Source organism: Barbus barbus (genome assembly GCF_936440315.1).
Source record: "Barbus barbus genome assembly, chromosome: 8".
NCBI lineage: Eukaryota > Metazoa > Chordata > Actinopteri > Cypriniformes > Cyprinidae > Barbus > Barbus barbus.
Window position 1 is genome coordinate 19,393,025 of NC_136736.1, and position 72,089 is coordinate 19,465,113.

Genomic DNA, 72,089 nt, shown 5'->3' on the forward strand with positions numbered 1-72,089 from the left:
TCCTTTATTTCCTGTCAATTTCTGCACTACAATGGTACTGTTACCACACTGCACATAGCTGTACATACTGTACATATCTGTTTATATGGTTCATACTAAATATCCATATTTATTCAGTTTTTCTGTAATATATTCTGTTAATACACTGCATATATCTATATTGTTCTTACTACTACTATAATGATACTGCCACTACATTGCACATATCTGTACATATTGTTCATACATTGTTCATATTACATAGCCATATTTATTCTGCTCTTATAAGGTTACTGCTAATACACTACACATACTTATATTTAATTTTTCCAGGTGTGTCTGACCATTGCTAGGGTGGTTACTAGGGTAAGTAGTGGAGCTGAGCTACACACTTGTTGAAGTCATCATGGAAGGAGAAAGGAATGTTGTTTTTGGCACACAGCATTGCCATTTTTACCTCTGCACTTGTGACCTGGTCTGCCTCAGTGGCATTTCTCGTCACGAATGCTGACATCGCCTGGGCATGTTTTTGTGCCTCTAGCCCGCGCTTGTGCTTGGCGGATTTCTCGTGCTGGCATACATCATTCCTTCCCCCGTGTGCGATGCTAAAGTCACAGTTACAAATCTTACAAAACGCGTGACTGTCCCCCGCCCTGCTCTTTTTCAGAAAAATAAATCCGTTGTCCCATTGATCGCGGTATTTACACGAGGGTTTTGTTTTTTTGGCAGGAGTGCCTTCCTTCTCTGTCCTGGCGTCCATCATCTGTCTGTTTTTTCTTCTTTTTTCCCCGCGTCGTCACTCATCAACTCATCATCTGACCTCACACACTAGCCTGTAGTAGGCTAGTGATAGAGCTCAGATTTTTTTTTTGGGGGGGGGGGGCGTTTTTTTTTTTTTTTTTTTTTTTATAACGCAGGTTAAAATACGGGAGATTTACGGGAAAATACTAATACGGGAGGACGGCGGGAAAGAAGGGTAAATTACGGGAATTTCCCGGCCAAAACGGGATACTTGACAGGTATGCTCCAGAGGGTGGTGCGTTCAGCGGAACGTACCATTCACACCGAGCTCCCTGACCTGCAGGAGATCTACAGCAAGCGGTGCCTCACCAGGGCCAGGAAGATAGTGAAGGACCTCAGCCATCCCAACAATGGAGACGCTTCCGCTCCATGAAGGCGAACACAGAGAGAATGAGGAGGAGCTTCTTCCCGCAGGCCATTCGGAGTCTTAACCACTCTCCACTCTAAGCACATCACCCCACACTTCCACTTTGCACATTTTCAAGTACAATCTGCACTAATTTGTAGAAGGTTACGTAAGGATAAATGAGTGGGATTTACATACCATTTGTCTTTTGTCTTTAGTATTCCTTTTACTCACTTATACACTTTACTGCACTGCACAGCACACGGACACTTTATCACTGACATACACTTTACTTTTTATAGAATCCATATAGAATCATATTCTATTTTTATTCTTCATATCTATTTTTATTCTCATATCTATTTTTTATTTTATTTTATTGCTAGTTTATTTCTGTATATATGTTTACTGTACTTTTTCTATTTGTATTTTGTAAACTTGAGGTTTTTCTTAATTTTGTTGGACAATTTGTTGGACAGTCGTACAATACATTTCACTACATGTCGTACTATGTATGTGTATGTATGTGACAAATAAAATTTGAATTTGAATTTGGTGCCTGTCTGTTAGGAAGCTGTTGATCCACTGACAGACGGAGGTGGGGACGGAGATCTGAGTTAGTTTGGGCAGGAGGAGGTCTGGAATAATAGTGTTAAAGGCCGAGCTGAAGTCCACAAACAGGATCCTCACATAAGTCCCTGGTCTGTCTAGGTGTTGCAGGGTGAAGTACAGTCCCATGTTGACTGCATCATCCACAGACCTGTTTGCTCTGTAGGCAAACTGCAGGGGGTCCAGTAAGGGTCCAGTGATGTCCTTCAGATAAGCCAAAACCAGTTTTTCAAATGACTTCATGACCACAGATGTTAGAGCCACAGGTCTGTAGTCGTTAAATCCTGTAATCCTGGGTTTCTTTGGGATGGGGATAATGGTGGATTGTTTGAAGCATGAGGGGACACAGCTCCAGTGATCTGTTGAAGATCTGTGTGAAGATGGGGGCCAGCTGGTCAGCACAGGATTTCAGACAGGCTGGTGTCACACCGTCTGGGCCTGGTGCCTTCCTTCTCTTGTTTTTTTTGAAGACCTGGCGCACGTCATCTTATGCATGCTTTATGAGGGAAGTACTACTTAATGTAACCCCACCTATATCGTGTCTCCTACCAAATTAATGCTCATTTGATGACGCACACTTTGGTGTACACCACCTTCTCATAGAATGCCAGGTGTGTGTGTAATTTAATCAAAGTATAGACTGCCAGAGCTTTTCGAACCATGCTCTCAGCAAAGGGTCATAAAACCCCACAATATTTCCAGCCTCCCGCTTGGAAATTCAGCCTTTCTCATTGGTCAAGCCCATCCTGAAAGGTGTGACTCTTCCCTGACTTTAAAGGGCTCACGCACAGGTCCGCTTTCCTCTTCTGCAAAATCTTCTGATTGCTGCCCGTATGGTTGGACTCATGGAGCGCGGGCACGCCCGGCAGGCCGCAATATAGAGCCGTGTGTGGTCTCCTCAGCCTGGGGAGATGGCTCTTGACTAAAAAGAGTCAGACTAATACCACTGGAGTTCATCTTCACTCAACCCTGGAATTCACCATCATGGAAATGCATGACATTTCTCTCTCCCCGCTCCCGGCAGTCTCTGGATCTTCATCTATGGATTGCAGCCCACAGGGCCAACAGGGCCCATTTTACACCCAGCCATGTGCTTACTTGGGAGAGAGGACTCTCTCAACCCCAACAGAGTCAAGAACAACCTCGGAGTTTCAAGAGATTGCAACTTCGGCCATTAAATGGAACCATCCAGACCTTCTTCAGAAGCTTCATGGGACTCTCGTTCTCGTTGCAAGTATCCAAATACAAGTATCGTTCCTTTCACCACACAGAGGTTTGTTGTAAGCTATCATATACTGTGCTTTAAATTAGAGACTAATGGTTCTTTCAGATGGTCAACAGCCTCATTTCCCCTGTTTCTGTCCGGTTTCATTCATCCAGTCTCACTTAGCCTTCCCATGTACTATGTATGTGTGATGTGTGTGTGTGTGTGTGTGTGAGTGCATGTGTCTGTTTAGTCTAGTTATGTGTTTGTAATTTAGTTAATACAACTTTGTGCACAATACATATGAGTATTTGTTTCGGATTCCCTGCTTGTAACAAAGTCAATTTCATGATTTCGGTCTTGTTACATGCTCTGAGTAGTACTGTACCTTAAAAAATGGTATTTCTCTTACCCTGGAAATTAAGATTTCATAAATAATCAATACTGAGTGTTCACTAGACAACCTAGTCAATTGATTGTTCTGTAAATTCAGCTTTATCAAGCTAATTCTATTAACTTATCCAAATATTATAATTAATTATAAAGAGTTATGATTAATTAATAATATTCCCCCTTAAGCTAATTTGCAACAGTGACATGTTCTGGGACAGCTGCGCCTATATCTGACTAGTGAAGTGTCAGGCAGGCAGAGTAAAAGTAGCAGTTTTTTCTGTATGGTCACATGCATCAGTCGGAGTGTAAAAAGTGAGAGCTATTTAGACATGTGAAAAGTGTTTGGTTAATGGTGAATATTGACCTATTGTGTGTATCTTCAGGATCTATTGGATTGGCATGCATACACGTATCTATCGGATTGGCAGTAACCAATAATAATTAATACCCTCACGTACAAATGATGTCGCTGTCGACCAGCTTACATCACTTCTTAGTACCCACTGTCGGTGCGAATGCAACCGTTTAAATGGTACTGGGAAATAGTTCGTGCAAAATCGTCCCAGTATTTTAGTACTGTACTTTTAGTTCTGGAACTAAAGCAGTGCGAAAGGCCCTATTGTGCCATCCCAAAGAGGCACAAAATCACTGACTTTTACTTTAAATGTTCCCTCCTAGTGGAATGACCTGACCAACTCAATCCGAGCAGCTGAGTCCTTAGTCATCTTCAAGAATAAGCTAAAAACACATCTCTTCCATCTTTGTTTGACCCTCTAACTCTAGCAAAAGTCGCGTCTTTGCATTGACTTAACATGTAAATCACTCGCATCTGGTGTGAACGCACCATTAGAATCATCCTAATCTTCCCCAGTACCCCCACCCACTCACCCTTACGACGCCCCTGACAGGGTATATAAAAATAGTATAATAAATATCAGAAAATGCTAAATACTTTTCAGAAAATTATAAATACAACCGGCTTATCACAAAAATTATGACATGGTCTGTTGATTAATTTATTCTAATTGTTGTATTCAGTAGGACACATATATTTGATGTGTTTAACTAGGTTGCTAGGTTAATTATAGGGTAATAGGGATCTGTTCAACTGTTCCACCACAGTGTACCGAATTTATGAACAGTACCAACTCACCAGAGTTTATTCAGTTTACTAAGGCATTTCTCCTCTGACCTCCATTCTAACAGAACTGCCTCTAATTTCTACCTGTTGGCGTTGAACTACCTTGAAGGTTCCCCTGAAGGAGGGGCTTTGATGTAATCTGAGGAGAGGCGGAACCTGACGCATGATGTCACTGACGCGTCATGATCAGCTGCTATAATCAGCCTACGCTTGTGGTGATTCCCAGCGTCCACGGGTTTATCTCTAAACGTCTCACATCCACTGTACCTCTGAGCGTATTTACATCTTAGCACATCACATTCAGGCGTTAGAAACAGCACTAGTCCAGTCGGAATCATGTCTGTAGCGGGACTGAAGAAACAATTCCACAAAGCCACTCAGGTAAGGCGCAATGGCATTGAAATTCGCCGTTCTGTTGACCATTACACGCGTGAAAATGGGTTTGCTGCAGTGCTACAGCAGACCGAGCAGCTTGTGTCCTGAATCTTAATGCGGATCTTCACCCTGAACAGTGTGTGCTGCTTTGAACGCAACGTAAGACATGCACTAACATTGCTACCAACAGGCTAGTCACAGTGATCTGTTCATGTTATCCACAATCATTTCATTCAGATGGTAGAATGAATGTATGCTCAGTGTTTTCTTTTTTGTCCATGAGGTTTTCATTAGATGTTATTAGCACCGATGAAATTAAAACGCGTGAACATGAATATTTAAGATGCGTTGTTGAAAGTTGTTACATAATAGCTTATACCCTTAAATTGACCTCGATGCCCTCTAAAGCAGTCGTGATGCTGAGACACTTCAATTCCATGATGCTCTAAGCCACTACATAGGCTTTAGGGTCCAATCCTGTAGTGCATTTTATTTTTCATTTCTATTTTATTTATTTATTTATTTTAATAGCCTAGTATAGTGTAATATATTTTTACATATTTTTAATATTTTCAAGTCAGTGCATTGCCTATTGGACCTCGAACCATATATATTCTGTTTTTAAGAAATGTATGTTTTGTGAATGGTTTTATATATTTTATTGATAATCTTATTTATTTTTTTTAAGACATGACAGCATTAAACCAGATTTAATAGCTGGTTAATTATGTTCTGGTGCCATTGACTAGCCTCACTCCCAGGTCTGTTATGTCCATCTAGTGTCCTTGCCTGAAGCTTCACCTTGCATACAGGAATGAACAATGAACGCTGATGGTTTGTGCAGAAAAGATTTTGGAGTAATATTCTGTCATTTTTAAGGATAGTTTTGAAACAGCTCTCACATCTCACCCAAGGAAGGGGTTGAAAACCTCTGCCTTAACTATTTGTTTTGAAGGGAATATGAAACTCTGTGGGTTTTGAATCTGGGCTTACGTCTCATTGTCTGACATTAAACAACATAATCTGTCTCATTCTGACCAATCGTCAGGCTCTGACATCATCAGTGCACGCTGCGCAGTGGAGAGGGTGGCACGACTCAGAGCTGCTCTGTAGAACAGATGGTTCCTCAAATGCACTGCTTCATCTCACAGCTTGCTGTGTACTTTATACACAACCTTCATGCAATCTTGCAGTCGTGACAAAATATAGTGCCTGCTTTGTGATTTTTATTTTTTTTCTCCCTTATTTACGTTGTACCTTCCTTCAGTTGTAGAGGCAGGTTTATCCTGCTTTACCTGTGTTATTTGGAAATTTGCTTGTATAGTAAATATTTGCCTATATTTTGTTCCACAAGTATGTGGAATTACTAAAAAAAATAAAAAATGTATATAAATACTGCTTAGGCCTTGAGATACAATAAGCAGTTAATGTAATATACTCAATATACTCCTAATTTATTAGTAAATATCTCAAAATCATGCAAAAATAGTCATTCATAACAGATCAAGCTTTTTCACACTTGTTTTAGCACATCACTCGCGGTGGTAGTTACATAAAGAAGTGAGATTTCATGGAAATTGTCTGCTCGGCATGTCCATTTATACAGAGATTTTTGTTTGTTGTTTAAAAATAGACATTTTATGAGCTTGTAATTCAAGTTCACGTTAACTTAGTGTTGTTATGAGCTGCAAATAAAGTTCAATTGCCATTTGTCTACTAAATGTTTCATTTTATCACATGTAGTAAAAAGGATGTGAATCAAAAATTAGAGATTATTCTCCTCCCATTTACTGTTGGGTGTTTGGGGATATATAAAAAGTGGAATTTGCAAGCTGACGTCATGAATGAGTTATTCTGTTATTTTGGTCGTATACAATACTGTACATAGAAGTGTAGGCTAACCTTTTTCTTCAACTTCTCTATCCCTTGCTTTCTTTGTAAGGCACTGCTTATCTGTCCGAAACACGGATGTTTTATTCTGCTTTCTCTATTACAATTTCTAGACATTGCTTATTGTTGTGCACTTCGCTGTTTACATTTTTGTCAGCTATACTGCATAGTACATGCTTGGCAAGCCAGTGCTTTTGAAATCATCTTTGACCATGCCTTTGGGTTGACTTTATCTTTATTAAAGAGTGCAAACTGAGATCTTTTAAATATGTTAGATATTTAAATGTTACATTTTATAGACCATTTCAAGGATGTAAACAATAACAAAGGCGTTGGAACGCTTCTGCGCATGTCTGGTCCTGAAGCATTTCCGGTAGCACCATTTTTAAATCTCAGATCTATCAAAACCTACAGCGCGTACTTTTTAAATCTAGCGAAAACGCATGTTAGGTATTTAAAAAAAAATAAAAATAGAATTACCCTTTAAATATGACTGAGGTGCAAACTAACAAAGAACATTAAAAGTCTTCCGGACGGATCAAAGCGGCTCTGATTGATGCTGTGGTGTACACGAGATGGCAGTAAATGTATCGCATACTAGATGCTTACAATTAACTCCTGAGCGGAAAAGTTGGGATCATTTGTTTGTACAATGGATGACATCAGCCTTATGTTCGGTTAAACCGAAGCAAGACAAACAGTGTTACTTACGAACTTATCATGGTTTGTGCTAAGATGTCCGGGGAGGTTTTTGTGGACATTTCACTTGCATTGCTGGGTCAGTCTGCATGTCTACGCAAATATTCATATTTATTTGTACAGCTCTTTTCACAATACATATCGTTTCACTGCAGATTTACAGAACATGCATGTTTATTACAGCGCTAAATGAATGCTAGTAAGCTAATCACTTCATGCCATTATTACTGATTGCATTCGTTTTAAAATGTGTGCATAGTTTGGTCAGGTTTGTTGCTGTGGAACAATGCTAGAAAGCATTTGAATGCTCTATCTGAGCCATCATGTGGTCACAAATAAACAAGATGAATGCAATTCAATGCTGGCTACTGTGTTATACATAAACCTGTTTTTTTTTTTTCTTAGATAAAAGTATAACCTACATGCATATTAATAAATGCACACACACTACATACAGTATATATGTGGGTATGTATGTTTTTATGCACATTTACTGTAAACACATATACAGGTAAAAAGTTTGGGCACTATTACTATTTTTTTTAACTGTTTTTAAATAAGTCTCCTATGCTCATCAAGCCTGCAATTCATTGATCAAAAATACAAAAACAGTAATATTTTGAAATATTACAATTTAAAATAATGGTTTTCTATTTTAATATGCTTTAAAATATAATTTATTTCTGTGATGCAAAGCTGAATTTTCAGCATCATTACTCCAGTTATCAGTGTCACATGATCCTTCAGAAGTCATTCTAATATGCTGATATATTATCAGTGTTGGAAAAAGTTGTGCTGCTTAATATTTCTTTATAAACAGAGATAATTTTAGTATTCTTTGAATAAAAGAACAGCATTTACTTATAATAGAAATGTTTTGTAAAAACATGCACTACTGTTCAAAAGTTTGGGGTCATTTTTTTTTTTTTTTTTTTTAAAGAATATGAATACATTTATTCAGCAAGGATATTAAATTATTTTTTTGTTTTGTTTTTGTTTAGTGATAGTAAAGACATACTGTTAGGAAAGATTTCTATTTTGAAAATCCCTGTCAGGATTCAATCAATCAATCCTGTATAAAGTATCAGATTCCAGAAAAAAATATTAAGCAGCACAATTGTTTCCAACACTGACAATAACCAAATATCAAATCAGCACATTAGAATGATCTCTGAAGGATCATGTGACACTTAAGACTGGAGAAAAGGCTGATCAAAATCCAGCTTTGCATCACAGAAATAAATATAAAGATTATTAAAATAGAAAACCATTATTTTAAATTGTAATATTTCACAATATTACTGATTTTGTCTGTATTTTTGATCAAATAAATGGAGGCTTGATGAGCATAAGAGACTTCTTTCAAAAACATAAAAAAAAATAGTAATGTGTCCAGACACTTGACCAGTACTGCATATAAACAAAAGACAGAGACTGTTTCCAGCAAATTTATTAACATGTGATCAATATCAAAAGCAGCAGGCTAACCATGAGCAGCTTTGAGTACTACGTTGCATTTCATCCTCAAGCTCTCAAACACATCTGGGTGTTCATATGGTCTCATGTGGTTTTGCACTGTCCCGTCTCCCTGTAGCATTCACTGGGTTATGTGTCTTACATTACAGATGATGACTTTCCTAAAGACAAAAGTAAAAAAACAATTATTTTATTTAATACACAGTATTTACAAATAATACTATTGTTTAATACATCAGTACATATTGGAATTAACATTAGACAAGCATAAGTGATGAAAAATGTTTACCGTTAGCTTTTGTAAACTACTGCAGTTAACGTTAACTGTTTCACTATTCAACATTCAAGTTTAGAGAATACATTTCTATAACATGTTACTCACTGGATTTATCTGCTGACAAGATAGCTAGACAACTAATGAGAACTCATGTTTAATTATAGCCCACATAACGCTTCCAACAAAACGCAAATAAAAGCTTGACCCTTTTCACTAAAAAGAATCAAAATGCCAGGCGCATATGTAAACAATGACGAAAACACAATGCTGCATCATACTTGAAGAGTTAACGTAAATAAATACAACGAATCAAATGGAAAAAAAACAAGAACGTGTCCTTACCTGAATCGAAATGTGCTGTACATTATATCCTAGAGCTGCTAGTTGGCTATTCTGCTTTTCGCTTCACTGCTGCAATCCAGGCGCGTTTCTCGGAAATCTAAACCCTTTAGTTTCCGATTATTTATAAATTAATGTTAGTTCCAGCCCAGAGGGAGCACCCAAGCACCGAGCAACAAGGATCTAGTTTTAATTTCTACATTTTAAACAGCAGGATTAAATAAATTAATCGCAATCCCACTGTGCATCAAGCGCCTGCCGCTATTGTTTTGAATGCGCTCAAACGCTAACCGGAAACGTCCGAGGAACAAAGACGTCACTTCCTTATACCGCCGAATATCCGTTGAAATGGTCTATATATAAATATATTTAATCTTCTCTCTCTTATGAGTATTAAATATGGTTTATTCTTTTGATGTATGGTTTTGTAGTGGATTACATCCTGTTTTAGGACATCACTGCTAAAATACATATACCAGTTTCCCTGATTTGAAAACTATTATAAAACAGGTGAGCTGTCATGAAGCCCCTGACATGAAGGCTGTCTGAAAATTTAGGAAGCAGATTATACTGCCTCCTAAAATAGTACTTTGAGGATAGAATGCCTTTCTAGTGTTGAAACAGGTGATCTTGTATCTAGGATTAAATCAGCACAGTCACTGAAAAAAAGCATTGTTGGACAGACAAAATTAAAGAATGCAGTGCAAGCAAGTTGTCTAGTGTCTATAGGGAAGGTAATTGGTTGTCAGACCCTCTCAGGAGAAGATGGTGGGCAGCAGTGTTTTATAATCAAAATGTGTATTTAACTAAGTAGTAAATAAATTAAATGCATGTTCATGTTAAAAAGTGAAGTTTGAGAGAAATGTCATTTTTCTTGAGTGTGTCTAGCATTCATTTAACTGTTACACACTTCTATTTCAGATTATGTAAGACTCTTCGGACCAAACAATCAGTGAGAGTCTTGGAGCAGAACAAAACTCGCACGTTTTAAAGATTTTAAAACATGAAAACAACAAAGCAATGAAATGGTCAAAGACACCCATATAGTGCATGTTCACATAGAAAAAGAACTGAAAAGCAGATTTTAATGAATGGCTGCTTATTCAGATGATGCAGCAGTGGCTGCAGGTACTACTGAAAATGTAGGCTTTTGTTTCAGTTGTTTACTTTTATCCAGCAGTGTTTGTTCTCTGTGTTCCTAAGTATATTGATACTGTTTGTTGTACTGACTGAGAAAGTGCTTCAGGTGATGCAGTGAGAGTGCGGTCCGAATGAATGTGAATCGATACAGACCATTTTTCAAAACCTGTTTGGCTAATTCACTGAAAAGAAGGGACAGACAAAAAAAAAAAAAAAAGATTAGGGTAAACGTACCTATTAAGATCACGTAACCATTAAGCACACTTCCATATTTGAGCTCAGATTGTAAAAAGTAAAAAAATAATTTCATACTTGACGTCTTAACCAATTGACGTGTTTGTTACTACGTACCTCCTGTAATTTCAAGTCAATCAGATCATTGCACACTGAGATATGAGAATCCATGCGTTCACACTGCCTGGCGGCCATTTTGAAAGCTGTCTGAAAACTTTCACCAAAAGAGGAGCCCTTTAAATGTGCATTTTTTTTTAGATGTTTTAGCCTATATTTTGGGTAAGTTTCTCTACTTACTGTAAAATTAAGAGATTAATGTTTAGACTTTTGCATATTATATCCTGGAACTTGGATGACTTGTAATTGAAATAATTACAATTACATCCAAAAGATCGTTTTAGCAACATATCGCAGATGCTACAGAACACAGTTAGCTGACTAGCTGTATAAGACTGTGTAAAACTAATATATAACTTCACGGGCATTACTGGCTTGTACTTTTAAATCCATAATATTATAAATGTACGGTTTATTGCTGGTCTGTGGTTTTATACTGCTGTCATTTTTAAAGATTTCATATTATTGTAAGGTGAGCTTAAAGGGTGCACTACTATTACAATCACACAGTTTCCGTGTGACATTAATAAGAAAAAGTATAATTTCATAAATGGTGTTAATGATAGTTGTTCATAATAAAATATGTATGAATTTAATATGACCTAGATTATTAATCTTGCGAAATCTAGTCTTTTTAATAAATATTACATGAAATGTATTTAAAAATTGTTGCTGCTCTAATTAAGCTCAGTGTGAATCGATTTTCTATGGACTCTGTCAACTCAAATCTGCAGACTGGCTCTGATCTTTGGCAACTAGCACCACCTTCTCCAGACTGTAAATCAGTGGAAAATGGGGGCAAAAATCGTTTAGGGTATTCCAGCCTTAAGAGACTATAGAGAAGTTGACATCCATTTAATGAGAGGCTTCATAATGAGGCTAGTTTCTGTGTTCATCCCGATGAATTAAATGTTTTATTGGTGTATTTTATTTGATTTTTGAATATGTTACTTTGCTGAACGTGGACTAATCTAGATGTTGCAATGTGCTGAAATGACACTTTACTATGAATATATAACTGATCAAATTGAATGCTGGCATGCTTAATTTTAGTCTTCTGTTTTTTTTTTTTTTTTTTTTTTTTTGTGATTGACTTTGTACCTTCAATAAAATATTTTTCAATTATTCTTTTAAAAGGTTGTTTAAAATAAACAAGAATTTTCAATCAAACATGTGAGCTTAATAGGAACAAGGGTGTGCTTAAAGGGTACAGAAATGTACCCATTAAGCACAGCCTGACTTTTTGCATTTAATGATATACAGTGCCCTCCAAAAGTATTGGAACAGTAAGGCCAATTCCTTTATTTTTGCTGTAGACTGAAAACATTTGGGTTTGACATCAAAAAATGAATATGAGATGAGAGATTAACATTTCAGCTTTTATTTACAGGTATTTTCATCTGGATCTGATACACAACTTAGAAGATAGCACCTTTTGTTTGAACTCATCCATTTTTCATGTTACCAAAGGTATTGGAACAGATAGAATTAGCATAGATTAAAGTGACAAAGACTTAATATTTAGTTGCAAATCCTTTGCTTTCAATAACTGCATCAAGCCTGTGACCCATTGACATCACCAAACTTCTGCATTCTTCTTTTGTGATGCTTTTCCAGGCTTTCACCGCAGCCTCTTTCAGTTTTGGGGGGGTTACTCCCTTCAGTCTCTTCTTTAGCAGGTAAAATGCATACTCTACAGGGTTTAAGTGTGGAGATTGACTTGGCCAGTCTAAAACCTTCCACTTCTTGCCCCTGATGAACTCCTTTGTTGTTTTGCCACTATGTTTTGGGTCATTATCTTGCTGTGTGATGAAGGATCTCCCAATCAGTTTGGTTGCATCTTTCTGTAAATTGTCAGACAAAATATTTCTGTAGACTTCTGAGTTAATTTTGCTGCTGCCATCATGTGTCATCATAATGAAGATTAATGAGCCTGTCCCAGAAGAAGCGATGAAAGCCCAAGCCATTACATTACTTGTGTAATGTGTACTATAATGTACACCCGTGTACACCGTGTTTCAGATGAGCTTGTATGTTTGGGATCATGAGCAGATCCTTTCCTTCTCCAAACTTTAGCCTTTCCATCACTTTGGTCCATAAAATCAGTCCATAAAACCTTGTCCCAGAATTTGAGGCTCGTCTCCTATTCTTCTTGCTAATGAGTGGTTTGCATCTTCTGGTGTAGCCTCTGTACTTTTGTTCATGAAGTCTTCTGCGAACAGTAGATTGTGATTCCTTCACTCCTGCCCTCTGGAGGTTGTTGCTGATGTCACTAACAGTTGTTTTAGGGTCTTTCTTTACAGCTGTCACAATGTTTCTGTCATCAACTGCAGATGTTTTCCTTGATCTACCCGTTTGAGGTGTGTTACTTAGTACACCAGTGGTTTCTTTCTTCCTCAGGAGATTCCAAATGGTTGTACTTGCTATTGCCAATGTTTGTGCAATGGTTTGATTGTTTTTTTTTTTTTTCATCTTCTCTCAGCTTCACAATTGCTCGTTTTTCACCCATAGACACCTCTCTGGTTTTCATGTTGGTTACACATCTAACTAACTATAAATGCATGGATCTGAAACTGAGCGCAGACATTCAGTGCTATTTACTGTTTGAATAATCAATTAATAGGACACACTAGGGCAACAAAACACACCTGTCAGACACATGTTCTAATACTTCTGGTAACATGAAAAATGGGTGGGTTCAAACAAAAGGTGCTATATTCTAAGTTGTGTATCAGATCCAGATGAAATGCATATCTAAATAAAAGCTGAAATGTTAATCGCTCATCTCATAATCATCTTTTGATGTCAAACCCAAATGTTTACAGTCTATAGCAAAAATAAAGGAATTGGCCTTACTGTTCCAATACTTTTGGAGGGCACGGTGTATGTTAATTGAAATGTTTTTGTCATTTAAAATAAAATTTAAAAAAAATTGTGATTTAATATTTTATTTTAACGTAACTTTTTGTACTGAAACCAATATCTACCAATATCAAAAATTTTCAATGTAGATTTTGGTGAGCCTAAAAGGTACGTTTACCCTAATTCACAAAAGATTGGCATCACTATTTCAGTCAACACAAAAGCATATAGTATATAATAACTGTGTAATAAAATGTTTCTCAGATCAGTCAAGATCACATATGGACAGAGCATACAGCCGTACTGCTGCAGGCACCACTGCAACTTGGAATCCTTGGAAACACCCGCAATTTGTTATTTTACAACATTAGACTACACAGCCATACTTTGATTCTTCGTAGGTTTTCATTCCTAATAGAGCTAAAAAAAAAAAAAAAAAGGTATGAAACCACATTTAGATTATCTTGAAATGAGGACAAACAAAAATTAGTTTGTGCTGACCACCATGTGCTTTATGCAGTGTATTTTTGACTGCCAAGAGTATGAGACCATCTAAATTCCAGAGACATTTAGAAACTATAACAAAAAGTATGTGAAAAATTCTGCATATTGTTGGCCCTGTTACTCTGTTTGATGTTAAGTGTGTTTGTTTACTTTTGTATGATCAGCATTTTGAAACTGTGTTGCTGTTGTAGCTTTAGCCTAGATTTAAACTGCTAATTTTGTCTGGCCAGAGGAGAATGACACTATTTCGACAAACCACCCAGCTTTATATCAAGCCGATGTAAAGCTGCTTTGACACAATTTGCATTGTTAAAAGCGCTATACAAATAATATTGACTTGAGTTGATGTCAAATGTAAAATCTAAAGCAAAACATCTAAAGTTTTTTTTTTTTTTTAGACTGAATCATGAATGAATGGAATCAATGATGGAATCATTGAACATCAATGTTCCAGACAGTCACGATTAAAAATAATATCTTAGAATTAATAGATGGTTTGTGAGCTGTCAGTACAAATTCATTTTAATAGCACTGTGTGTACATGTTTAGACCGTTTTCTATTTATCTGTAACACTCTGGACACATTAAAGCCATGTCACTTCAAGCACCTTAATATGTTTATAGTATTTTTTGGCAATAACTGATCTGTGTTTTGTGGTAAAATATCTAAATTAGATTCTAATCCTATAATTAATGCTCAATTGTTTGGATTTTGTCTGGTAGGAGAAGATGATTGTTTAAGGCCTTGTGGGCTAAAATGCAGTAAATTGATAGAACATATGAAATACACTAATTTGTCTTCCAAATGAAAACATCAATAATCTCATCTGCCTCCGGCCCTCCGTTTCTTTCTTTGTGGTCTTTGTAGATTTCAGGTACGATAGTTCACCCCCAAAATTAAAATTCTATAATTTACTCACCCTCAAGTTTTCCAAAACTGTGAGTTTCATTCTTCCGTTGAACACAAAAGAAGATATTCTGAATAATGTTGGTAACTAAAAAGTTGCCAGTAGCCACTGACTTCCATAGTATGTGGGAAAAAACTATAGAAGGCAATGGCCACTGGGAACTGTTCAACAGATGAAAGAAACTGGTGAGTATGATGACAGAATCTTCATTTTTGGGTAAACTATTCATTTAAACACCCCTTTTCTATTAGGAACAAACTAAATACTGAATCTTTTTAAGCTTAACCTACACTACATGTTAATCTCCAGGCACATTAACATGCAGAATCCTGCACTTACTTATTCACAGTATTGAATTGTCAACAGCCATTAAAAAGAATTTAATTGTTCTTTCTTTGTGTGTCCAAAAAAATCAAACACAGATGTCCTGTGTATAATGTTAACGAAAATGCATGTTTTAAAGGCATTAGTGATAGTGGAATTGCTTTGCTCATAGTTCAATCCCTGTACAATTTTGGATGAGAGATAATTTTGGTTGATTTATAGCATTTTCTATACAAAGTTATAACCATGACTTTCTACCAACCTTGCTTGTATTTTCCTTTCATAGTTCTCTGTTCTGTTCTACCAATCATGACTTAGTTGTAGTCTGATGATACCGCATGCCAGGACAGGGGCTCATCCTGCTGTTACGCAAGAGCTGTGCGAGGCTTAAAAATTACATCATCACAGAACCGTTTTCCCACAGCATCAAAATAACACTGGATTGACACGGGCACATGCCCTTGGTATTTAATGAATATTAAGGTTGATGCCATACTGTGCTCTTCTTGCTACTCTTTTAATGTATATGAATCTCACGATATGATGCACATAAAAAAAGTGCTGTTTCACTGCTGTGTCATCCTGGATTCAATGCTCCTGTCTTTCTCAGCATTAAGTCATATATGCATTCCAGCAAGGACTCCCATGTCCTCAGACATGTTTACAGGCTGTCCCCTTCTTTTCTTTTCTACAATGTTCTGAAATGTTCTTTCATATGTGAATTTAAATTCTCATTGAAAACTTTTTGACGTTCAAAGCATTTGACGTTACACAATTTTTAAACTCTTGTTGTCTATTTGTTTCATCCCAGTGTGATATATTTCATGACATTTACTTTGGCTTCTTTTAAGATACAAAAAATATTTTATTTAAATTATTTGATATTATTATTATTATTATTATTATTATTACTACTACTACATTTAGAGCACATAAAATCCATTTCCCCTGAATTCACATCACACGTCTCCTCTAGCCATCTTTATGCATGAGCTTTCTCAGCTGCCCTTAATTACACACACACACACACACACACACACACATAATAATAATAATTATAACAATAAGAGAGAGAGGCTGCATTCCTGGAACTGTCGGTCGAGCCCAAGGGATGCGCATCCATTTCTGCCATGCAGACAGTCACAAATCAAGGGAGGACATCCTCCCATAACCTCCTTCATTTGTCCATCTATCTGTTCTATTTATAAATCAGTAATCTTTGGTGGTTGTAATCCAGGAGGCACAGACTCAGGGGAATATTTTAAGACCGCCTGACTGGAGGGTGGGGGTGGAAATTTCTCTTCTCCATGTGCTGCTGTCACATTGGGTTTCATGTGACTGCCATCCACCTAGTCAGCAGCACAGCACTTGCTTTCAGGTAGCAAGGTTGATCCGATACCTTTGGCAAGCTCTAATTTAATCCTTTACATGTATATGTAAATTTTCTCTCTCCTCCTCTTCATTCAGTGACACTTCCTTCCAGACTGTATTTACTGCAAGAATTGGATTAAATAACTTGTCTGTGAGGTTAATCTGTGGTACTGTAGCCACGCAACAGATAAAACTCGGCATGGAAATGATTTTGAATACAAACATATTATGTAATAATATGTAATAGTCTACAAACATGTACCTGAATATATTAAAATTAGGACAATTTAAATTGTATGAGGTCAACACAAAATATTAATTAAGCCCTGTTTGATATTTACACTTTTTACTGTAATGGGTTATAAAATTGTTATTTGGAGTGTACCACTGATAACTTGGCCATTCTGAAATCTATAATTTAAATGAGGAACCACATTTCTAAGTTTTCCTAACAAATAACAAAGGGGTGCGTTTTCTAAAAGCATCGTTTGCTAACTATGTTCCAAAGTTCCTAATGTAGTTCAATGATTTGCTGTTTCCATAGTTCCAACAAGCATTTGTAAACAGCATCACAAATTTGTGTGGTTGGATACAGCTCTTGACCTATGATTAGAAGCATAGTGCCTTGTTAGTGTGATATGTGGACTTGCATAGATAAAGCCCTTGGCCACAATAAGCAAGCTAACATGCAGTACATTTTCATTCCATTCAAATAGTAGCTTTATTACTATTTGTTTGTGTAATTCGTGGGGTTGTTACAACCCGAATTCCGGAAATGTTGGGACACTTTTTTTTTTTTTTTTTTTTTTATAAAATGAGAACTAAAAGACTTTCAAATCACATGAGCCAATAGTTTATTCACAATAGAACATAGAGAACATAAATGTTTAAACGGAGAAATTTCACACTCTTATCCACTAAATGAGCTCATTTCAAATTTGATGCCTGCTACAAGTCTCAAAAAAGTTGGCACGGGGGCAACAAAGGGCTGAAAGCAAGAAATTTTGAAAAGATTCTGCTGGGAGAACATCTAGCAACTAATTAAGTTCATTGACATCAGGTCTGTAACATGATTAGCTATAAAAGGGATGTCTTATAGGCAGAGTGTCTCAGAAGTAAAGATGGGCAGAGGCTCTCCAATCTGTGAAAGAGTGCGTAAACATATTGTGGAATACTTTAAAAACAATGTTCCTCATCATTTACAGTGCATAACATCATCAAAAGATTCAGAGAAACTGGAGAAATCTCTATGCGTAAGGGACAAGGCTGAAGACCTTTGTTGGATGCCCGTGGTCTTCGGGCCCTCGGACGACACTGCATCACTCATTGGCATGATTCTGTCATTGACATTACTTAATGGGCCCAAGAATACTTCCAGAAACCACTGTCGGTAAACACAATCCACCCTGCCATCTGCAGATGCCAATTAAAGCTCTATCATGCAAAAAGGAAGCCATATGTGAATATGGTCCAGAAGCACCGTCGTGTCTTATGGGCCAAGGATCATTTAAAATGGACTGTTTCAAAGTGGAAAAATGGTCAGACGAGTCCAAATTTGACATTCTTGTTGGAAATCATGGACGCAGTGTCCTACGGGCTAAAGAGGAGGGAGACCTTCCAGTGTGTTATCAGTGACTGTCAGTGTATCTCAGAGGTTTATGATCGTATGTCCTCTTTTCAGTGTTCCTGGCTTCTTGAATGATTGGCCTGAGCTGTGTGCGTTTCCTCCTTGGATATATAAACCTTTTATATGTTCATCATTGTTTGCTGAATGATGATTGTGATTTCGTACATTATGGATACTACTTTGAAATGTGGCATGAATCTAATTACAAATAAAATATGCAAATAATATATGCTAATGAAATTAGGTTCATAGAACCCAAAGGAAATTGCTTCAGTAGACTATTCAAAAATGAAGATCAATAAAGCAAAGGTGAAAACATTTAGTCTATGATCAGTTTTTATTTTTAACCTAATGAATTGTAATTCCAATTAAGGTCCATATTCTAGTTAAGATTTTATTTTGAAAAGGATGTTTAGTTGCTATGTAAAGTGTACAGCTACTAGTGTATTTCTGTATATATACACATGGTAATCAGCATTTATCAAATAAACCTGCTTAATGTTCATTTTCATTCCCTGAACAGTACCAGACTAGGATTAATGATGAATTAAGAAATGTAGGCCAGTAATCATTTTAAATAAAAGACTGGTACGGTGCTGTCATCCATCTGTATCTTGATTTGTGTTCATTTCTTTTTAATGAAATGTATCGGGTCAACAGAGATTAAACACAATATGCTTTCCATTGAAAATGCATTCATTCATTCATTTATGAACTGCCAGATCTCGACAGGTAATTAAGTTCACCCAAATGAAAGATCATCTTTTATATTAAAGTGAAGTTAATTTCTGAATCAATCTGATTTAATTTGTTTGTAATTCATTGTTAATTGACTGTAGTTAAAGTGAACTGTTAATTTCTTTAAATTGTAGAAATTGCTTTTAAGGTGTTTTTACTGGTACAATAATTGTATTTAGTGTACTTCACTTTAATTTACGTAATTAAGTTTGTTATACTATTGTTCATGTAATGTTAATGTGAACTATTACACTGTAGGCTAGTTAATGTGTACTAGATGTCCACATTTACTTCATTTTTATTACATGTCAAGTAGCTCACAGTCAATGAAAGCATTCAGCAAACTTCAGCAACCAGACTTGATGATAGCAGTCAGTCTCCACTGGCCTCACATTCACCAGTAATAATTTCACTAGTGTTGCTCTACAGTTTACCTGGCCCTTTGATTAGATGCCTTTTAAGCATGTTCGACTCTTATTTCTCTCGTTCTGTAGAGTTTACTTCATCAGAATCCCTTCATTCTTATGATTCTTTGTTATACTATACATTAAGTATTTTTATTGCAATAAGATGTGCAGTATCACATTGGTATTGAAGATATTCCTTATTGGAGCCTCTCACATGTATTTCCCCGTACACAAAATATTGTTTTGCTCTGTATTTATGGTAGCTCATATTGCTGACAACCAGTACATCCCACCTTCTAAGTACTATATTGTGCCGTTAGAACTCAGTTTCTTTTCTGCCTTTAAAATGTTTTATTCCAGAGATGGAAACTTGAGTCTGAGACTTTAAATTGAGTCTTAACTTTGGATTTGACCTAGACCCATAACCAGTTGACTTGAATATTGACTGTTGACTCCAAATTAGAGACTTGTGGACAACACAATTTCTTTAGGTTTACAGGTAGAAATGTTTAATGGTTTAATGTTTAATAGTCTTAAGTGTATTCCAGGGGAATGGTTGGGAACCAATGCATTAGCTAACTGACACAAGCAGACTCCTAATAATGAAAGATGTTTCTTATAAATTCTCCTGGATATTCTATAATTAATTTATATGATTGGAAGATTTCACACTTCAGTTTCAGGTTTTTCTCATTTTTATTTTTATTTTTTCATCTTTTCTTTTTTGTTATAATGCAGCATATTGCATCAGTGTACAAGTTTGAGATGTGTTTGGACTAAATCTATGGTCCAGACAGGATGTTATGTATATGTCCAACAGAGCTGGAGTTTTCAAGCTAAGGGGTCCGTGACAAATTTGAAGGAAAAGGAAAAAGATTTCACAAAAAATGTATTATTAAGAAATAATTACACAACCTAAAACTGTCCTGTCTTATTTTGCAGAGAGTTAGTGAGAAGGTCGGAGGGGCAGAGGGAACTAAATTAGATGAAGACTTCATGGAAATGGAAAAGGTATGTTTCCTGCAGCTAGAGAGATGTGATTCTCATTCAAGAAGCATACCAATGAGCGTTTGGTTGTTTATTAGAAGTTTCTAATTTTGGAAGGTGTAATTAGGTGATCTATTGAGACAAAATTCTAGCGCCACCTAATTAGGTGAGAATATATTGAGTGTGTTTATAAATGTGTATTTTAGAGTGTCTCTTATAAAGATTAAAACAGTTGGATGGATGGATGAATGAAGGAATGAGCAACTACTGGGGTCTGTAGGCAACAAAAGATATATATAAGATGTATAAATATAGTTAGTGCAGGTAATGAAATTCCTTTACTATGTTTAGAAGTTATACAGATAGGAGGAAAAATAACTTGACATTGGCCCCTTTCATGAAACTGTGTAATGTATAATTCTTTCTTACATTCAGGTAATAAGAATGAATGTTATTTTTGTCTAGTATTAACCTTAAATGTCTTATATATATATATATATATATATATATATATATATATATATATATATATAGCTTCTTGTTAATTGTTTGACTTTTGGTATATTTATTGTTTTCTCCATGAAGATAGCCTTGCTGGTGACATGGCATTACAAATAAATGAAATAATAACATTCATTCCTTTCTATTTTTGTATCTTTTCAACTTTACCGTAACGTAGAAAGTTGATGTCACCACAAGGGCGGTGATGGACATTATGACCAAGACAACAGAGTACCTACAGCCCAATCCAGGTGAATGTGAATAATAATTTGTAATTGTATATCCCTAGCTTAAAAAAATTAAAATATCACTAATGTACATCACGTTTATGTTTTTGTGCTTTTTTTTGTTTGTTTGCTTGTTTATGCAGCAACTCGTGCCAAAATGAGTATGATGAGCTCCATGTCTAAAATCCGTGGTGGAGATAAAGGTCCTGGCTACACACAGACTGAAGTCATCCTGGGAGAGTCCATGCAAAAGTTTGGCAGGGAGCTCGGGGAGGAATCCTACTTTGGTAATGCTAGCTTTGCTATAAACATACACAATGTCGGAGATTTTAGCCTTGTGGGCAGCTCTTCCTCATATAGCGCAGTTATTAACATACACAATGTAAACTGCCTTATTCAAAAATAATTTTTATCAACAAGCTCTTTTGATGAAATGGTTAGTTGTAGGGATGTCCCTGACTAAGGACTGATAGTCGAATCATATGTTTGGGGGCGGGGCTTAATACATTACCAAGAGACAGTCATAATTACTGACGTTACAGGGAAAAACAATTACAAACACACAGGGAAAATGTGTAATGGACACCTCGCAGATACAAAAATAATGTTTTATGTTTTGATTAAAAGATGGTTAACATTAAATGCCAGTGAAACCCATTCAAAACATTTTTACAACAGTGCTCTCATTATAACGCTATGTAGGCTATATGACAGTAGTTATTAATGTTCTGCATTTCTGATAGCACTTGATAGCAGTTTTTTAATCAGTGGGATTTAACTAATTTATCTAATATAGAATACGCTTAGTTTTTTATAAAACATAACGTTAATAATACGACTTACAGGCTATCTGCACAGAATGCCCCGAATGCAGAAGTGAATGTGTCTGCGCGGCTCTGAATGAACTCCTTTCTTCACGCAACAACGTGTAGAAACACGGCAACCAAATTCACAGCGTTTTATTATAATAGTGTTCTCATTATAATGTTATGTATATGACAGTCCCAGTTATAGTTATCAATATTATGCATTGTTGTTTGTACTGCTCGCGTTTATAATCACTGTACAATGAAGCGCTTTACTTCAGCGTGATGCATCTTATGCGAGATAAAATAATACACAATATATAATCTGGCTGCCATGTTTTGAAATCACTTATTCCTCACCTGATCGAAAAAATCCAGTCTTTAACTCTGCCTGTGTCAGTTTGAGTCTTTTAAATCTCTGCCGCCAAGATGCTTCTCTTTCGGTCACGGATTATGGAAAGTGAAACTCAAAGGGCATATTGCAGGTTAGAGACTCCAGTGAGTCGATGTATAGAAAAATACTGTAGGAACTACATTTTCTTTAAAATATACTTTAAAATACGCTATTAAGGCTTCTGGAGTCGTTTTTGTGAGAGAATTTTACTTCCGCATCTGAAACGTGCCAAAACCGGAAGTGACCCATCAAAAGGGAGAGCGGTCCATTTAAACCACAGGAAAACAATGGATCGCAATGACAGTTCGGACGCTGAGGAAATTTTAAATGTGTATTTACACTCGTATGACGGACCACAGATAAAATGATGAGCCTGCTATGCAGCCAAGAGAGCAGGACAGGCCAGGATTAGACAGAACAACGGTCAGAGGAGACAAATTGAGTTGATGTGAGGAGAACAGGGCAGGTGTTTGGCAGGGACGGATTATGACTCACCAGTGCCCTGGGCACGGACTGATTAAAGACCCCCCTCAGTTGAAATTGAGCTCATTTTTTCTTAAATTCAAATAGTAATGGATTGTATCTACACTAAGTGAAAATAGCAGTATTTTTAGCGATATGTTATTTACACTAAGTGCAAATAGCTATAGATTACATTTACACTGTTAAAATAGCAAGATTTTCTGCTATTTATACTACTTTATACTTTATACTACTCGCAAAATAGTGGCAATTATCTGCACTTCAGTATTGTATTACATTATAAAACAGTATGCAATAATAACGTATTGAGTGTAAATTTTTAATAATTTTAATTCAGATGATTAAATGTATGCCACCTTATTGATACAATAAAGCCCTCCCGACCCCTACCCGATACTTTATTTTCAACTTTTTGGTTATTTCTTTCATTTTTGTTTACGATGTGATTTGAGATTTGAAAAGGGAGAAAAAAAGTTTGGCAAAAGGTGGGTTCGAACCCTCGTCAATCGCGTCAAAAAGCATGCACTTTACCATCTGTGCCACTGGAATTTACAATTTAAAGCCGTTTTTATATATATGTATGTATGTGTGTATATATATATAGATATTTACAAAGCCACTGAATTATTTTTTACAGTGTATATATTGCTGCAGCCCGGAGACCTCCAAGTGGGAGGGACTTATGCAAGTAGGTTGGGCAGCTCCAAGAGGGAGGGTAGGTTTAGGGTTGGGTTTGGTGTAGGGCATATTAACAAGGCCCAACCCATTTGAAGCTGACCCGCCCATTTGGAACTGGCTCCGACCTCCGTTTATACCTATCTCCATATCGAAGCATCGACTCTTCGGGGTCACCCCTAGTTAGTTGCAAACTAGATTAAACAATAAACTCAGTCTTCATGTTAATGTGTAAAGAGCAAAAGAGTTCATTAAGCATAAGGAAAATAACGTGTTAATATTTAAATGTTTAAGCCATCTCAACACCACTCTACACAAGGCACAACCAGGTCTGTCAATGAGGCTCCTTTCAGACTTCTAGATCGTTTGGTACTTAAATTGTTACAAGTATTCTTCTTGGTTCACAGCAGCTTTTCCAAAATTGTACCAAAATGTTTATGCAAGTCACATGTAAATAATACTGTCCTCTCACTGGTCATGAATACATGTTGTTCATTATCATCCGTCAAGATGAATTGGCAAGTTATCTCTGTGGGCTTATTTTGGCTTTTTCTGTAGCTGTCGTTGCACATACAATGTATCTGTCATTCCCGCTACAATTGATCAGTTAGAGTGGGAGTCAAGAGAAGAAGAGCAATTAGACTACATTAAGATAGAGGAGCTCTTTGGTTTCAACTGCGATAAGTAATGAGCTCGCTCATCCACGGAATCAGACACTGCTGCTTTTTACATAACCTGTTTCCCATTATTAATTATGATGATTAATTTGTTGGTTGTTTGTGTCGGATTGATGTCTCACTACAACTGAACCTTTTCTAGAGTTTGTTTTCAATCACGCCGAGGCAATCTCAGACAGATTATTTTGGTGCAGATCTGACTGCAATTGCTGTGTTCATATATGCTTAAATCAAACCAGGGGAGAAAACGTGCCAGGTTCCAAAACAAATGATTCAAACAAGCCAGATGTAAAAATGCCTAAAAGTATGCTCCTAATCACATGGCAGAAGTAGCAGTTGATAGTGTGCTATTCTAAGTTCATAATGTTTAAATGCAGACCACAAAAACTGATGAGATTCACTAGCATCAGCACAAACATTTTTATTTTGCATGCTATCAAGTTTTCAAGTGCATGCTTTAAGGCGTTTAATGTGGTTTGCTGAATTGACTGTATGGCATGGATGCTTAACATCCTGCCAGCAGGCAAATTCTGGTCCATGACAAGGTTATCAATGACCCACAACCACAATCCAGACTGTTTTGACAATGTAGTTGCTGTTTTTGTGGCTGCACCACATGGACAATGCAGCACGATAAATCAGAATACTCTCATTTATAATAAATGAATCTGTCTATGATGCAAGAGATCAGTTATAGCACTCATGTAAAGAGCAGTTTAGCAAAGCAGCTAAAAAAAAATAGATGCTTGCTCTCAATCTCCCATTAAAATAATCTGCCTATATTCTTAGAATTTATGATAGCGATTTAGTCTTCTGTGTACGTTGCTTGCTTGGATGTAATTAAATGACATTTAATTGGTAGAGTAATCAGATTAAATTACAAAAGGTTTTGCAATTCAAAACCTCATTGCCTTTTTTAATCATCACACAAAGCTTGAGGATATGCAAATAATTTTATTCCCTGATTGGTGCATAGTGACAAACTGTTTGCAGCACATGCTGATGTCTAATAATGTGGAAATTAGCACGAAAGAATTGTGATAACTGCAGTCAAATATTAACACACTGGAAGCATTTATAAGTGCAGTTGTATGAAGATATGTTTGTCATGTTTGAAAACCATTTGACTGTATGTTCTGGAAAATAAAAAGATGGTTTGTTAAAAACTGACCAGCACTAAGTGTTTTGAAGACGTTTTAAGAAATGGCTGTGATTGTTGGTTGCAGAAAAAATTAAAACCAACTTAAAATCAAGTAATCATTACCATAACCAGATCTTTTAGTTTTGTGTTTTGTGTAAACTAAAAACAACTTAATTCAGTGCATTGGATTCTCACTGATTTGCCATAAAAGATAAAGCTATATTATAGAGAGAGATATACTGTACTCTTGTGTCTTACAGGTCTGGCTCTGATCGATGTTGGAGAAGCCATGCGAGAACTAGGTGAAGTTAAAGATGCTCTAGACATGGAGGTCAAGCAAAACTTTATTGATCCCTTGCAGAATATGCATGATAAAGACTTAAAAGAAATCCAGGTGAGATATAAGAGATTATTGCAATGACCCCCCCCCCCCCCCCCCCCCAAAAAAAAAACCTGTGTAAGACAAAATGATTACCCCTCCAACATTTTGTCTTATGAACTCTTAACGGAAATTTCACACTTGTGTTGCATGCGGTATTTCAGTGTAAAAATCGGTATTATTCACTAACCTTCCACAATCCAGTCCAATCATTGTCATAGCTTATCATTAATTGTGGCAGTTTAGAGAAGACATCGCAATTACCACTACTGGAAAGTAGTTAAAATGTCACTGATCATTTCACTTTAACAGTTTCAGTGGCAGATTTAAGTGTGGATTGTTTCGTGAACTTGACAAAAAGAGGTTTGTTGGATGACGGATGGGTTTGTTATAAAATATACTGGAAGCAGCTTGAGAGTCAAAAGGCTAAATCTCATTTTACATACATCAGCAAAAATAGCTCTTTTAATTCTAAGGTCAGAAAGGTACGGAGCCCCTTTGAGCTCATGGTGGTGGAAAGATTTTGGGGTGGGTGGAAAAAAATTATTTTTCAAATCTTTTGCGTTCTCTCGCAAAGCAAACATCTTTCAAAAAGATTTGAAAAATATTTTTTTCACCCACCCCGAAATCTTTCCACCACCATGAGCTCTAAGGGGCTCCGTAGAAAGGAGACACAAATGGACATAAAAAAATCTGTTATAACTGTATTTGGATTTTAATAACTATACTAACAATATTTTAAGTCAGTATAAACAATAAGAATGTATTTATGACCTCTTTAAATACCACTGATTCACTCATGCCAGGCACTGATATTTAATGATTTTGGATAAACTTCAGTTGAGGCTACAGTTTTCAGATTTAGATTAGATTTAAATGTTCTTTGAGAGAATATTTAGCAGCATTTGAAATGGCTTTGTAGAACTCATACGGTGTTTGATCATACTTTGTTGTCACAGCTGTTGATGGAGACTGAATGTGTCACTAGAGGTCAGTAACTGAACATTGCATCTTTTTCTATTATGACAGCATCACCTGAAGAAGTTGGAAGGGCGACGGTTGGACTTTGACTATAAGAAGAAAAGGCAGGGAAAAGTCACTGAAGATGAGATGAAACAGGCCTTGGAGAAGTTTGATGATTCAAAGGAAGTTGCCGAACAAAGCATGTTTAACCTTCTGGAGAGTGATGTAAGATCTGTGATCTGACCGGTGCTTGCCCTTGTTCACAATCCATTTCATGCTTCTGTAGAGTTTCATTTTAATTATCTGTCCCAATGTCCAACGAGTCTTTCCCACTACACCTTTCCTTTTGTTCTGAAGCAATAACCCACAATAAATCATAGGATTCACTTGTTTCCATTGATCAGTTCATCTTACACAATGGCTATGTCTACATGTTTAATAGGCTGATTGCTACCAGTAATCGATTTAAGAATTAAGTAAGGAATAATTGACGACGGGCCGTTGAATTATTAGAAAAATAATGCACACCCGAGGTGGTGATGCGGCCACGACGCGAAGCGGATACTACGGTTATACTACGGTTGCCACACCTCAAGACATCGATCAGATTATATATTTCAAGGGATTCGTCCGGTTTTTCTACTTAAATCGCTATTGTGAGTAGGATTATTTCTTCCGCATCTCATCCAACGACTCTTTTGCTAGTTCCAAAACGTCATTTTAAAGCTGGCAATGGAGGCTTGAGCCGTTGATAGCAGACTAATGCAGTTAATAATGAAGTTATTAGAAAGAGAGCGAGAGAGACAGAGAAAGAGAAACAGAGAGAGAGAGAGAGAGAGCTTGTATGAATTAGGCTACCTCTGTGTGTCCCTCAACAGTGTTCTGAAGCACCGTCTCTAAACTGTAAGTCTGCTTTAAGATGCAGCGCTGTTATTACCTCGCTAGTGAGAAATGTCATGTGTAGCCTTTAAGTTGCTACACTAGGCTAACTGATAAAATCGTCAGGGCAGCGCTGACAACGATGCGAAGTGATATGGAACTGTAATGCGGTCAAGAAAGCTGCCTGGAACTACGTTCGCCGTGCGTTTCCCTGAAAATAATTGCACACCTCAGAACGTTCGTCAGCCAATCAGATTCAAGCATTCAACGGCCCCGTAGTATAAGATGTTTATATTACATGGGCAAACATTTTTAGTCCCGTTTTACATGATACTTGCCATTATGTAGATTATTTGCTAAAAGGTGGGATGTTTTTACTTTAAAATAGGCAGCCTTCAAGCATTCCTGCTTACACGGACCTGTTTGCCAGTTCTAGGGTACATGGTCTCCCTCATTTTGCAGAAGCCACACTTCTGGGGAGCTCAGGAAACTGAGTTCATGATTATAGCTTTACACACAGTTTTATTGATGGTCGGAAACACTAGAATGGACACACTTCAGGCACATTTCCGAACATCAATGTGCATGATGCCAATAAAGTGCGGCTTCTTCTGTTCCAGCATGTTTTCGAACCCATGCATGAGCATATAGTCAGATTAATACCGCAATACTCAGCATATTAACACATATTTACTTTGATTCATGGTTATTCTAAATATAAACGTAATTATCATCAGTGCTTACACAAGCTTGCAGTACTTCAATACTGCCTTTAGGGTGCATGTAAATGTAGCCATTGTTTGTATACCTTCATATACAATCAGTAAGGCATTATTTGATTTCATGCATAATAGCTGATGATGTTCTAACTGTGTTTATGCAGATTGAACAAGTGAGTCAGCTTTCTGCTCTGGTCCAAGCTCAGGAGAACTACCACAGACAGGCCGCAGAGATCCTTCAGCAGCTGTCCAGCAAGTTAGAAGACAGGTCTGTATTCTGGAATAAATCCTAAATCTAAATGTTTGAATGGAAAATCTCCCTTCTCACAAAAAACTATGCAATTACAGGCATTATTTCTTAAAGTTAAAAGTATGTTTATGAAAATTCATTTTAAAATTAATTTCATGTTATTACTTGTTCTTATAGTTTTAGACAATTGCATACGATTTCTGAAACTGATTCCGTAAAATGGTGTTTTGCCTCATAACTCTTCACAAAAACTGCTAAATGAATTCCTCTTATACACCCCAAATACACATGGATGTGACAAATGTAAAACACTACAATCTTCTTTGCATTCACTACAATCTTCTTTGTATGTGTACAAATTCTGTACAGTATATACTGTACATTATGTATGCTTATACGGTATATATTTACACTGTAAACAGAAATTATTTCTAAGGGCGTAAATTAGCTATAAGTGTTTGCACACATGAGCACTAGTTGTAATTGGTGAATTGGTGTGGCATTTTGAATGTCCGTGTTTTCCAAACGTAACACGACAGCTCTTCGTTTTAAATGATGTGTGTAATGTAGAGAACAGTTGAGTTTTTTTTTTATTTTTTTGAAAATGCTTGCTTACAATCAACTAAAGCAGTAATGTGTTTGCAGTTTTGCAGACTTGGTCTGAAGATTAGGTACCACACTCAGTGGTACTATTAACTCACAAACCATACTAAAGTGCAAATAACTGTTAAAAAAGAGACAACCATAGCAATAATGTTCAATTGTATTTTCTAAATGACTATACTTTGAAGATCTTGCAATCAATTAGAAAAATGTTATCAGGTGAATTACATATGATATTTGATCAAATATTTGTAATTAATTGCACAGGCCAATCACTTTGCTGAGAAAAGCCTTTAATGAAGATAATTAAAAAATGTATGTGACCGACGAAAGCACTGAATATAGTCATTAGAAAAAAAAGTGTCTTGTGTTTGTTTTATTTCAGCAACATATAATTGATAAGCCTACAGTTCATAGCAGTCCATTTTGGAGTTTGTCAATCTGTCTGAGGTAGCCTGGGGGGGGGGGGGCCTTCACACAGGATGCATTTTCGTATCCCACCTGCACCTGGGTATTGTGGTGCATCTCGCTGTATTGCATCACATCTCGTATCAAGATTGTCACATTTTTTCAGACACTGTGTGAAGTTAAAAATAGTTCAGCACATCCAGTTCCATTCTGTTGCGCTCCATCTGTATTTGAACATGAAAACATCCTGTGTGAATGACCCCAACTGTTCTCGATAGGTGTGGTTTGGTAAAGCACGTTAGTTGCCTGTAGTGGCAACTGATGATAGTCTATGGAAATACACACAAACATGCTTTGCTTTTAGGTTTACTCCAAAGGTGGAACATTTCTGAAATAAAAATGAATTATTTTACATGTTTGGTGGCATGAATGATTAATTGTTCATTTTTAAATGTTATTTTGTAATAAAAATAATTCAATGTTAATTTTTTTTTTTTTTTTTCATTATCGCATTTTTTGAGATTATAAAAACATTATCATGCCTAGTTTTATAATGTATCCTTTTCTTTCATTTTTTTTTTTTTTTTTTCTTTTTTTTGCAGAATAAGAGAGGCTTCTAATAAGCCAAGAAGAGAGTATGTCCCCAAACCTCGCACTTCCATAGATTTTAGTGAGAACCACAATGGGAATATTGGGCACAGTGGCCCTTCCAGGTCACCAGGTAAGGCAAAAATATAATTAAATCTATGAAATTGAAGATTTCATTTTCTGTCCTGTAAAGAATTTATTTATTTTTGTCCCGTTTCAGCTCCAATGGACCAGCCTTGCTGTCGGGCACTTTATGATTTCGACCCTGAAAATGAGGGTGAGCTAGGCTTCAAGGAAGGTGACATCATCACCTTAACCAACAAGATTGATGACAACTGGTATGAAGGAGTGAACGGTGGGCAATCTGGCTTCTTCCCTGTCAACTATGTAGATATCCTGGTTGCTTTACCCCACTAAGTCTTATGCATGTACCTTAATTGTGACCCAACCAATCAAACTACTTCTTCTGCAAGAAGAGAAAATAACCAAAACAAACAGCACAAACAGCTCTGTGGTATTTGTGCATAGAAAATAAGCAACGAAAACATTTGAGTGCTCTTTCATAAATATTATTCACCACTTTGTTGTATAAATTAAAAATTTTTGAGGTTGATCTGGCCTCTGCATTGCCTGCTGCTATTCCTCCTGTATGTTCAGACGTTATGTTCATTTTTGCCTGTTTCCATTTGCAACAACAAGCCTTGAATTGGTCTCTTTTTTCCAAACCCTTTTTTAAAAAAAAAAAAAGATCTGCAATAAAATAAGAAAATGTATTTTATGGCTTAGCATCATGTATTTATGAAAAATTATTTGAAGAATAATGGTCATCACGGTGATTTGAAGTATTAAACATTTTAAGGATTTTTTTCTTTGAAATTGCAATAATTGCAAAAAAAATACATATTTCCTGTTCATAGTGTGAAATGTTCCATTAATGTCTTAAAATAAATTTTAGTCTTTAAGTGGTAGATTTGACTATTTAAATAGATTAATATTTAGCAACAAAGAAAAACAAATGAGACAAGGAAAGTTAAGCAAATAATTTGTGTTACAGTGTCATTTATCTGTCATGTAACATTCTATATGGTCCATGAATCCAGTGGGCATTTTCAAGCTTCCGTATAGATGGTACCATAGATGGTAAACTGGTCAATAAAAGGCAACCCAAAATTCTTTCATGAAGTAGTGCGTGTGTGTGTGTGTGTTACTATATGCCTGAGTATGTTATCTGAACCCATGAAACTGTGCATATCAAACATTTTTCTTTTCCATTTGTAAAGGTGAAGTGTGTAGTTTTTGTGCTAATAATCATAACAAACAGAACTGTAAAGAAATGGCTTCAGAAACACAGACAGTCCCACCCTGAATTTGAAAGTGCCACAGAGCAACAGTGTTTAAACTCTTTGAGGATCTGATCAACACATGGTTGTTGCCCCTCGTCATGTTAAACTGGAAATATTTTAACATCACAAAAATTACACGCATCACCTAATGTCTGATTTAAAGCAAGGATTAATTTCTGACTGTAAATGATGTATAATTTGGCCTAATATTTCCACAGACAGAATAAGATTATGTATTCTTAAAAGATTTAGCCTAAGCGTGTTTAGTTGATGTATTTATTATTGTCAAATCTAAGATCCCCTTTATATTTAAAAAAAAAAATAAAAATGAGCGTATCTTGTATTGGCAGGACATTCCAATATTTTTTCAATTGTTGTTTATCCTCAGTGAGGTCTGTATAGTCATTTTTGTGTTTTATTTCCTATTTGTGTATAGTCATGTAACTATAGTACCATGTGTTACTTTTGGATCAGTGTTAAAGCATTTACCACTAGATATAAAATAGACACTGGATATTTATTAAAGTGCTGGGGGATTGTTTAGTCAGAAAGCACTGCAAATCAGCTCCAGCATGCATTTTCAGTAACTCATCTGAATTGTTAGGCTTGTACTGAGAATGAAAAAACTACAATAAAAAAAAAAAAAGAAATCCTTTAATGGTGCTATGTGGAGAGTGTGTATTTTGTTTGACAAACCAGTAGGTGATGCTGCCACAACACGGACTGAATATTTTTCCTTGTTTATCTCAATAATAATAATTTGTCTAAAATCGAAATTAGCGACATCAAATTCTGAACAAATTTCACTGTGTAATTGCCCATGGGATCATTAAACTTTCTTGAATATTTGTGAGAGATTTTGAATTTTTAGCAAGTTTTTCTTTCTGTTCCAATTAGAGGTCAGAAGTCAAAATGACATTTCAGGTTATCATTTGACACCATCTACATCAGGTATGTCTATTTTTGATAAAGTACCACATGGAAAGTGGAACATGCTGGAGCAGTCTGTGTCATCGAAATAAATTATTTATTGCTGGTAATTATTTACTGAAGGAAATCTTTGTTCATTTCTGTTACTAAAAACATTACAGTAAGTTGTTTTGGAAAAATTATTACTTCATATAATTTCAGTTACAATAATATAATAATGGTGCTAGATTGAAACAATATAAATAACAAACTGTGGTGATTTCCATGTTGCACCCATTCACTGGGATTTGAACATATTAATAGCATTGACCAAATGCTTTCAACTGCTTCACCGTCACGGATACTCTCCACCCCAACATGGCCCGCCCAGACACTGGCACGCCAGGGATGTGTCACTTCATACTGCAACTGTACTTACAGTCAGCGAGGCATATCATATCCACCCTATGCTCTACCCCACCCCTCCATGAACACAAGCCAACCAGCAAGCTTCACTCTTACATGGCCACAATGCAAACATTTACTCTGTTCCCAGACTCACTGCGTGTCGGCAAACACACCAAAGACTAACAGTGTGCCTTGCAGATACTGTGACTGAAAGTATACAATTGTAAATCTACTTATATACATGACAAATTTTTGACATGAAATACGTGTATAATAGAATACAATCAATCATTATCACGCAACAAACCCTGACAGGATAAGGACCCCAGTATGAAACCAAATATGAAGGAAAGACAGATTTTTTTTCTGACAAGTGATAATTTGTTCAGTGTTGCCTGGGACAATGGTCATTATTACTCCATGTCTTAATGCTAATGTGCCATGTATATGCATTTTTGTTTATTTATGAATACATACAATATATCATATACATTGTTATCCTAAAATATTGTTAATCTGATGCAGAATCTCTCATTTATTACCTAGCCTGTGGCAGTCTAATCTGATATTAGTAAATGTTGAAATTAACTGATTAATAAATGCTTTTGAAATCTTTGCCATTGTTCATAAAGTATAACATGTATATACTGTATTTTTCATTGTTAGTAACTTATGTTAAGAAATAGAATCTTAAGTGCTACCAATATTTTTACACCTCGGATAACACAAAAGATCTCTGAAGTTGTGATTTGCGCCATTGCCATCTGTCATTTGATCTTAAATCAAAATTTTGAATATGGTTTAGTGCACTTTTCAAATTTCAAAAGGCTGTACTCACAATAAAAAAAGTGATTTGGTTATCACTGGTAATTGACTAAATAGAATATATATATTGTCTGCATTGTCTTAAATCTCTCCTATAGATGTTATCAAAGACATAAAATCTGTCTTGTGACATGCATAAAAATAGGTAATCAGATTACATTGCTGTTCATTGCTTAAATGTCAGAAATATTTAACGCAAACTGCATGAGTCACTCTTTGGATGGTGCGGAGGACTGACAGAGAAGAGTGTGTTTGCCTGTGTTCTTACATGTTTAACTTGCTGGTGTTCTCACATACTTTCTCTTTTGAGCAGCAGGCTGAGCTCTCATCACCAAGCAAGGGCTGATAATTCCTTGTCTTTCAGCTCCCCTCAAAAGAGCTTGTGATTGGAGATGACAAATGAGGCGGTAAGACAGGTCAGACTGCAACAAGCTCAGGTGTGCTAACATGACTGTTTGTGTGTCGATGCACGAATCCAGAAGTTTGTTGAAAACCTGCATCTTCCTAAATAAAACTTTTAAAAATGATGACGACTTCACCTATTTTTTTATTTTATGCATTCCTCAGAGACATATTTCTGTTTTAGTAAATTATGCTTTACAACAAAAAAGACAGAGAGGATATGAAGAGTTCAGATGCAAAAGCCTCTAAGTGCCATCTGAAATTTTCTTCAAAAATTAGTATTTTTATCAGGCTCCTATGTGAAGGTTCAATAATTTCACTTTAAAGCCAATGAATAGGTTCTTTTCGTTGCCATTAAAGTGAAATAACTGATCATAAACATAGCAGCCTGATAAAAATGATCATTTTAGAAGAAAATTTCAGATGGCGCTTAGAAGCGTTTGCATCTGAACTCTTCATATGTACTCTAATTTCTCATAGCATCAATCATCTAAAGCTGTTTATCTGTAAATCACTAGTAGTGCCAGGTAAGATTTAGATTGGAAGGGGAAAAAACGATAAGGGTGAAGGCCAGAAGTGGCAGTAGGAATGTGTGTGGGTGTAAGATGGAGAAAGCTCTCTTAATATTGTGTCTGGTAAAGTGTTTGTCTGCACCGATGCTCTCAAAGTGGGCCTGGAGCCTATTTTATGACCGAATGTCCAAATCTGTGCCATGTCTCCAGTCAATCAGGATCTGAGGAATTTAGATAAGGGGTCAGATAGCAAAAAGTGGAGAGAATTTCCCTCCAATATTCCACACAATAACATAATATAATTACATGAAATATAATTGTATACATTTCATGGAGGTATAAATTAGCAATTATATTGAAACACGGTAATATATATTATTCTAAAATTAAATATCAATTTTCTCAACATGTAGTAAAATGTGATGCCACTAAATATTTTTGATAACTATTTGAACTATTATTAAGTCAAAAGTGTGTGTACATATATGTACTGACTAACTTTTGGAGTCATATGTGTTTAAAGAAATCTGTTACACTCCAAAAAAATGCTGGGTTGTTTCAACCCAACTTTGGGTCAAATATGGACTAACCTGACTTTTGGGTTAAAAATTTAACCCAACAGCTGGGTTAGTCCATATTTGACCCAAAGTTGGGTTGAAACAACCCAGCATTTTTTTAAATACAGTAAAACAATACTGTTGTGAAATATTTCAATTTAAAATAACTGTTTTTCTTTTGTTTTAATTTTAGTCACACTTTATTTTAAGCTGCAATTCTCGCTATTAACAAACCATTAACTACTCCGAATTTGCTGCTTATTAAGGTAGTTGTTACGGTGAGTTTAGGTATTGGGTAAGATTAGGGATGTAGAATAAATTAATGTAGAATAAATGCTTTATAAGTACTAATAAACAAGCAATATGTAAATAAGCATGCTAATAAGCAACTAGTTAATAGTGTGAATTGGTCTCTATACTAAAGTGTTACCATTTTAAAGGAAATTTATTCCTGTGATGGCAAAGCTGAACTTTCAGCATATATTACTCCAGTCTTCAGTGTCATAGGATCCTTCAGAAATTATTCTAATATGCTAATTGTAGCTGAAGTAACATTTCTTATTATTATTGTAGTAGAATTTTTGTTGAAACATGATTCCTTTTTTCAGGATTCTTTGATTAATAGAAGGCTAAAAAACATTAAGTGTGTGTGTGTGTGTGTGTGTGTGTGTGTGTGTGTGTGTGTGTGTGTGTGTGTGCGTGTGTGTGTCCGTGTGTGTGAGAGAGAGAGTATATAATATATCCTCCTCAAGTTTACAAATGTATTGCTCTTAAAAACTGGGTGTTAAACTACTTTACCTTAATTTCACATTTATTATATATGCAGCGTATTAACACAGAATATGGTTGACAGAAATGCAGTGGGGATGAGTGACAGGTGGACACATATTTGGGTGCAGCTTCAGAAAAAACAAAACAGCCGTTCACCCTCAGTGTCAGCTAAAGAAGCAGGCACACACCATGCAAAACAGCTCAGTGAGGGCACCATTTGTTGTGCAAATATACTAGTATATGCAAATAAAGCCACACACGCACACACATATACTTTGACATGGCATGGGGAAGCCACAAATAAGCATGACAAGAACAAATAAAAAAAAAAAGGACTTTTGGAATTTGCATTTATATCATATATATAAATTGAAATTTACTGATGTGTTTACAGGTTTAAAAAAACGTGGAATAGGTTTTTTTGGTTTTCAGTCAAACATAACATGTTTTGATCGTATCGCAAAGAGATATGTGTTTAGTTACCTATGAATTCTGTGAACAAAAGAGAAAGAATGAGAATAACATGGCTTGGATATGTGCCTTTCTATGATCATTTTAAACCAAAATCACAGAAAAGCAGTAGTTTCTGAAAGAGAATAGAGAATAAAGCGTAGTCTTCCTTTGACATAGCTCCTAAAAGTGGCAAACAACTCCTAAGAAAGGTTTTTGAAATATAAGTCTGTGTTCCAAGAAAGTCCCATAGACAGATCATGCATACAAGTCTAAACCCAGAATGCACCTGCTGTAGTGTAACCCAAGGCAATGGGAGTTGTTTATTGATAGAGATTAGTCTGATTGTCAAAGTGCTTCCCTATCCAGGGTGAGTCTGTCTCTCTAGGACAATAACTCACCTTTTCACCCGACCTTTGAACCAAAAGTCGATAAAACCAAAGTAGTGAATCTTAGTTGGATCTGATCCACAGAGAAAAAGCATTTTTGTGCTTTTATTGTTTGCTGCTGTAACTAGTTTCTAGCATTAGCTCCTCCAAAACGAGGTTTTAGTTTTAAGTAAAAGAAAAAATGAACTCTATAAGCATTTGAGAGTGGTTAATCAGTGTTTAAAGAGCAGGAAATTAGTATATCATAGTATATCATGAAATCATAATCAGACTACTGCCAGTAATAATAGGGTAAATCCATCCCACAAAGCAAAGAAAATCAAGTGTGTGAGAGCTTGAATACTTGTGCGCAAGATGTGGCTTGCGTTGGCTCTTTGCTTTAAGAACAGGTAATCCAGTTGTGTCAGTGATTGAGGAGATAAAAATCCTGCAGTAACAGACATGCAGGTGGCACTGGAAAAGAACTGCATACCATGCTATTTTTTTTCTCTCTGTTTTTGTCAGGCATCCCCAAATGCCAACCTTAAACTAGCTCTCTGTCTCTCTTTCACTTTTAAAGAATTGATGATAGATAGATAGATAGATAGATAGATAGATAGATAGATAGATAGATAGATAGATAGATAGATAGATAGATAGATAGATAGATAGATAGATAGATAGATAGATAGATAGATAGATAGATAGATAGATAGATAGATAGATTGTAGATCAGTTGAGATCTTCTCTTCCTTAATATTTTATTTCTTAAGCTCAAGATGTTTTAATAAGATTTCAAAACCGTGTTTGTTATATTAAAAGGTTCAACCTGTTAAACAGCCAAAATCCTGCCAACACTTAACTAAATCTGCTGGAGCTGAAAGATCAGACGCTGATTGACATTCATGAGAGATGCAGAGCTTTGGCTGTTCAGAACATTAGACATCATGCATGAACTCATAAAGCAAAAGACGGACACACATACATCTGGATTACTCGGAAAACCCATGCTATGGTTTCCAAGGCCATTTGAAATAATTTCTATCACCACTCTGTCATTTTACACAATATCCATGAATGGCATATAAACAAATGAAATAAATCTCAAGGTTGTGGAACTTCATTTCATCGTCAAGTCCCAGCGAGGTGTGGCCACATCTGTCCTCCTAGACAACCAGTTTCACTAATGAGAGAAAACATTCCATGGAGAACACTGAACCTTCACACTCACAATACAACTGGATTGAGCAACCCATTCAGAAGCAGGCAGGGGGAAAGAAAACGAGCTTTTGAGCCAAAATAAGTCTATATGTGTCTGCAGAAACATTGGAAAAGTACCTTGGTGGCCGATGTATACTATCAGACACATGGAGCCAATGCAAAGCCATGAAACTGGTGTGCATTGTAACCATTCAGGCTGTTCAATTACCATCTTTTAAAATTTGGAGCAAATATTTCAGTCATACTTTAAGGCAAGAAACTTCATTTGCTGCTTATTAATAGTTAGCAAGGTAGCTATTAAGTTCAGGTATGGGGTAGGATTAAGGGATCTAAAATATGGTCATGCAAAAGAAGTCTTTAATAAACTACCAATATGCTATTAATATGCATGCTAGTTAAAGTGTTAATAGCGTTAAAGTGGGTACTTTAAGAACATATTAAAAAAAAATACCTTCAATGAAGACAATATTTCAAGAGATGAGTTAGAACAGTCATACAGTCCCCAAAACAGAATATGCTGTGAATAACAACTCCACTGAGAGCTGTTATTAAAGAAAATGCTTGGTAAGATGCTTTCTTCTTTGGAGTCACTTTATTTATTTTTTTGAAAAGCCTTGTCAGACAGATTTTTTTACTGGGTAATTCTAATGCGAATGTACAGAGAGCAGTGTTGATTGGCCGTGTCAATACAGACAGGTGGCTGCCTTGTGGATTGTCATAAAGAGTGAACGTTAGCCGAAAGAGGCAGCATTCTGCTTCAGTTATGTAAACTGGCCAGGCCTGAGAACCAGTCAACCGGCACTGGGACTTTGCATTGCCACTGACAAGGTTCAGGCTAAATGCAAACAATATACATGTTCAGGTACACACAAATAAACACACACACAACCATAACTAGACTAATGCACGACACATAAAAGAGAATAAGATAAGATACAAGATTTATTATCACTTTATTTTAAAGTCCAATTCTCACTATTAAATATTTACTACCAATATGCTAGTAATATGCATGCTAATAAGCAAGTTACAGGATAAGATACAATATGATATGATATATGATATGATAAGATTTATGTCTTGTGCAACATTTAATACCCTGAGAATCAAAGAACTGTTGAAACATTTCACATATTGTAAGGAAGAACACAATGGGTCAGATATTCCATATCATAACATTCGACTGAGCATAAAATAATCTGTTCATGTTTATTTCTATTTGGAGTTCACCTGAGCTGTTGCTCATAGAAAGAACTATTTGGACAAAAACAATACAGTTGGCATGTCACCAATAATAATATATAAATATAATATACTCAACCAGTCAAAACTTTGGATTAATTAGGATGTTTTTAATGTTTTTTCCAAGAAGTGATTCTAGTTCCTCAGTGTTACTAGATCCCTCAGAAATTATAATATGGTGATTTGGTGCTAAGAAACATTTGTAAATTTGTTAAAAAACAGTTTTGCTGCATATATATATATATATATATATATATATACTGTACATATATGTGTGTGTGTGTGTGTTTTTTAACAACAGTTTTTTAACAACATTACAAGTGTTTGTCTTATTACTATCAATGTTGAAAACATTTCATTTATTTATTGTTATATATATATATATATATATATATATATATATATATATTGCACAGACATCATTAAATATATATTTAAAGATATAAATCGTATCAGAAAGCTAACAAATGCATTTTATTCAAAGTGATTTAGAGCAGCTAGTAATTACTACTTTAACCTCCTGAGACCTAAGAAAAAAGTTTTAGGAAAAAATGAGTTTTTTTATGTCTTTACATTGTTTAGAGCATTTAAAAAAAGACATTTCATTCATAAGTTATGTAATGTCCTCGGTAGAGGACATCGGGAATCAATTTCTTTAAAAAAATAAAAAGACATGAATGAACATGCATAGGCAAAAACAATAGATTTTTTAAATCACTGATACATTTTTAGTTTTCAGGATTTTGTTTTACCAAACGTTGTATAAAGATGATTCTCAACTATGTTATAACAGAATGATTTGATATACCATTTTTCTTTCTGCAAAATGTGTGTTAAAATAAACAGGTTTTCTCATTATATACAATGTTTTTGGAGCAACATGAAATTAAAAAAGAAGTGTAATAATGGGAGTAATAATTGACACGATTTTTTTATATAATATTTCATAGAATATTGAAATATAATTTCTTTCCCTATTCATTTGTTATGTCTCCCAAAATGCATAGGCCTAATAAACATGCTTTTAGTCCCACTGTCCTCAACTGAGGACATGTATGAAATCAACGTCCTGTTTCGTAACAGAAAGTCATATTTTGATTTGACCCCCCATAACATTTTCCTGAGATGTTGATTTATAACACACAGTTTAAAAATTAGACAGATTTAAATGATAATTACAAAATATTTTCATATTTCCATAAGAGTGTCACTAAATTAATATCAGACATTTTTGAAGACCAAAGAGAGGGAGTGGTCATGGTGAAACATCTAATCATTTAGTATATCTGAAAAACCCTGAATGTGCTCTGTACAGGACATCCAGACTTAAAACTGTGGCATGTATAGTCTCAGAGACATTCACTAAAATATAATGTCCTCATATGAGGTCGCAGAGTCTTAAGAATTTAAATCCTTAGATCCTAATGACCATTATTAATTCAAGATCAAGTAACACCAAAAGCATATAGAAATGAGCAAAACCTCCAGAATCTGCCAAATTTAGCAGCTTGTGAAATGCAGAACACGCACTGGGATACACACAGACCGTGACAGGAGCAAATGAGTGGCCCTGTTACACAATGAAAGCCTGCGCAATTAGTCATGTCTATTATTCTAAACCAGCAAGCATGAGAAACACTAAGAGCAACCCAACACAAATAAACTGTCACCAGCACAGGACCAGAGGGTTATTTAGAGAGCCGCCAGCTACGCGCTAATGCCAAACACTCCGAATAACACGCTAGATTTGTCTGTCCACTGCACTAGCTTTTTCTTAATCAAATTACAGTTGGGGTATTAAAAATGCAATATAATAATAATAATGCTGAGAAACAGTAATGAACAGTAGGTTTTACCAATTATAGTATAACAGCAGAGATTTCCTAAAATGCATTAATAATTTCAGATGCATTTGTGACCAGGCAGAAATGAACAAGAAAACAATGTTTGTGTTTTGAAGGAAAGCTGTGTGTGTGAAGTCTTTTACAAATGAAACTAAATCTAAAGTGACTTTCTAAATAAATACTGAACTTTTCTTTTGCATGTCACCATTTCACCATGAGGGGGATGTCAGAGATTTTTGCATGGCTTATAATGACAAAACTCTAATTTACATCATTCTTAATGGATGGCCTTTTGGACCATGCCGGTTTGTACAATACTGAAAAAAAAACATGGTTCTATTCACACTGGAATACATACTTCATTTGTGCAGAACAATTTTTTATTTCACCACACAAAATGCTTCTAACAAAAACAGATCTATTTTACTGTGAACTGAATTTCCTGTTTTAGATGATTTTTTAAATACATTTTTAGATATTTTTGGCAGACATTAAAAGTAAACCGCAGATACATACATACACAAATAGTCCTTTTTTTGTTTATTTTGTCATTAAGGCTGTTGGAATCCGTGACTGTGGAACTCCAAGGAAAGGGCTGGCGATTTCCACGGAATTAAAATTCCTGTCATTCACAAAATTAAACACATCCTCCAGCCGTTGTGTCTTGTTTATGCTGTTCCACAGATTTTCATCTACAATGAGTCCCGAAAACAAAAAACAAACAAAAAAGTGTTTTGATTTAATAACCCTTATAAATTCTGCAGATATTATAACATTAGGGTAGCTTAAAATTACTCTTTGTATAAAATGACATGATAAACAGCAGTGTGCTCCATAGTCATGTGTGTCGTAATTACAACTTGCCAACTCGCAAATACAAAGTTTCCAGGACGACTTTAACACCACGTATAAATCAGCAGTGTTCAGTTCTCATCTTTGCAATTATGTGTGCTGATTATATATATATAAAGAGTGAGAGCTTTGCTGATATTTTTCTGGTTATTCTAGTTCTTCTTCACACTGGAAATTGCAGGTCAAGTTAAGAGCATGTGGCATTATCAGCCGCAGGATTTCATGCAGCAAAGTCTTCTGTATGCTGTAAATTTTGGCAAATGTAGCAAGCAATGTAGATTACATATACAGAAAACACTGCTATTCCAAATAAAGCATTAAAAATGTATATAGGGAAAAAAAGAACATTATGCAAAGGGAGGGGGGGGGGGGGTCACAATGTAAAAAAGTTATAAATTTTACTCTAAAATGTTTGTTTTACTTTTTAAATATACTTGAATATAAATGTTTAAAGGAATAGGTTGATTCTGTCTCAGTGGTGAATTTTGTAATTTTCTGTTCAATATGATATCTTTAGTAAAATGTATTGTTTACTTGGTTGTCATTCATTTTCAGCTGTAAGTCTGTATGTCAAGAAAAAAAGCATACTGCTTCAATAAATGAACAAACAATAATAGCTTCATATATTTGTGCTATCATTTAGCTGTGTGGCAAATGTACAGAATACAATACCATTTAGATTTCATGACCCAAATTTCAAGAATAGCTTTCCTGTTAAAGATAAAGAAATGTATTCTAAAACATTCCCTGTTCTGTCCGTACAGTTTTCCAAAAATTTACAGGACCTGTTTAGGTCAGCAAAACCCAATTTATAAATTGTCTTTTAAAAAAATAAAAAATATGAATGCAATTACACAATTATTATTTTGATTATTAATTGTATAGACAGAGCTATTGCGTTTAATCAACTCAACACTGTAAAATGTAGAATTAAGAGTGCTTGGTGTATGTTCTTTACAAGACTAATTGTTTTGACGCTCTTTGGGGGTGGACCATATATTTTTTTTTTTATCATCTCTGGTGTTTTGATTTACCTTGATGTTTTATTGACTGATGACGTCGGTGATAGAATGAACGAAACAAGGTATTAAGGTAAACTCTTTTTCCTAAATGTAAAATCCTCTGTATGACAGAGAGCAACCTTTTATGACTCATCTCTAGAGCATTTTCTGCCAACTGCACAAGGGTGGGCAGCCCTTAGGAAATATCCTATATAAATCCGCCAAGCACAAGAGATTACTCTCAGATGACAGGTGAGGAATCTCTTTGTAAGCCCAAGCAATGTTTAACCTTTAGAGAAAGGCTCATTGTCTTGGCGTCTGTCCGAGGAGCAACTCATTTCAGCATAACCTCTCAAACCCCTCAAGTGCAGGTTCTCACATAAGAGGTTTTGCCTGAGTATGTGCTAAGTACTAGCTTGAAACAAATGCAAGAAGCCCATCTGAGCAGTGTGGAAGGTAAGAGAGGTTGTTTAAGGACAGAATTTTATAGTTTGCCTAAATCAAGATGACCAGTAAACGAGAATCAACCTACTTCCCATTAAAAAAACATAAGCTTATGGGAATAACACTGTATAATCAATTGCATTTTTATTTCCTTTATTAAACATCTTCCCAACATGGAAAGAGGTTACCTGTCCCAGGTATCAGCCTGTCTATACCCACACACCAAAATGTGACCCAGATTTGCATGCTGTTAAAACAGAGGGAGGCACACACTGCGGCCTAAAATAACATATTTACATCTTCTCACACAGATGAAACCGCCTGACACGGCACTGAAGGGAAAAAAATACTCTGCGGAGGCAATGGATTTTGTTTTACCACTAAACAGGGCTATTAGAGCACTAAAATACCCCACTTTAGCCAAAATGAATCTCAATCTGTTTTGCTTGCTACAAATATAAACATACTTGTTTTCCTATTACTTGCTGGAGAGTTAGAAAATTCAGTTTTTGAAAAATAATTACACCATTCTATAGAATTCAAAATTTTAGCATACAGAGGAAACCGTTTTATTTGTTGGCTTTGAAAGGCCATCTGTTTTTAGTGTTCTTGTTTCCAAAAAAAAAAAAAAAAATCTAAGTAAATAAATGTTAACAATTGAGAGAGCACTTCAAGATATACAAATCTGCAGAGGCATGTGCTTTTAGCCACGTGACAGATAACTTGCTTGAGGAGGTGGGGCCAATAACTCGTCAGGTGGTTTGTTCCTTGGTTAACACAGCCAGTTATTGACTGCTCACTTCTCTCTTCATCGTTACAAAGACTACCATCAAATAAGGCTGTTTATGTGAGTGCTTCCATTTTTTAAACTTGGTACTGCAAGAATTGCTTAGAATTTAGGGCATCACAGTGCAAGGACACACCTGACATTCCAGATGAAATGCAAAGGAACTGATATTTCTGGTTGGGGATTTTAAGGTCTGCATTATGACTGGTATTTTTTCACCAGAATATTTCCAGCAAGCAAAGAGCACTTGTTGCACCTGACAAAGAATCAAGTCAACCAAAACCGTGACAGACTAACGTGATTTGCAAGCTGAGCTACCGTTGGGAGTCATTCTAACTAGAGTCATGCCTGTGGTTAAAGTGGAGAGCGATTCTCCCTCTGAAACCACTCTTCCAGTGAATGACAGTCAGAGAGCAGAGCCGCAAAGAGGACGCCGGAGGAAGAGGCCCCTTCAGCGAGGCAAACCACCATACAGCTACATCGCTCTGATCTCCATGGCCATCGCCAACTCGCCCGACTGCAAACTCACTCTGGGAGGGATCTACAAGTTCATCACAGAGAGGTTTCCTTTCTATCGAGACAACTCCAAGAAATGGCAGAATTCCATCCGCCATAATTTGACGCTCAACGACTGTTTCATCAAGATCCCCCGAGAGCCCGGTAGACCCGGAAAAGGCAACTATTGGGCACTGGACCCCAATGCTGAAGACATGTTTGAGAGCGGAAGCTTTCTGCGACGGCGAAAACGGTTCAAACGCAGCGACTTCACTACGTATTCATCGTACGCTCACGAGGCTCCCATCTTCTCGCCAGTCCAGATTGCGCGCTCAGCCTACGCCAACTCGGTCTACTCCAACATGGCCGTGAGTCCGCCATATGCACAACAGCTGCCTTCTGCCTACTACCAGTCCTCCTCTCCTAGCTTCAGTGCTGGTCAGTCCAGGGTCTTCAGAATCAACTCTCTCATTGGGTCACCTGGCAGGATGAGCCAAAGTGCAGAGATGATGCCTCAGCAGTCTTGCCGCAGTTTCAGTCCTGAGAGTGGCTCCTGCAGTTTGGGAGGACCGGGCTTCCAGCATCAGTCCTACAGCGGGGAAACGGTGCTGTCGTGTTGCTCAAGCTCCTCAAACAACATGGCCTTTACCTACTCCACCCCAGGACATGGACAGACTCAGGTATCATATCCACAAGGCAGCACCCAGGCCTACGGGCCAACAGGGAGGGTGGCTATCTCCAGTTTGTCTCCCATTGCTGGTGATGCTGTGGGGGACCCCTATGGTAGAACCTCTCCTGCACAGCTGGGCTCTTTTGTTCAGTACAATAACTCTGGTCCAGTAAGCTCAGGAGCCTACTTCAGGCATCCGTCTTACTCAAGTAACATGGACAGGTTTGTGACTGCCAACTAAACAAGTTCATTGATGGTTATTTTTCCATTGCAAGAACGCGGATGCACAAGAACCTTTGGAGAGACTATTTTAGTGAATATGAAAAACATTGTGAAAAACAACTGTGATATTTAAACTGATGTTACAGCTTTATTGTGATTCCATCGGTTGAGTAAATGGAAATGTTGATAATCTCAATTCACACATGTACAGACTTTTCCTATTTCTACATGGTAAAAACAAGTTAAAAACAAATGTTTACAAAGATCAAACTTTTTTTTTCTTTTCTTTAATTGAGTGAAATGTGTTCATATGCTTTGTATACACTTTTCTTATAATTGTCATCTTTGGTAAGAGAGTAAATGCTTCGATTTACTTTTCATTGAAATAACATACTGCATTTGCTTAATTCAGTGATATAAAAATGTTTCTACAAGAGGCTGTCTCGCTATATCCTTTAGAGAATGAAGAGTTCTGAGAAATCATTTAATATTTTAAATTTAATGGTGAATATATAAAGAAAACTAGGCTCTAAAGCAAACATCCATTTCAGCAGAAACCTAAATTTACAGAAATGTTAACTGATTTCCCTTATTTTAATTGCACTTATTTCCAAAAAAAGGTCATGCCAAAAAATATTATTTTCTCTTATTAATACATATTGCACATTAATATTTTGTACTTTGAAAGAACAATCAGAATTTCATATCTAGCACTAAAATAATGAAAGCTGAAATTTATTTTAAAAATTAGTTAAGATATTAAAATATTAGTTAAGATATTGATGTATGCATTCTTTTGTGGCAAGCTTTCAGTCAAATAGGTAAAACACTGGCCACTAATTTTGTCCTGTCACTCTCCACCTTTTTAAAAAGGGTGATTTTAAATATACATTTATGCTTACTAATCTAGACCAGATGTGTGCTGTGACAAGAAAAGAAAACAACAGTGACGTCAATATTGCAGAATAATTTAGTGTTGGTAATGATAAACGATAACAACTAACAGGTTAAAAATATAAAACTACTTTAAACTTTAAAATCACTTAGCAGTATCCAAAAAGGATCTGAAACCCAACAATAAAACTGAAGGCATGTAAAGATATTTAACATATATAAGGATGTAATTCATATATATATATATATATATATATATATATATATGAAGGATCAGGGTAGAGTAAGAGTAGAGTGTAATGCTGGCATTTTTGACAAGCTTATGAAGTGGCCAGTATTTGCACTAAGATTAAAATGAACATTTTCAACGTATTTGTCTTGCTGTATTAGTCATGAATTCAATGAATTTGCATTTATTCAACAAAAGGCAAAAAAGAGACAGATGATAAGTCCTAATATGGTGAGAAGGGAAAGTTTAGCAGTCAACTGCGTAGGTTTTAAATGACAGGACAAAGCAGAGAAGGAGGTATTGAGTATCAGTGAAGCAGAAGAACACATCACTGAACATTGTGCTTGAATGGGAGGATTAAAACATCACATCGTTCACCAGGTTTTCACAAGCACTGGCATGATTAGAATAACTATGATTAATTACTGGACTACCTGCTCATCAATCAGCCTTTATATATATGATTCAGACTACGAGTAAACAAAACAAAAAGCATTCAATCAAGAGTTTCTGTTTCAATCCAATCTGTAATACAAGAATTTAAAACACTGAAACACAAATGTTACTGATGTCCTGATAACAATTCTAAGTCTAATACACGTACAGAACTTTAAAATTAAGACAATAACTTTTTTAAACAAAGCGTATCCATACACTAATTTATCACTTACAAAATTAAATATAAAAGAATCTTACAAAATGAGCTGATTGGCCTACAACTTCACCAGACAGAATCTCTGAAGATCATTCTCTAGTTTAAATAAGAACATATTTTGAGAAGAAAAAGAAAACTGTTTATTTAACAATTATGCATTTAAAAACTAAACTGACATTTCTGAATTTTCAATAACTCATTCAAGAAATTCTACAAGATTTTGAAGTTCAGGACAGCTTTTGACAAGATCAGGAATAGAAGACAATGTCTGTGAACGGAAGAAAACAGTACATTTGTTAATATTTCTCTTATACATACATAATATTAAATAGATTTTTTTTTATTATTGTTCCTCTCACCTGTCTTACTCTTTCAATCATATCATCAAGCAGATGTAGTTCTCGCTCCAGTTTACTCTGGTTCATGGCATGGACCCTTTGCTACAGAACCAGATTTCATTTAATACATAATTAAAATAATATCAAAATACTACACCGTGATATTAAATGAACAAGTATTTTGTCTTATCACTTACAGTCCTTAAAGGCATGATTTTGACAAAGACTGTTTTTTATTCACAATTGACTCTTCGCAAAGACCCGCCTTCCATAGTTACTGTTGCTATGTCCAACAAGCCTTGACGCTCTCACACCTCTCAGTTTAAGCAGCATGTGAAGCAATCATCTTTTCATATTTACTAAAGCACGAAATAAACATTAATAAACATCGGAAGGAATTTTATTTCAACCACGGAAAGATGTCAGTACACACCACTTTTTTAAGTTTAAGTCCACCGAAGTTAATCTACTCTTCTGTCTGATTTGTTTGTCAGACAAAATGACAGATTCTGAGTTATGATTGGTCAGATCACCTGTCAATCAACCTCCTTGCAAAGGGTCAATTGCTATAGGAAAACTGTGTCTGTACAATTATACCAATAATAATAATGCAGGCAAGACTTACATGTCGTTTTGCCCTCTCCAAGACCTTTGCACGATTTTCCTCAGTTTCCATTAAATTTGCCTTGAGCTTCTCAACCTAAGAACAGAATGCAGGGGTTAAAGCAAAAAAAAAAATCCCAAGCCTGAACTTTTTTCTGGGGGCGGGGCAACACATGCAATGACTGTGGCAACTTTAACATTTGAAGGGATACTATGGCAAACTTTCCTTATTCAAACTGATTTTTTTCCTGAATATATCATTGACCTGAAGAAGGAAAGCTATATCATACACTTGGAAAATTATGAGCTATATCACTACTTATTGACACTAGGGGTGTGACAATACACTTAGCTCACGAGATGAGACAAAATACAGACACTTGGTTCACTAGAAAGAGACAATATTTTAATAAGACATTTTTCAAATGAAAAAATATTTGTCTTTTGATTACAAAAAGTAAAAAAAATGCTGTTGTATTTAGAAATATTTTAACTAATCTAGACTTGTAACTAATGATTATTTTGGTAATCAAGTAATCTACTGATTATTTTGACAACTGAGTAATCTGATATTTTTTAATAACAAACAGACCTAAGTGAAAACCAGGCTTTAGTATGACTATTTATATACAAACAAACGATGAGGCAATAAAAATTGGCTCAAATAAAATATCAAAACCAAGTAATTACATAGTTTTATTGAACAACACTGTTAAAATACATAATGTAATATGCCTTAGACATAATACAAACATAACATCTCAAAATCTTGAGTCTATGAAATGTCTATTGGCAACTGCTTAAAATAGTGAACTTACTAATATTTGATTTTTGTTTTATGATCACAAAACTATGTTTTGGAACGTTTGAGAGTCAAGGGGTATACACTTTATTTAATAATATTGTTTCATGCCAGTTACAGAGGAAAAACTGGACAGACTGCCATACCTCTCTGAGCAGTTTGATTTTTTCATCTAATTCTTTAGCACTGGCTGCTGATTGGACACCCGTTCGGCTAAGCTCCTCCCTCAAGACCTGAGTCTCCACCTGTGCCTGCTGTTCCAGCCGACGCAAATCAGCAACTTCTCGACGCAACTCCTGTTTCACACAACAGAGAAAAGGCTAGTTAGTTATACAACAATCTAACAATAGCATCGACTACCACAGAAATGTATCCATCAATGATCCATCAGTCTAAAAACGTGTATGAAAATATAGTCAGCATGTCTGTGGGCAGTGATTGCACTGTGAAAGTTTACTTACACTATTCTCTGCTCTGTATTTGTGTGCCGCCTCCAAATTTTCCTCCATCTCACTGCACAGTTTCCTCAAGTTTCTTTCATCCTTAAAAATGACAGACAAATGACTTATGTAATCATATATTTAATCCTCTTATGCTCCAAATCCTTGAGAGCTAAATTAAAGAGTTTTGCCGCTGGGAAACTGATCCTGAAAATTTCTATGAAATATGGCTTATAAACAACGAGTTGAACATTTACCTGGGCTTTTTGCTGCAGGACCACAGCATCCTTCTCCACCTGAGCCTGCAGGCGGTCTACATTCTGCCTCAGCTCTGAGACTTCCAGTTTGTGTCCCTGAGATTCTTCCTGCAGCGCCTCCTGCAGGCCACATCTGAAACAGCAGGTTGTCAGAAAACGGAAAATTTCAGGGTAAAAAAAAATGAGGTGAGGCAATAGCATGATGAATACTATACTTTGGTTTTTGTATATGTTGTTTTGTTGTTATAAATATAAAATAATTTTCTGCAACAAAATCTGTGTGACATGACTTTAACAATGACTAATTTAAAACCTAAATTAAATGTATACCAGTAAAAGTGGTTTGGGTAAAAATAATAGCACTCCCTTTCTGTGTTACAATCCTGGCCATTTACATGCATGTGCAAAATCTAACGACAATCTGAATTTTATGACTACAAGCAATATTTAATTGCCGGAGAGTTCTTTTGCAAAACAGAAAGACTAAAATTGTTAGAACATAAAATGTAGTAGTAATGAAACTAGATTTGTAGTGAAAAATCTCTTAGCCACATCAAACAGTATAAACACTGTCTAAAGTGTTTTGTTATTCAGTCATATTTTACCACTGAAAAGTGATGTCACTGATCAGGGGGTTAGCCACAACTAACTGATAGTGAAATTCATTATGCCTGAGCTGTCAAAGATTCATTTCGATATATTAGTTGTCTATATTATATATTGTGCTTTTGCTGCTTTGTACATTGCCTTTTGGTTAATTGTTGTTATTCTTTTATTATCTGTGTCCTGTTGCTGTCTTTCTGTTGCACTGTGGAGCAAAATCACCTTCTGTCACTACAACAAATTCCTTGTATGTGTAAACATACCTGGCCAATAAAGCTCATTCTGATTCTGATTCTGATTAACTTGAAACAAAATATAAAACTGACCCCCACCGAAAATTTTATTTTTCACTTAAATATGATCCAAAGATTACTTTTCTACATAATGTCTTAAAAAAAATAAAAATAAATACAGACTCATACAGACAAGAACAAATTTGTTAATAAATATGAGGAAAGAAAATCCTAAATGAAACAAATGATAAATATTTAGTACTTTGATGTTCAGGTATGACCTGTTCAGGTACGATTAAGGGATTTGATGTTTAACTCAGATATGAAACTTGGAATCTATTTGCGTGTCATTTGTGGTTTGTGTGGTGTACTCATATATACTATATTAAAAGGAATAGTTCACCAGAAAACTAAAATTAAAATTTTTGGCATACAATGAAACTTAAAAAGGCTACCTTTTTTTTTTTGGTTAACAATGTTCTTTAAAATGTCTCATTTTGTGTTTTGAAGAAGAAAATGTCATAAGTTTCAGAATGACATGAGGAGGAGTACATTTTAATTTTTGGTTCAACTATACCTTTAAGTTAAGTAAAAACCAAGTGGACAAACTACAAACAGTCCGCGTTTAAGCCAAATATATAACTGAAAAACCAGCCATTCTTCTGTTCCATTGCAAATGAGCATTACTGAGGATACCAGAGTTTGAGTAACTCACATGGTCTGCTTCAGAGTCTGCTGCTCCGTGTCTTTCTGGATTCTCAATTGGTCTAAGGTGAGCTGAAGATCTGAGATGGTCTCACTAAAATCAGACAACAGCTCCAACATACGGCTCCGTCTTTCCACTGAGTATACAAGAGAGTATCTTCATAACCATCTAACTATCTATATGGATTAATTATATTATTACACTCACATATAGACAAACACAGAAATAACTCTCACACACACACACACACATACATACAGTATACACACATATACATGTGTGTGTGTGTATATATATATATATATACACACACACACACACATACATACAGTATACACACATATACATGTGTGTGTGTGTATATATATATATATATATATATATATATATATATATATATATATATATATATATATATATACACACACACACACACATATACACACACACACACATATACACACACACACACACATTTGTTTCACTATCCTTGTGGGGATTTCCATAGGTGTAATGGTTTTTCTACTGTACAGACTGTATATTCTATTGCCCTACACCAACCCTACACCTAAACGTAGCCCTCACAGGAGACTTTTTGCATTTTTAGATTTTCAAAAAACTTAATTCTGTGAGATTTATAAGCTTGTTTACCCGTGGGGACCTCAATTTAGGTCCCCACCGTGACACAAGTCCCCATGAGTCTGTGTGTATTCAGGTTTAAGTCCCCACCGGAATATAAAAACAAACAAACAAACACACACACACACGAGATTGAATCGAACATAAGTACTAATATATGAATGTGTTTTCAGCCTGTAAGGAATGTACCTTTCACTTCTGTGTGCGCAGTTGGTGGTATTCGGGTAAAAGCACTGGTTTCACTGCCAATGCCATCTTGTTGCACCTCCCCCTCTTCTGCAAAACATTACACAACATAAGAGGGCTGCACAGTTATGATGAATACATCTCTATTCAATTTTCCTTTGATGTAATTGACCATTAAAAAAATGAATAAAAGTTAAATATAACTGACATTAAAAGAGTTTTTTTCCATGTTCTTAAGTGTACATATCCATAGTCCTATAAACTACTTCTAGAGCCCTAAACACACTGCATGATTTTTGGCTGTCCCAGACGAAAGATTGACATCGTGAAACAATCGTGGCGATTTCTGTGATCGTGGCTCCTAAAAGGTGCTCTTATGTCGTACAGTGAGTGAGGTTCAAAGACGGCCATTGTCGCGGTCTTGCGACCAAAAATAGCCTACGATACCGTATGATCCTTGCACAGTGTGTTTACTGGTATGATCCACATTTGCTGACCAACCATTAAAAATGCGACATGAAATCAATGCGACATGCCGCTAAAACATAAAACTGCTTACCTCAAGCTCTTATCCCTTCCTCTTTCGCCGCTTCCACTTTTTTTCAGCACACATAATAAATATAACTGCTAAACTGTGATTTATCATGCTCTTTTTGTTTACCACTAGCGCGTGCTGATGACGTTTTATTCTTCTATAGAAGCGTGCGTCAAGGGATGCAACGATTATAGATTTTGTTGGTACGATTATAGTCTGAGGAATAATCACGGTTTCACGGTTATTACGATTATTATGCATTTATTCATTTCACAACATAAAATTACATAAACACTCTTTAGATATTAAAGTTATTAAAATGTATTGCTGCTTTTTAAAACCGAAATAACAGTTACAATAATACAGCACAAAATAATACTAATGAAAAAAAAAGTCCATCTCTCCTATTGGAATTAAAAAAGGTGACCTCTGCTCTGTAAACATCCATGTCAGTATTTCCCTTTTGAAAATACCAAATGGAAATAGATCACTAATGTTTTTGGTGTTTTCTTTTTGCATATTCTTTCTACATTTCTTTTAGACCTGAGGTACAGAACTTGGACTTATGAATAATACTATAACAGGGTTGATGAATCACAATGTTAATTAAGTATTATTAATAATTATTATTAATATTAAATGTATTTATCCCACAGAGGACACTGTTACTAATGAGGGGAATAAACTGAACTATTACTGTAATCAACTGTCATCCATACTTATTCATTTTAAGAATTTTATTCATCTGATTTTACATATGGCCTGAGAAAATCATGTCTATTATTTTGGTTTGTGAGATCGAGATTGAGCTGCCCACACAAACATTTAGGAGGACAGAAACTTGTTGTCAACGCTGCCCAGCGACTTTCATTAATAAAATAGCTTAGATACTGGATCGCTACATTATTTTAATCAGCAAAGAGGGGGTAAAATGACTGTTTCAATAACTAAACTCAAATCTTCATTGTTTGTAGTGACGCGCAGATGCAGGTAGGCTAATTCACACACGCAACGGTCACCTCTCTCTCTCACCGCACTATTTCATCTCTGTCTGAAGCGGGCAGAATGCTAGAGCTAACGAACTTCGCGTCAGGTGGTCCTTGCCTTCACGTTGTGCATTAAAATAGTTTATTTCACAACGAGAACAGGTTTGCTAGCCGTGCATTATCTCTTAAGTATACTCTATCGAATTTTACGGCAAAATATAAATGACGCCCTGGTCATTCTTGGTGTACCCAAAATGGTCCCACACTATCAACTTCAGTCATTTCTCTGGTGGAAATAAAGGATCGCTGTTTGGTTCCTCTGTCATAGTTAATCTAGTGTGTGTAATGTTAGTAGCCTCCGTGTCTCTGATAAACACAGCATTTTAAGCTGGTGCACCGCTAGTGTACAGGTCCTTCTCAAAAAATTAGCATATTGTGATAAAGTTCATTATTTTCTGTAATGTACTGATAAACATTAGACTTTCATATATTTTAGATTCATTACAACACAACTGAAGTAGTTCAAGCCTTTTATTGTTTAATATTGATGATTTTGGCATACAGCTCATGAAAACCCAAAATTCCTATCTCAAAAAATTAGCATATCATGAAAAGGTTCTCTAAACGAGCTATTAACCTAATAATCTGAATCAACTAATTAACTCTAAACACCTGCAAAAGATTCCTGAGGCTTTTAAAAACTCCCAGCCTGGTTCATTACTCAAAACCGCAATCATAGGTAAGACTGCCGACCTGACTGCTGTCCAGAAGGCCATCATTGACACCCTCAAGCAAGAGGGTAAGACACAGAAAGAAATTTCTGAACGAATAGGCTGTTCCCAGAGTGCTGTATCAAGGCACCTCAGTGGGAAGTCTGTGGGAAGGAAAAAGTGTGGCAGAAAACGCAGCACAACGAGAAGAGGTGACCGGACCCTGAGGAAGATTGTGGAGAAGGACCGATTCCAGACCTTGGGGGACCTGCGGAAGCAGTGGACTGAGTCTGGAGTAGAAACATCCAGAGCCACCGTGTACAGGCGTGTGCAGGAAATGGGCTACAGGTGCCGCATTCCCCAGGTCAAGCCACTTTTGAACCAGAAACAGCGGCAGAAGCGCCTGACCTGGGCTACAGACAAGCAGCACTGGACTGTTGCTCAGTGGTCCAAAGTACTTTTTTCGGATGAAAGCAAATTTTGCATGTCATTCGGAAATCAAGGTGCCAGAGTCTGGAGGAAGACTGGGGAGAGGGAAATGCCAAAATGCCTGAAGTCCAGTGTCAAGTACCCACAGTCAGTGATGCTGGTGTTGGTCCACTGTGTTTTATCAAGGGCAGGGTCAATGCAGCTAGCTATCAGGAGATTTTGGAGCACTTCATGCTTCCATCTGCTGAAAAGCTTTATGGAGATGAAGATTTCATTTTTCAGCACGACCTGGCACCTGCTCACAGTGCCAAAACCACTGGTAAATGGTTTACTGACCATGGTATTACTGTGCTCAATTGGCCTGCCAACTCTCCTGACCTGAACCCCATAGAGAATCTGTGGGATATTGTGAAGAGAAAGTTGAGAGACGCAAGACCCAACACTCTGGATGAGCTTAAGGCCGCTATCGAAGCATCCTGGGCCTCCATAACACCTCAGCAGTGCCACAGGCTGATTGCCTCCATGCCACGCCGCATTGAAGCAGTCATTTCTGCAAAAGGATTCCCGACCAAGTATTGAGTGCATAAATGAACATAATGGCCATTCTTTTATTGGTCGGATGAAATATGCTAATTTTTTGAGATTTGGAATTTTGGGTTTTCATGAGCTGTATGCCAAAATCATCAATATTAAAACAATAAAAGGCTTGAACTACTTCAGTTGTGTTGTAATGAATCTAAAATATATGAAAGTCTAATGTTTATCAGTACATTACAGAAAATAATGAACTTTATCACAATATGCTACTTTTTTGAGAAGGACCTGTAACTTTGTTTTCGTTTTTCACAAGTTGCAATAGTTCCGTTCCGTGCAACAGAAACACTTGGTGTAGCGGAGTCTTTACGATTAATTAACCGTGACGTTTTAAAGCACGTTTCATAGTAAAACCAGTTAATCGCTGCATCCCTACATGCGTCGTAGCGTACGAGTCAATAGGCGTCATCATCGTACAGTCTACACACACGTCGTAACCAAGTTTATTAGATCCATGTCGCACAGTGTGACATGCAGTGATCTTATAGGATTGCTAAAATCATGCAGTGTGTTTTGGGCTTAAGACCTTTGGGATCACCACTACATTCTCACACACAAACATGTCTGTGATTATTTATAAATTTTGCAAGTAAGTAACCAGAAACCTTTGACACTACAGGAATCCTCAATACATTATGCAGGATTAGAACTGCTTTCCAACTAGACAACACAAGCACCAAACACTAACGCACCTGAACCCTTAGGAGACTCTGTTTCAGGTTCCTGGGTCTTCATCATGGCCACCATAATAGAATCCACAAAAGAGCTGGAGGGATGTCGATGAGACTGCATTGTCTTATCAGAGTTCTCTGACTCCTGAGAAATGCAAAACAATGTTATTAATTCAGGAAAAAATAACCTTGAATAAATATAGCATACACAAAACAAAACTATAACCGTTAGACTGGAGTGATGTCAATTAACAACTCATTTGTACTATTCTACATCAAATTTTTCCACTTAACAAAACCTAGAAACAAGTAAACCCAACAACATTTACTAGTTATACTGTAAAAGTTTGATTTAGAAAACTAAATTAACAAAAAAAAAAAAAAAAAAAAAAAAAAAAAAAAAAAACTACTAAAAATACCTATAGGCACATTTCAGATTTTAAACTTTGTGTAATTGAACAAAGCTTCCACTGTAACTGCAAACTGCAAACCAGTGTTGTTACTGTTGACTAAAACTATTAAAAATCATTGTTTATTAAAGACAAAAAAAAAGTAAATATTCAACTTTAACAAAATAGAAATGTTGCCATGACAGCTGATAAAAAATTATTAAAAATAAATATTTTAAAAATATGCATATTTAAAAAAAGATTAAATATTTTTAAAAATAATAATATTAAAAAAACAACTAATATAAATGAGAAAAACAACAATTTTACTTTTAAATTTGAAAAATTTAAATGAAAATTGAAAACAAAAATTAAACCTTCAGTAATTCACGGCACGTAAATTATGACAAGTGTAGTAAAGCATAGGGACCTTTGAGGTTAGGGACTCCTTCAAGACGCTCGTGAGACAGCAAACTCTGTGGTTTAGAAGCATGGCATCATTAGATGCCTGAGCCATCTGCTCTCCTTGTTCCAGCAGCATGCTGCGGGCTTTGTCTCGTGTACTGTCCAGCTCTTCCTGAAGAGACTCTTTCTCAAGCCTTAGAGAAGAGATTTCCATTAGAAAAAAATTTAATTAATTCTGATTTGTTCAGACATTTGTTCTAAAAAGTAACAGTGAGTAGACTAGAATATTCTGTACCGCAATTGTTCCAGCGCTAGTTTGAGGTCTTCACACTCCAAGTTTCTCTCTCTCAGGCCCTGTAAGTGGCACCGTAGCAATCGCTCACTTTCCTCCATCTGTTCCCGTGCCATTTCATTTTCTGCCTGCAAGAACTAATAGAACAAAACACGTTTCTGTTATAATGGGAGTAACTGGTATGTCTAAAGTATTGTGAATGTTAAGTAATGTTTTGGTGTAAAGTCTAATATCTCATCACCTCACTCATTTCTTTGGCACTGGAAAGTTCAGTCTTCAGTTGAGCCAGTTGACCGAGCTCGTGGCTATGAATCTCAGCTTCAGTGTGGAGCTCTTTAATCAGGCTTTCTCTCTGCGACAGTGTGTGCTCATATTCCTCTAGCTGCTTCCTGGAAGTCTCCAGTGCTTCCTCAAGCCTGCCAAAAGCAAACATATACATACATACATATATATATATATATATATATATATATACATACAATTTTTGTACATTTATTAATACAACAACAAACAAAAGAAGAGGGATTAAAATGTGAAGATATACCAGTTTGCTCTCGCTGTAGCTTGCTGTGCATCACACATTGACTGCTGCAACCTAGAGTAAAAAAATGAAGTAATATAGAATTGCTATATGTTGCTCCAATGCTATATGATTTTTTTTATTGTTCATACAGTAGGTCAGTGTGGTCCAATGTTGTTAGATGCACTGGCAAAACAGTTAAATATTTTGCTAAATATCTTTTTGTACGCCTTGCAGAGAAAAAAAAAACGCATGACACTGGTTTATAGCAATACAGGGTACGTAAATTTCATTTTTGGGTGAACTATCCCTTTTAATCACTAACCATTTTAGAAGGTTTCCATATAGTTGTCAACTTTTAGAAAATTGTGTAATATCAAAAGTCAAGGTCCTCTTTCTGTGGTTTTATAGTTTAACAAGTTCACAGGAATTTTTTCACATTTGTTTTATTTGTTTATATTTTCTGTCACAACCATCATATCAACAATTTTTTATACATCTTCCCTCATTTTTTTCCACAAATAGTTAGCTCATAATTAGGTCTCCATTCATTTGCCTGGTTTGAAATGTATTAAACAATTATCCATCTGGTATAACACCAGATGGATAACATCAAGCTCTAACACCACCCGAATGCTCTGTTAAAAATAAATCATCCACGACACCCACCAGAACTAATGATTCATGTAGATATAATCTAATTTTCAGTGTTAAGCGGTATGATATGGCAGGAAAGTGCAGGGGGGAGCGCGCTATGGGGACTCGAGCCCCTACCCCTTTTCAAAATTAACAAAAAGTGCCTCTCAACAATTAACAACATTAATATTGTGGTCAATAAAACAAAACACATTTGAATTATAATTTATGAGTGGTAATTTCCCAGTCTTATTCATAAAATGTTTTTTGTTTTTTTTTAACAAATGCAAAATGGTGAAAATAGAAGTCATCACATTAATGGTAAGTATTGTTCAATTTACTGTACTGCATTTTAATATATCTTTCTGTACATTAGAGCAGTGGTTTCCGAGAATTTAAACTCAAGGACCCTAAATGCCCACAAAAATAAATATTCCAAGGCCCTATGAGAGTTTTTTTGTGATTTACTAGATAAGGATTTAAAAATGTTTTGCTTACAATTTCAACCAAATAAATTATTTTAGAATGTGGCACAGCTAGAAAAAAAATATATTCATTATAAAAATGACCATAGAGTTATAAGATTTTATTATAGATAGGTAGGTAGGAAGGAAGGAACTAACTAACTAACACACACACATATATATATATTAGGGGTGTAACGATATGCGTATTCAATTCATATTGAACCGTTCGGTACGAGGCTTTCGGTTCGGTATGCATTACAAACCGAACGATTCGTTAACTAATCCTATTACGGTTGGAAAATAAAAGCTTCAAATGTGTGAAATATCAGTGCCACTGCGCTCAACAACTCAGCCCAAATGATGTAACAGGCAACTTGCTGTCTGCCCCTTGATAACCTCCCCTTGCTGGGGTGCATCGAAAGACGATGATCTTGTATCGAAGATAGTAGGGCTGTGCGATTTGGGGAAAATATCTAATTGCGATTTTTTTTGACAGATATTGGGATTTGATTTGCGATTTTAAATTTGCAAAGTCAAGCTTCAGCTCAATATTGTCAATAATGTGCAGCACAGTATGAGTATCGTTACCCTGCTGAAAAAAAAGAAAAGAAAAAAACAATAGAAACCATCACAGAAATTCTTAGTTTCCATAAAACCATTACAAAATTCCTTTTTGTTTTGGACATTATTCCAATAGGAATTACTGTTGTTTTATTGGTTGCCAACTGCTAGATTACATCCCACCAATAGAATGCATCAAAAACCAGTAGACACCTTTATAGTTTACATTAAAACCAACACAATTCCCATTATAACCCTTAAATCAGTTGCATTTTCTATTGTGTTTTGGGAGGGATTCCACTGATTTTTTGTGTGTTTTTTTTCTGCAGGGAAGATTATAATGGTATTACTACTTTTACAGAATTACTATTATTTGAGGAGAGACTGTCTCTCTTTGTCTCTGGGAGAATAAGCGGCGCCAGATGTCGAAAGCTCCGTCATTACTCCATTCCGTTTTTACTTTCACTTTCTGCTTATAGTGAATTGACTGAGATTAACCAATTGCCCTGCCGCTCGTATCAAAAACGTACCGAACCGTGACACCACAGTGTCGTATCCAACCGAACCGTTGTGAACATCTGGATCTGATACACAACTTAGAAGATAGCACCTTTTGTTTGAACCCACCCATTTTTCATGTTACCAAAAGTATTGGAACATGTGACTGACAGGTGTGTTTTGTTGCCCTGGTGTGTCCTATTAATTGATTCAAACAATAAATAGCATTGAATGTCTGCGCTCAGTTTCAGATCCTTGCAGACTGCATTTATAGTTAGTTAGATGTGTAACCAACATGAAAACCAGAGAGGTGTCTATGGGTGAAAAACGAGCAATTGTGAAGCTGAGAGAAGACGAAAAAAATCAATCAAACCATTGCACAAACACTGGCAATAGCAAGTACAACCATTTGGAATCTCCTGAGGAAGAAAGAAACCACTGGTGTACTAAGTAACACACCTCAAACGGGTAGATCAAGGAAAGCATCTGCAGTTGATGACGGAAACATTGTGACAGCTGTAAAGAAAGACCCTAAAACAACTGTTAGTGACATCAGCAACAACCTCCAGAGGGCAGGAGTGAATGAATCACAATCTTCTGTTCGCAGAAGACTTCATGAACAAAAGTACAGCGGCTACACCAGAAGATGCAAACCACTCATTAGCAAGAAGAATAGGAGACGAGCCTCAAAAATTCTGGGTTTTATGGACCAAAGTGATGGAATGGTTTGGAGAAAGAAAGGATCTGCTCATGATCCCAAACATTCAAGCTCATCTGAAACACGGTGTACACAGGTGTACATTATAGTACACATTACACAAGTAATGTAATGGCTTGGGCTTTCATCGCTTCTTCTGGGACAGGCTCATTAATCTTCATTATGATGACATGATGGCATCAGCAAAATTAACAGAAATATTTTGTCTGACAATTTCAGGGATTAAAGTGAAAAAAATTCTTCTGACTGAAATTTTTTTTCAGGCGAAGTCATATTCCTTTAACCAACACTTTATTTAAATAGTCGAGACCAATAGCGTGGAAAATGTTTTAACTTCATGCAAATGTCAACCTTACCATGAAAAAATTACGTTTTTACCAAAAGAACAAAACCTTTAAGTTGTGTGTTTAGGTCTGTATTTTACTGCATTAACGTGCTTTAATAGAAATTTGAAGGAAATCGCTATGTGTATCCACCACATATGAGGGGTGGACCTATAGGCCTAGTAAAAATACATTTTCATTCGACTGTATTTCATATTTTGAAATGAGATATCAAAGACTGCCCATTTTTTAATTTATGTCAGCAGTAAGTATTTTGTAGAAAGATGGAGGCCTGTCTGAAAAGTAAATACACTCACTTTGTCTAAACAGCAATGATTTTTGGATTTATAAGGGCTAGATTTATGACGTCAGGACCCTTCAGCGCTGGGTCACGTCCGTAACGTTTTAAAGATTAGGTTTATTTCATATAGTAATTATTAATGCAATTAACTTGAAACTTTCTGTACAAAGCCAACTTATGGCCATGCTAATTATGATCAAAAGCTCATCTCTATTATTTGCTCTTATCAAACATAATAATGCGTTACGGACGTGTTACGGACGCTTCATATTAAATCAGATGCATACTGGCATGCATGTTTACCGTTGCTCATGACTGAAAGCCTGTGCATGGCTACACTGTTGTGAACTGTTTCAGGCTTTTCATATCATAACTTTTTAGAAATTAATTATATGCACAGGCGGACTGAAGGAAAAATCGCCAAAACTATTTTAAATGTCATATAATGTTCATTGTTAATATTATTATCTTATTTAAACTTTTCATGTGTTTCAAACAAACTTGTGTCGCTATCTGCGTTGCATTCATGCAGAGCAAGATTTTGCGTGTTCGGCACGCGCATGCTGAGTGAGACGCTCAAGAGATGTGGGCTACATCATTCTTATTTGTCTAAATATTTGTTTTTTTCTTCATTACAAATCTTGTTTGATTTTATTTTGTATCATTGCATGTTAAAAACAATTCACTATGTTATGCAGATGCAAAAATTGCTAGACTGCGAATAAGATTAGCTACAGTTTCACATTTTATAAATATTTGAACAATATATTCAGCATATTTAACAACTTGTTTTGTATCTTTCTTTAATGCATAAGCGATTTATTTATAAACAAGTTCATGAGGCTATGCTCTAGAGTCTAGACTATTATTCATATGCAAGTGTTTGTGCGGAAAAGAATGCGCATGCATGACAGGGAGGTGCTCGCGATCACTTTGCAGCCGACAAGGACTCAAACATTAGTATATTAAATAATTAAAATGTCTCATTTTTTTCAGAATCATTAGGCTATCGCCTGTGCTTTGTGGCAAACTTTATGCGTGTGCTTGAACACAAAAACGAAAATTAAAATAAAATGTATATTTTATGCTTTGTGAATGACCAACCCTTCTCCATTCGGCAGATATTGTTGCTTGGTTTGTGCATTGTAAATCTATTGTAGTCTACGGATGCTTCATAGCATACCGGCGCGCATGTTTACTTCGTTGCTGATGACTAATAAAGCTATACTGCTGTTTCAGGCTTACCGTATAACATTTTATAAAGAAATCCATTTTAATAACATTTTAGAAATCGCATTCTCTGCGAAAACTTCGCGAAGATAGCCTAAGCATTTGCATATAAATATGCACAGGCGGACTGTATAGCCGATGACAAATCGCCAAAACTATTATTTTTTTTAAATATCATATAGGCCTAATTTTCATTGTCAATATTATCTTATTTAAACATTTTATGTGTTTCAAATAACACTTGTTTGCTATCTGCGCTGCATTCATGCGCAAGATTGTGTGTGTTCGGTGAGCATGCTGCGGTTAGGCCTATATCTTTGTTTATTATTATTTATTTTATTTTATTGTCTAAATTTTTTTTTTTTCATTACATATCTTGTTTGGTTCAATTTCATATCATTGCATATTAAATTAATTCACTTTATGCAGATGCAAAACGTGAATCTGCAGTTTTATTCGCAGTCTATTTCATAAATATTTGTACAGCAGGCGGGCCTATTATACGTTCAGCATATTTTAATTAACCTGTATTTTATCTTAGTTATTTAATGCATAAGCAAGTCATTAAAAAAATTTTTTTTCAGCGGCATCCTTTTAATCTTGATCAACAACTGATCAACGAATTGGACCTGCGTTGGTCTGTTAGATCATTTTAAAATGTCAAATAGCCTTCTATTTGCAGGTTAGAACTGCATCTGTCTCAGATGTAGATTGGTGAAGATTTATTTTAATGTGATTCCAAACTCTAGCTTTAACCTATATAAATGTGCTACATTTCTGGCCCATATTTAAGTGTTTGTGCGGAATATCAATGAGCATGCATGACAGGGAGGCAGGCGCCCGTGCAATCACTTGCACTTTTTCCTGATAATGAAACAAATTAAAATCAGCTCGAAACTGATTTTATTTATGTAAATTCATAATGACAAAAAAAAAAAAAAACGTGATTTTGTAAAATAATGAAAACAAACAGGATATGCTTTTTGCGGTCTGTCACTGAACTGGAGCGCGTCTCAAAAAATAATACAAAACTCTCTCACATAGGCTACAAGAGAAACAGCTATAGCTTGAAATGTATACTCTTAAATGAATCAATTAAAAACTAAATGAAATACTCCCTGATTAGGCTATATAATCTGTATGAAGGATACATTTATCTCTAAGGCACGTCCAGTAGGCTACTGTGGAGACGAACACTGTGAATTTCATCTTGCAGCCGACAAGAAAACATTAGTTTATTGATAAATAATTTAAATGTCTCATTTTTCTATACATTAATAATCATTAATTTAATCTATTGCTTGTGGAAAACTGTACGCGTGTGCTTGAGCGGAATAGCCTATGGATTATAGGTCTATTGACTTAATATAAATGTGTGATTAGTTAAATAATGACTTAAACGAACGACTAGTTAACTAGAAAAATCCTTAGTGGGGGGCAGCCCTACTAAACACCCTCTAGAAGTTTCCGTTAAAGTTTTTAAAGCATTTTATATGCGTTTCCATAGTCGGAAATAAATTAATTCCATAAATTAAGTCCGTAATGGAGAGATGTCACGTCTGTAACATTGATTTTTCCTCTGACACGCAAAAACGAAAACTTAAACAAAATTGATATTTTAGGTTTTATAAATGGCCAACCCTTCTCCATTCTGCAGATATTGTTGCTTCTGGTTTGTGCATTGTAATTCACAGAAAGTCTAAAATATGTTGTCTCCCAGAAACTCGTGTCTTTTTTTGTCACGTCCGTAACGCATGTGTATTTCCCTCATTTAAAATATAAAACAGGTTTATAGACTGATACTTTTCTGATATCTGGACTAAATTTTAAGGGGTTTAGAAAAATATAAAGAGATGGTTCAATATATTGGTAAAGAATACAATTTATGAGAATTGGAATTGGAACTGGAATTGCTCAGTTCTACCTCAGCTGTAGCCTGACATGCAAAAAATAAACACATTAGAATAACTTTTAAAATGGATTGAACACACGGAGCACTTTTTCCGTGAGCGGGAAAAGAAAACCCGGAGTGGATCCAGAGCGGAGTGATTACAGAACGCTTCGAGAGGAACATGCTTTCACTCCACTCCAGGCTTTGATCACATGCCCCTCAGCAGGCTGAATACACCTCATCTTTCCTTAATTTAAGACCTATTCAAACTGAAATTAAGACATTTATTACACTATTTGAGAAATGTAAGCCTATTTACGGCCTTAAAATTGTGAAAAGTGAATTTAAGACATTAAGGACAGGCGGAACCCTGCAATTGACGGAAATCCGTCATAGACTCGTTGCAATTAACGGAAATCCGTCGTAGCGACGGAGATCTTTAATCCCTGCAATTTACAGAAAGATGCAACCAAACTGATTGGGAGATCCTTCATCATGCAGCAAGATAATGACCCAAAACATAGTGCCAAAACAACAAAGGAGTTCATCAGGGGCAAGAAGTGGAAGGTTTTAGACTGGCCAAGTCAATCTCCACACTTAAACCCTGTAGAGTATGCATTTTACCTGCTAAAGAAGAGACTGAAGGGAGTAACCCCCCCAAAACTGAAAGAGGCTGCGGTGAAAGCCTGGAAAAGCATCACAAAAGAAGAATGCAAAAGTTTGGTGATGTCAATGGGTCACAGGCTTGATGCAGTTATTGAAAGCAAAGGATTTGCAACTAAATATTAAGTCTTTTTCACTTTAATCTATGCTAATTATATCTGTTCCAATACTTCTGGTAACATGAAAAATGGGTGAGTTCAAACAAAAGGTGCTATCTTCTAAGTTGTGTGTCAGATCCAGATGAAAATACCTGTAAATAAAAGCTGAAATGTTAATCTCTCATCTCATATTCATCTTTTGATGTCAAACCCAAATGTTTTCAGTCTACAGCTAAAATAAAGGAATTGGCCTTACTGTTCCAATACTTTTGGAGGGCACTGTATATCAGGGCTTGCAAAATCGCTAGCCCGACATCCCGGGGCTATTGTGTTTTCCAGTCGGGCTACCAAAATTAATCACCTTCCTGCCCGATGGGCTACTTAAATATACAGGGCTTCCACAGGTCTTTAAAAACTTTTCAATTTAGTTGCATCAAACTTAAGGCCATAAAAAGTTTTAAATACTTTAAATGGTATAAGAAATGTCTTAACTATAATTTCAAAAGGTCTTACAGTTGGGGACGGAAAGACAAGAATCGCGATACAGCTGGATTAAACTTCAAAAGGCAACGATGTCATTGAATAAATATGAGCACTGCACATTTCAAAGTCAAAACACGACACGGATGTCTTTATGTGAATGTATCTGAAGGGAACCGACTGTCCCCAGAAACGTGTCGTTGGCATTTTTATTTCATCTTACCTATAATGCCTGATAAAGCAGCTGCTTTGTGTACAGTTGCTAACAGGGAATTTCCCTGAGGGAAATAACCTCTATATTAAGCCGCTCCTAAAGCACCACCTTGTGGCATTTTATAAAAAGATTCTGCAGATACCCTGTAAATAGTGAAATAAAATTCCTTCCTTCATATTTGTTGATATTTGTGTACTGAAAATATTTTTGATTGACATTTAGACTCCTATCTGATTTTCTATATTAAAAACCAAAATCTGAAGAGTACCCGAAGGGCTACCAGGGATTTTGAAATTTTGTGAGCCCTGTATATGTGTATATGTATATGTATATGTATGTATATGTATATGTATGTGTATGTATATGTATGTGTATGTAAATGTATGTGTGTATGTATGCGTGTAATATATATATATATATATATATAAATAAATAAATAAATAAATAAATAAAACACACATTATGTACAGTTGAACTGAGCCGTGCATTCATTTGAACGGAGAATTTTTATGCATGTGACTGATGGACTAGGAGTCCACTTCTCAAATCACAAAATGCTTTTATGATGCACAATTAATTTGAACAGCCAGTTCTGTCTTAAAATTAATCTTATGGATTAAGAAATTTTCATTAATGCTGTCATGTATAACAAATCTGCTTCAAAATTAAATGAACTGCTAATTACAACTTCTGACATTGAAAAATGCAAAGCCTGTACAAATACTAGTGGTCAAAAATAATTGGGAATCATTAAAAAAAAAATCTCAATTACATGATGTCATTACATTGCTATCTTTCTGCCAGCCAATCACTGCTTTTCTGATCATAGTTTCAATGTAGTTTTCAAATATATCGATACTCGAAACTTTCATACAGTATATCCAGGTTTTTCAAGACAGTGGGAACTCTGGATCTTGATGAGGGAATAACGATGAGAAATATCTTTGGTCACACTTTATTTTGGAGACCTGTTCTCACTGTTACCTAACTACTAAATAACTACTAACCAATTAACTATGGCTTTTTGGTTGTTAAGTTTAGGAATGGGTTAGGATTAAGGAATATAAAATATGATCAGGCAGAATAAGGCACTAATACAGTGGCTTGCAAAAGTATTCGGCCCCCTTGAACTTTTCCACATTTTGTCACATTACAGCCACAAACATGAATCAATTTTATTGGAATTCCACGTGAAAGACCAATACAAAGTGGTGTACACGTGAGAAGTGGAACGAAAATCATACATGATTCCAAACATTTTTTACAAATAAATAACTGAAAAGTGGGGTGTGCGTAATTATTCAGCCCCCTGAGTCAATACTTTGTAGAACCACCTTTTGCTGCAATTACAGCTGCCAGTCTTTTAGAGTATGTCTCTACCAGCTTTGCACATCTAGAGACTGAAATCCTTGCCCATTCTTCTTTGCAAAACAGCTCCAGCTCAGTCAGATTAGATGGACAGCGTTTGTGAACAGCAGTTTTCAGATCTTGCCACAGATTCTCGATTGGATTTAGATCTGGACTTTGACTGGGCCATTCTAACACATGGATACGTTTTGTTTTAAACCATTCCATTGTTGCCCTGGCTTTATGTTTAGGGTCGTGGTCCTGCTGGAAGGTGAACCTCCGCCCCAGTCTCAAGTCTTTTGCAGACTCCAAGAGGTTTTCTTCCAAGATTGCCCTGTATTTGGCTCCATCCATCTTCCCATCAACTCTGACCAGCTTCCCTGTCCCTGCTGAAGAGAAGCACCCCCAGAGCATGATGCTGCCACCACCATATTTGACAGTGGGGATGGTGTGTTCAGAGTGATGTGCAGTGTTAGTTTTGCATTTTGGCCAAAAAGTTCCATTTTGGTCTCATCTGACCAGAGCACCTTCTTCCACATTTTTGCTGTGTCCCCCACATGGCTTGTGGCAAACTGCAAATGGGACTTCTTATGGTTTTCTGTTAACAATGGCTTTCTTCTTGCCACTCTTCCATAAAGGCCAACTTTGTGCAGTGCACGACTAATAGTTGTCCTATGGACAGATTCCCCCACCTGAGCTGTAGATCTCTGCAGCTCGTCCAGAGTCACCATGGGCCTCTTGGCTGCATTTCAGTGCTCTCCTTGTTCGGCCTGTGAGTTTAGGCGGACGGCCTTGTCTTGGTAGGTTTACAGTTGTGCCATACTCCTTCCATTTCTGAATGATCGCTTGAACAGTGCTCCGTGGGATGTTCAAGGCTTTGGAAATCTTTTTGTAGCCTAAGCCTGCTTTAAATTTCTCAATAACTTTATCCCTGACCTGTCTGGTGTGTTCTTTGGACTTCATGGTGTTGTTGCTCCCAATATTCTCTTAGACAACCTCTGAGGCCGTCACAGAGCAGCTGTATTTGTACTGACATTAGATTACACACAGGTGCACTCTATTTAGTCATTAGCACTCATCAGGCAATGTCTATGGGCAACTGACTGCACTCAGACCAAAGGGGGCTGAATAATTACGCACACCCCACTTTTCAGTTATTTATTTGTTAAAAATGTTTGGAATCATGTATGATTTTCGTTCCACTTCTCACGTGTACACCACTTTGTATTGGTCTTTCACGTGGAATTCCAATAAAATTGATTCATGTTTGTGGCTGTAATGTGACAAAATGTGGAAAAGTTCAAGGGGGCCAAATACTTTTGCAAGCCACTGTATATGGAAGCATGTGTGTAGCAAAATTAAATTTGCAATGCAATATGTAAAATGGCAATGTATTTCTGTATTTAAATTTACATTTTCCCATACATGTGCGCAATATTTAGTGAAGTGACATTCAGCCAAGTATGGTGACCCATACTCGGAATTCGTGCTCTGCATTTAACCCATCCATAGTGCACACACACAGCAGTGAACACACACCTGGAGCAGTGGGCAGCCATTTTATGCTGCAGCTCCCGGGGAGCAGTTGGGGATTTGGTGCCTTGCTCAAGGGCACCTCAGTCGTGGTATTGAGGGTGGAGAGAGAGCTGGACATTCACTCCCCCCACCTACAATTCCTGCCGGCCGGAGACTCGAACCCGCAACCTTTGGATTACAAGTCCAGCTCTCTAACCATTAGGCCACGACTTCCCATTTAGTGCAAAATGAAAATGAAAATACAATTATGCCATTTTCTACACTAGTTTTAATATGCATATTAAAAACATTTTAAAGCTTTATAAGTTGCAAAATGAAAATGTATTACCCAAATTGATTAGATATCAATTTGGGTAATACATGAACACTTCTCGTGAGTGTTTACATTCCACCGCAAGCGCACGTGAACACAGCTCTACAGAAACTCACTGATCTGATCACAGAGAGTGAGCAACAACACCCGGACTCTGTCTTAATCATTCTCGGGGACTTTAATAAAGCAAATCTCTCCCACGAACTGCCAAAATACAGACAGCACATCACATGTCCCACCAGAGACAGTAATATATTGGACCACTGTTACACAACAATAAAGGACGCATATCACTCGGTTCCACGAGCAGCTTTAGGACTCTCTGATCACTGTTTGGTTCATCTTATTCCGTCCTACAGGCAGAAACTTAAGTCTGCAAAGCCTGTATTAAGATCTGTTAAAAGATGGACTAACGAAACAGAGCGGGATCTACAAGCCTGTTTCGACCTCACTGATTGGACTGTTTTTGAAGCTGCTGCAAATGATCTGGACGAGCTCACAGAGACTGTAACATCTTATATGAGTTTCTGTGAGGATATGTGCATTCCTACCAGGACTCATCTATTCTACAACGACAAACCATGGTTCACTGCCAAACTCAGACAGCTCCGTCAGGCCAAAGAAGATGCTCACAGAAAGGGGGATAAAGTCTTGTACAAACAGGCCAAATACACACTGGAAAAGGAGATCAGAGTGGCAAAGAGGAATTATTCTGACAAGCTCAGGAAAAAATTATCTTCCAGTGATGCTGCTTCAGTGTGGATAGGAATGAAGGATATCACCAGTTACAAGACACCATCCCCCAGCACTCTGGAGAATCAACACCTGGCAGACGACTTAAACTAGTTCTTTTGTCGTTTTGAACGATCACCCCACATCCATCCTGAACACCTCTTCACACAACCATTAACACCCCCAGCAACCCCTCTCTCTCCCACATCTACAATTCAAATCAGCGAAGAAGATGTGTGCCAGGTCTTCAGAAAAAACAAAAGAAGGAAAGCACCAGGTCCAGACGGTGTGTCACCAGCCTGCCTAAAAATCTGTGCTGATCAGCTGGCCCCCATCTTCACACAGATCTTCAATAGATCACTGGAGCTGTGTGAAGTCCCCTCATGCTTGAAACGCTCCACCATCATCCCCGTCCCAAAGAAACCCAAAATTACTGGTCTTAATGACTACAGACCTGTGGCCCTAACGTCTGTAGCCATGAAATCATTTGAAAGACTGGTTTTGGCTTATCTGAAGGACATCACTGGACCCTTACTGGACCCCCTGCAGTTTGCCTACAGAGCAAACAGGTCTGTGGATGATGCAGTCAACATGGGACTGTACTTCATCCTGCAGCATCTGGACAGACCAGGGACTTATGTGAGGATCCTGTTTGTGGACTTCAGCTCTGCTTTTAACACCATTATCCCGGAAACCCTTCAAAATAAACTAACCCAGCTCTCCGTCCCCACCTCCGTCTGCCAGTGGATCAACAGCTTCCTGACAGACAGACAGCAGTTAGTAAAGCTTGGTAAATTCACATCCAGCACTCGCACCATCAGCACTGGAGCTCCTCAGGGCTGTGTTCTCTCCCCACTGCTCTTCTCCCTCTACACCAACGACTGCACATCTAAAGACCCCTCTGTCAAGCTCCTGAAGTTCGCATACGACACCACACTGATCGGCCTCATCCAGGACGGTGACGAGTCTGCTTCCAGACAGGAGGTTAAGGAGCTGGCTGTCTGGTGCGGTCTCAACAACCTGGAGCTTAACACTGCGGAGATGATTGTGGACTTCAGGAGAAACCCCCCTGCTCTCCCCCCACTCACCATCATGAACAGCACTGTGACCGCAGTGGAGTCATTCAGATTCCTGGGCACCACCATCTCTCAGGATCTGAAGTAGGATATTCACATTGACTCCATTGTCAGGAAGGCCCAGCAGAGGTTGTACTTTCTTCGGCAGCTGAGGAAGTTCAACCTGCCACAGGACTTGCTGAAACTGTTCTACTCCGCCATCATTGAATCCATCCTCTGCACTTCTATAACTGTCTGGTTCAGCTCAGCTACCAAATCTGACCTCAAAAGACTACGGAGGGTAGTCCGGACTGCTGAGCGAATCATTGGTACAACCCTTCCCACTCTCCAAGAACTGTACTCATCCAGAGGGAGCAAAAGGGCTGGTAAAATCACTCTGGACCCCTCACATCCAGCACACTCCCTCTTTGAACTGTTACCGTCTGGTCGACGCTACAGAGCTCTGAGCACCAGAACGACCAGACACAGGAACAGTTTCTTCCCTCAGTCAATACATCTCATGAACACTCAACAATAAACGTGGAACACAACTAATACATTATTCATTCACCACACTCACTTATTTCATTTTTATTTTTCTCATTTCTAATTTGCACACACTTGACCTGTACATACATAGTTGTCTATATTATATATAATGTTTTTTTTTTTTTGCTGCTTTGTACATTGGTTATTGGCTATTTGTTGTTATTTAGTTTTTATTATCTGTGTCCTGTTGCTGTCTTTCTGTTGCACTGTGGAGCTTCTGTCACTACAACAAATTCCTTGTATGTGTAAACATACTTGGCCAATAAAGCTCATTCTCATATGTTTAACATGTCCAAGCAAAAACTGTAGCAAAATTATCATTTAAATGCCGTTTTTCCTAAATTCATTTAGATTTAGGGGTAGGACACTTGGGATTGCATTTTCATTGTGAGGCCGCGTGATAATTGTAGCAAAATTCAATATGAGTTTCAAAATGCATTCTGAGCCAAAAGGGTAGCAAAATGGTGATTTAAATGTATTTTATTTTTTCTTAAATGCATTGACACTAACATATATGACGTTTCAATTGCACTTTCATTAAATACCCCGCGATGAATATAATTGAAGTCATTGTGGATTTGAAAATGCATTCTGAGC

General features: G+C 36.4%; 3 protein-coding genes across 4 annotated transcripts in view; 2 read left to right on the forward strand and 1 right to left on the reverse strand.

The window, feature by feature from the left end:
• The first annotated feature begins 4,638 nt into the window (after positions 1-4,638).
• sh3gl2a (SH3 domain containing GRB2 like 2a, endophilin A1) lies at positions 4,639-32,447 on the forward strand. 2 transcript variants are annotated; one of them, XM_079424181.1, is made up of 9 exons: positions 4,639-4,854; positions 20,704-20,772; positions 21,428-21,500; positions 21,620-21,763; positions 25,913-26,046; positions 27,061-27,219; positions 28,757-28,860; positions 30,456-30,574; positions 30,662-32,447. In XM_079424181.1, the coding sequence occupies exons 1-9, from the start codon at positions 4,810-4,812 to the stop codon at positions 30,856-30,858; spliced, it is 1,044 nt and encodes a 347-aa protein (XP_079280307.1). In that variant the 5' UTR covers positions 4,639-4,809; the 3' UTR covers positions 30,859-32,447. The 2 variants fall into 2 exon arrangements, with proteins under 2 accessions (XP_079280307.1, XP_079280308.1); XM_079424182.1 differs by having other exon boundaries at positions 4,698-5,007.
• Positions 32,448-44,394: 11,947 nt separating this feature from the next.
• On the forward strand, positions 44,395-46,190 carry LOC306874270 (forkhead box protein E1-like). The gene has a single exon (XM_079424180.1). The coding sequence runs from the start codon at positions 44,722-44,724 to the stop codon at positions 45,781-45,783; it is 1,062 nt and encodes a 353-aa protein (XP_079280306.1). The 5' UTR covers positions 44,395-44,721; the 3' UTR covers positions 45,784-46,190.
• An 843-nt stretch (positions 46,191-47,033) lies between these two features.
• The window catches only part of LOC306874263 (sperm-associated antigen 5-like), a 36,290-nt gene continuing 11,234 nt past the window's right edge, over positions 47,034-72,089 (reverse strand). The window contains exons 14-26 of the mRNA XM_079424166.1: positions 57,905-57,955; positions 57,602-57,776; positions 57,364-57,497; positions 57,094-57,262; positions 56,296-56,419; positions 52,353-52,439; positions 51,534-51,660; positions 49,983-50,115; positions 49,747-49,827; positions 49,432-49,581; positions 48,506-48,580; positions 47,902-47,982; positions 47,034-47,810 (exon numbers count right to left, since the gene is read on the reverse strand). Of these exons, the coding sequence (XP_079280292.1) occupies positions 47,739-47,810; positions 47,902-47,982; positions 48,506-48,580; positions 49,432-49,581; positions 49,747-49,827; positions 49,983-50,115; positions 51,534-51,660; positions 52,353-52,439; positions 56,296-56,419; positions 57,094-57,262; positions 57,364-57,497; positions 57,602-57,776; positions 57,905-57,955 (1,459 nt within the window). The 3' untranslated portion in view covers positions 47,034-47,738. The remainder of the gene's footprint in view (positions 47,811-47,901; positions 47,983-48,505; positions 48,581-49,431; positions 49,582-49,746; positions 49,828-49,982; positions 50,116-51,533; positions 51,661-52,352; positions 52,440-56,295; positions 56,420-57,093; positions 57,263-57,363; positions 57,498-57,601; positions 57,777-57,904; positions 57,956-72,089) is intronic.

Excerpts from the sequence above, each read along its gene's own strand:
- sh3gl2a (XM_079424181.1), top strand. The coding sequence starts at position 4,810 with ATGTCTGTAGCGGGACTGAAGAAACAATTCCACAAAGCCACTCAG. Across the intron at positions 21,501-21,619 it reads GTACCTACAGCCCAATCCAG|CAACTCGTGCCAAAATGAGT; the intron begins GTGAATGTGAAT and ends TTGTTTATGCAG. Across the intron at positions 28,861-30,455 it reads TCCAGCAAGTTAGAAGACAG|AATAAGAGAGGCTTCTAATA; the intron begins GTCTGTATTCTG and ends TTTTTTTTGCAG.
- LOC306874270 (XM_079424180.1), top strand. The coding sequence starts at position 44,722 with ATGCCTGTGGTTAAAGTGGAGAGCGATTCTCCCTCTGAAACCACTCTT.